Genomic DNA, 72,089 nt, shown 5'->3' with positions numbered 1-72,089 from the left:
CACCACAACCACCACCACAACCACCACCATAACTACAATCACCACTACAACAACTATCAACACCACAACCACCACCACAACAACCACAACCACCACTACAACCACCACAATGATCACCACCACAACCACCACAATCATCACCACCACCAAAACCATCACAACAACCACCACCATAACCACCACATCAACATCCATCACCACCACAACAACCACCACAACAACCACAACCACTATGACCATAACCACTTTAACCACCACCGCAAACACCACCACAACCAATACAACCACCACAACCACGACCACAATCACCACCACAACAACCACCACAACAACCATTACCACCACCGCAACCATCACAACCACCACCACAATCACAACCACCACCTCAATCATCACCACCACCACAACCGCCACTAACACAACCACCACGACAACCACCACAATCATCACCACTACCACAACCACCACCACAACCACCACGACCACCTCAACAATATCCATCACCACCACAACCACGACCACAACAACCACCACAACCACCACAACCACCACAACCACCAACACCACAACCACCACCACAACCACCACCACAACAACCACTACCACAACCATTACTACCACCACAACAACCATCACCACCACGACAACCATCACAACCACCACAACCACAACAACCACCATCACCACAACAATCACCACCACCACAACCACCACTACAACCACCACCACAACAACCACCACAACCACTACCACTACAACCACCACCACAACCACCACAACCACCACAACAACAACCACCACAACCACCACAAACACCAAAATCACAACCATCACAACCACCACCATAACGACAATCACCACCACAACAACTATCAACACCACAACCACCACAACAACCAGCACCACAACCACAACCACCACAACCACCACCGCAACCACTATGACCAAAACCACAACAAATACCACCACAACCAATACAACGACCACCACAATCACAACCACCAACACAATCATCACCTTCACCACCACCAACGCAACCACCACCACAACCACCACAATCATCACCACTACCACAACCACCACCACAATCACCACCACCACAACCACCACGACCACCACAACAATATCCATCACCACCACGACCACAACAACCACCACAATCACCACAACCACCACCACAATCACCACAACCACCACAATCATCACCACTACCACCACAACCACAACCACCACATCCACCACAATAACAACCAACACAACCACCACGACCAAAACAACCACAACAACCACCACAACCACCAGAACCACCACCACAACCACCACCACCACACCCACCACCACAACCACCACCACAACAATCACTACCACCACAACAACCATCACTACTACCACAACAACCACCACCACAATCACCACCACAACAACCAGCACAACCACTACCACCACAACCACCACCACAACCACCACCACAACCACCACCACAACCACCACAACAAAAACCACCACAACCACCACAACCACCACCACCACAACCATCACCACAACCACCACAACCAACCCCAACTGCCCCAACAACTACCACAACATCCATAACCACAACCACCACAACCACCACCACCACAACCACCATAAAAACCACCTCCACAACCACCACCACAACCACCACAATCACCACAACCACCACCAATACAATCACCACAACCAGCACCACCACAACAATCACCACAACAACCATCACCATCACAACCAACACCACAACCATCACCACAACCACAACAACCACCACCACAACAACGACCACAACCACCACAACCACCACAACAATTACCACAACCACCACAACAATTACCTCAACCACCACCACAACTATCACCACAACCACCACCACAACCACCACAACAACCACCACAACAATTACCACAACCACCACAACAACTACCACCACAACCATCACAACCACAACAACCACCACCACAACCACCACAACAACCACCACCACAACTATCACAACAACCACCACAATCACCACCACAACCACCACAACCACCACAACCACCACCACAACCACCACCACAACTATCACCACAACCACCACAACAACCACCACAACAACTACCACAACAACCACCACCACAACCATCACCACAACCACTACAACCACCACAACCACTACCACCACAACCACCACAACTACCACAACCACCACCACAACCACCACCACAACCACCACAACTATCACCACAACCACCACAACTATTACCACAACCACCACAACCAACCCCAACTGCCCCAACAACTACCACAACATCCATAACCACAACCACCACAACCACCACCACCACAACCACCATAAAAACCACCTCCACAACCACCACCACAACCACCACAACCACCACCAATACAATCACCACAACCAGCACCACCACAACAATCACCACAACAACCATCACCATCACAACCAACACCACAACCATCACCACAACCACAACAACCACCACCACAACAACGACCACAACCACCACAACCACCACAACAATTACCACAACCACCACAACCACAACCACCACCACAACCATCACCACAACCATCACCACAACCACCACAACAACCACCACAACAATTACCACAACCACCACAACAACCACCACAACAACCATCACAACCACAACAACCACCACCACAACCACCACAACAACCACCACAACAACTATCACAACAACCACTACCACAATCACCACCACAACCACCACAACCACCACAACCACCACCACAACCACCACCACAACCATCACCACAACCACCACAACAACCACCACAAAAACTACCACAACCACCACCACAACCACCACCACAACCATCACCACAACCACTACAACCACCACAACCACTACCACCACAACCCCCACCACAACCACCACCACAACCACCACCACAACCACCACAACTATCACCACAACCACCACAACCACCACCACAACCACCACAACCACCACCACAACCACCACCACAACCATCACCACAACCATCACCACAACCACCACAACCACCACAACAACCAGCACAACAACTACCACAACCACCACAACAACCACCACCACAACTACCACCGCAACTACCACCACAACCACCACAACAACATCACCACAACAACCACCACAACCACCACCACCACCACGTGTGAACTTCACACAGTGACAGGGACTGGAAACTAACAATAAAAGTCGTCACCAGGCTTTTTGTCAACACGCCGCACGCAAATTCCGGATAAGGGCAACAATTATTAATTTATTTATACACTCATACATATTATATTTGTACATATGAACTGTATATTATGTTTTTTTTAGATGCTTATATTTATGTAAAAATATTAATTTTTATATAAATATATTTCGAAATATATGTTTCTAGTTTCATATGAATATGTTGATATGTTGTCATATAGATGCGTATATTTAGGTATAAATATTAATTTACATGTAAATATCTATTGCGAAATATATTTACATGTAATTAACAATCTTATAAAACGTATCTAATGGTATGAATATATAACAAAATATAAATAGAATTACATAAAATATAAATACATGTGTACTGTATATATGTTTGTATATATATATTTAAATATATATAAATATATATTTACCTATATTTTTCAAATATATTTTATTTATACACATTTATACATTAATTCATATTTATATAAATACGTAACTAAATTTTTGACAAATATATATATAAATATACGTGTGTATATATTTAGAAATAAATGTGTCGTAGTGCGATGACCAGCGGTGTGGTAGTGGTAGTAGCTAGACGGTGCCACGTGACGCACCGTGGTGCTGGTGCGATGTTGCTGCGTGATCCTCCATTGGCACCGCTTGGGGCTGGGTCCAAAAAAAATACAAATGGGGGGAGAAAGGTGATGAAGAATCTTTGGGTGATGCTGAATTTATGGATGGGGACTTCATGACAACAGAGAGCGTTAATAAGCAATGGAGCGTACACATTGGAGGTGATAAAATATTTTAATTAATTAATAAATCATTAAGAATATTTGTATATTTTATTCTGATTACATTCCCCACACAAGTCCGGCCACTGGCCCCTCGGAATGGAGATCTATTCCGTCTGTGTGGGATAGATTGTCTCCCCTCTCTCCCTCCTCTCCCGTCGCTCCATCCCTTTCCTCTGCTCCCTTCCTCCCTCTCTGCCCTCCTTCCACTCTGACCCCTCCCTCCCTTCCCTCAACTCCCTTCCACTACTCCCATCCGTGAATTTCCTTCCGAGTTCTCCGTTATCCCACCAGAAAATTTGCGTCCCCATTAAAAATTGCCCGACGCCACTTTAATTTGCAGAGGAGGAGCGCAGAGCTCGGGGCAATCGTTGCTGGTGCCGGGCTCCTCGCCGCCGCCTGGCTGCTGCCTATCCCGCTCCTCGTCTGTGGATCCTCCCTCCTGGCGCCTCTGAGGTCGTCCTCTCTGCACGAGAGCGAGCGACTTAACGTGCGGCGTGCTACAAGTTGAACTCATCGTAGTTGTTATTATTGTCAACCCACCCCTGGACTCATGCACCTCCGATTAGCACGGTTGGCTACGTACAGTTCGAAAGAAGTTCAACACACGTATGTACGTAGATGCGTACACGGACAGAGGCCACCCTATGCCGTGCGGGTTATGGGAGTTATTTGACCGTACTTTGCCACGCTGCTCAGCGCGGGTTGTGAAGACGCTACGCGTGGACAGACGTTGGGAGCCTCTCACAGTGCAGGGACAGCCATGGATGTCGCTGCACTGCCCCCTGCTGCCCACAACGGCGTCTCAGCGTCGCGACCGCAGAGGGAGCGTCGCGGAGACGAAGGCGAAGCGCGTCAAGGAGGGCGTCACGAACCTGCTCCATGTGGCGCCATCTGGCCACCTCGCAGCCCCTAGCGTGACCCTCGCCTTCAAAATGCTTCGTCACAAGCCGGGTTCCATCACGCGGTGTTTATCAAGATGGTCGTGAAGCGTGCTCAGTGCTTGCATTCCACTGTCAACGCTACACTTACGGAGTGGGTTCTCCATCCGCCTGCTCCATATGTTATCTTCATAAGTTTAATGTATAATTATTTTATTTCTGTTCAGGATACCAACGGCCAATTAAAAGGTGACACTAGGATGAGAAGTATCATGGTTCACAAGACACTGACACGAGGCTCAGAGCATCATTCCACATCAAAGCGCCACGGCAGCTAGGAAATGTTAACTACCTCGCCTGGTGTACAGGAGGTCGTGGGTTCGATCCCGGCCCTGACGCCTGCTGTATATTTGGAGTTTCCGTGTCTCTCTATCCCCGTGGTCGCGTGGATTTTTCCGATTTGACCTCCACATTTAGAATTATGAGTATTTGGCTTCTATAAAATTCTATGCAATAGGCCACTTCATTGAGCTTTCATCACGTGTGGCGAGGTCGCTTCTGTGAGTAGAACTATAAAATAGCCGCATAGCTCAGTGGGCCTTGCCTGGCAAAACGCCCGATGCAGCTGCTTGTTGTTGTAGTCACCAGCGGAACGTCACGGAACTCAAATCGTCAACGTTGTAGTGGGTTCACTCTCCAACACACAACCGGTGAGTGCTGAAGTCGTCACTGATTGTCACGTGTTGTGCGTGGTGACGTCACCACGCACGTCCCCATGCATAGTGACTGAGGCGTGCGTCTCCATAGCAACCAGCCTCTGTATTAATCAGCTGCTGGCATTTAAGGTGGTAAAAAACAACTTACATCGATCGTTTTGTATCACTCGATGGCAGCACAGCGCTGACTAGCGGAGACAACGACAAAGATCCCCCGTGTAGCCTTAACAGAATTAGGACAAGTGCTGTTAGTGAGTAGCAGCACCTATGAAGGCCGGCACTGTGGAACACGTGGGTGGAGGTGGCCAGCACCACGCCCGGCCGCCTTTGTCTCCCTAGTGGCGATGTTTACTACACACCACGCCAGGTACACATTTGAGGCCAAGTCGACCTAGGGGAGGCCCAGGACCGGTTGTTCAGATCATTCGTCACCGGCGTTGGCGGCCGTGAGCAGGAATCCAACTTGGTCGGCCCGGGTTGGTAGCGCAGCGCGCCGCTAACCGCTGCGCCACCGCTCCCCACGCCGGGTGGCAGCCCAGCCCCGAGCGGCAGAGACGCGGACACCGTGGCGCTCCCATCACGAGGAGACCCCACGTGGAGACGTCTCAACGTGAACTCGCGCCACTGACGTCGCTCCTTCACACCATTGCCGTAGTCCAGGATGCCTCTAACACGACGCGTTGCGTTGAGCGAGCGAACGGCCTGGCTGAGCGGAGCGATGGACTGCACGGCGGGATCCGCTGAGCGAGCAGCTGACTGTCACCTACCCAGTGACGAGCACAAGGCCTGGCCCAGCCCTCACCAATCAGAGACCAGCACATGAAGTGGGGTGCGAGGAGGGGGGGGGGCGCCCTGGGTTTGGAGGCGGGGTAGGGGGAAGGGTAGGGAGAGGGGTAGGGGAAGGGGAAGGAATAGGGGGAGGGGTAGGGGGAGGGATAGGAGGTGGGGTATGGGGAGGCGTAGGGGAGGGGTATTGGGAATGATAGGGGGAGGAATAGTGGGAGGAGTAGGGGTAGGAGGCGGGGTAGGGGGAGGGGTAGGGTTTGGGGTTGGGGAGGGGGTGCTAGGGAAGGGGCGTGAGGTGGGGGGGGTTGTCACGCGAGAGGAGGGACCCCTAGGGGGTGGGGGAGATGGGGATGTTGGGGGTCACGTGGGGTTCAGTTGTTTTACTGCCGGCACTGGTCCAGAGTTGCGGACCGAGTCACGAATCGCGATCGATTCCCAGACGCCGTTTGGGTCCCTGCGCTGCCTGGAGCGGTGTCGGCGCGCGCCACGCGAGGGCGCTGCCACTCCACCGCAGGGATTCGCGGCGCGTACTGAACAATGAAAGTGCACGGGAGATTTCAAAAGAGGCTGTGGCCAAATCAACTCGGAAAGTCGCCGATTTTTTTTCCACAGATCTCGGAAGTTACGCAAGGTTGGGCCTGGACTGTGGCGCTGGGATTGGTGAGCGGCGTGCACGTCAGAATGCGGTGTGCAGATTATGTGTTGTGCCTCTCTCCGATGCGCTTTCAGGTTCTGCCCTTTGTTGATCAGCTCGATGTCTGTGAGGTTCTCTCCACGTGCTGGGAGCATCATCAAGATTTGAAGCTTCCTCAGTTGAAAGCGGAAATGTGGGGAGCATTGACGGCTTTCATTCTTCGTTACGGTGGAGCTGAGATTCCAATCATAATTGTTAAGTTATTTAATGAGCTTCAGGATACTCTTCGAGCCATGGGTAAGGTTTTACATATTTGTTCAAGTAACGAGACATTTACTGGACATGAAGGGACTCGCATTTGTCATCTTCAATCGATCTTCAGTCTGCGTGCCATAATCGCTCTCACCGAAGTGGGCATCAGTGCACATCAGAGCAGCACGGGAACGGTGCCGGGGCCACAGAGCAAAAGGAATGAAACAAAAGAAACCTGTCACGACCTCAGCGGGTTTTATAATTTTAATAAAGTGAGTAATTTATGAATAAGTTAATAATTAAATAAATGCTATTATTTACGTAATAGTTTTAATAAAATAATATTAGAAAATAATATTTATAACAAATTTCATGTCTAATACATTTATAATATTATTGGTTCTTTCGGTAAAGTCACGTAGAAGGGAAACAATAAAATAATAAAAATAGTAAACAATAAAATTCTCACGACGTTTCGACTGCAACACAAGCAATCATAATCAGGTGTGAAATCCACAGGAAGAAAATATGAAAAAAGTGGCGGTTTTTTCTTAACGTCAGCACCACGGACAGCGATTTGGCAGTTTTTCAAATGGACGAGTCCATCTATGTTCGGAAAAGAGGAGGGGGGAGAGGAAGAGAATGGAATGCGGTCTGAAAGTCACCATAAGCGTGAACACAATCAATTAAGACCCGAAATGGTTTATCAAATCCTTCCAATGATTGCTAAGTCAGAATCCATCTTCTCGGATGAAATTGTCTCTGTGTTTGTATATGTGGATAGCCTCATGAACGAATCTCTCATGGTAGCCAGATGACTTGCAGAGAACCTCTGTCTTTGAAAAGTCAATGAAATGTGAGCCCACTGAATTATAACAGTGATCTGCCACGGCCGAGGTGTTGGTCCTACCGTGTTTTAGGTCTGCTTTGTACTCACGGATGCGGTCCGAGACATGTCGTTTGGTTTCTCCAATGTAACTACTACCACAGAGGCAACTCAGTCTGGAGACGCCAGGGTACTGTATGTCCGGAATCACATCTTTTAGAGGCGGAACCAGATCACGGATTTTATGTAATGTGTTGAACTGGACCTGGATCTTGTGTTTTTTCAAGATTTTGGAGATCTTTTTTGTGATCCCCGCAATGTAGGGTAAGATGATGGATTTGAATGGCTCCTCAAGAGGGTCTTTCTTCATGGTTAGAGTGATGGCTTTGCGGATTGTGTAGTCGGAGTAACCATTAGCCTTACGAGCTTCGTGTACGTGCTTGAGTTCACTGGCAATGTGTTCCTGGTCAGAGATGCTCCATGGTGTAGAGTCTTGAGAAGGGAATTCTTCTGGGATGGATGGTGGTGGGAATCCGGTTTCAGGTAAGCATCCGTATGGGTAGCTTTCCTGTAGACAAAGTGGCTCATTGAACCATCAGGTCTCTTTTTTATTAGGACATCCAAACAGGGTAGCTTGCCATCTTTTTCGACTTCCATGGTAAATCTGATGGCTGGGTGTATGGAATTGATGTGGTCGAGGAATTGGTCTAGAGCAGGCCGGCCATGTGGCCAGATGACCAAAGTGTCATCCATGTACCTAAAACTTAATTTGGAGCTTTCGTGACTGCAGGAATTACTCTTTGGTTCTTTCGGTAAAGTCACGTATAAAGAGAAAATAATAAATTAAATACTAGCATACGATGTTTCGATTGCAACACAAGCAATCATCATCAGGTATAAATGAAATAGAAACACAAATCTAGTATACTTAGAAATGTAATGTAATACAACAGAGAGTCGGATACCATAACAGTCAACACCCTACCTGGTCGATTACGTTCTTCCTGAGAATGCTAAATTTGAGAGAGAGATAAAACACAGAACCAGAGACATATAAACAGACATATAAGCAGACAGATATCACAGAGATACATAGAGAGAGACAAACATAGGCACTGTTATATGTGTTGGGATTATGAAATTTTGATAAAAAATAATAAAAAGTAATAATGTTCCAAAAAATGCGCAAATCGCATTAATTATGTTAATGTGTGTATTAACATGCATAAATTATGATAATATGTGTAATTATATGCATAAATTATGATAATCGCGGAGATAATCGTAGTAATTTATACGGATGCTTGCGATTATGTTAATGTGTGCAGTTGTGATAATTAGGCTTAGTTTCGTTTATCCAGAGTTATATCAATCAGGATAACACGATTATCATCGATTAAACGTTTACCGATTATCTTAGTGTGTTTATGTTATTTTAGGTCTCTCATCACAGGATACAGTTTTCAAGAATAAGATAGTTTTGCATGGACTTGGAAAGAAGCACTCGAACAGTTGGTGTTAAGCAATTTTAATTCTAAACAAGCACATGACACTCTCTTATGCGAAAGCAGGTATACGTCAATAAATTCATGTAACTCGATTATGCAATTAACGAAAATGAATGACTAAAAATACTTCTTCATTGGCGTGATTATGCAGTTAACGAAAATGAATGACTAAAACAGTTCTTATTCACGTAACTCGACGGCAGCAACTGCTTTGCACGATCAGTTGATATTGAACGCACCACCTCGAAATGGCAACACTTTTTGAAACGCAAAGACAATTCTTTTTTTAAAGTCTTATTCGTGTGCGTGCTGTGTGTGCGTTGTCCCCTCGTAATATTAATTGTGTCGTTAGCTTGTTTGGTGTAGGAGGATACAAACAGCGGCCAGAAGTTTTCTCTGGGTTGGGCGTGGCCGCCGCGAGCCCCTGCTTGCTCCCTCGCTCGGCGTGTCTCTGCTTTGTGCGCTCTCTCTCTCTCCACTGCTAGATGACGAGTTGGCACGACGCTCGGTGACGCCCGGTGACGTCTTGTCTGTTTACACTGGTCTTTGGTAGGTGTGCCCTCAAACACACGGCGCTGTCCTCTTCCTCACAGCCGTTTGACCAGGCTTTCTCCACTGCTTCGCGCTCTCTGCTTTGCACGCTTGGTCGACGCTTGGCGATCTCCGCCCTTTTACAGGTTAATTGCTTGTCGTCACTCTCTCTGCTCTGTGCTTCCCTTGTTCGTGCAGCTGCCAGCTTCACTCGCACTTAACTTCGTTCTGCGAGAAGCGACACCTGCTATCGGCATCGGTGTTTCGTTTCCTCACGACGCTCCGCCAGCCGGAGCACGGCTGAAACCCAGCCCCGACCCAGGTTGAACTCAAACTTCTGCGACTCGAACGACTCCTCCTCGTTCCATCACTTCTCGAGGCACAACCGCCCCAGCTCTCTTGCGAGCCCCCGTCGCAACGCTGCGTCGCAAGCCGAGTTGCGAGACTGAGCGCGACTCGGACAGACTGCTCTCAGACTGTCACTTTAACGATGTCTCGTCGTCCCATCTCTCCTCGAGGCACGACTGCCACACCTCTCTTGCGAGCCCCGTCGCAACACCGCGTCGCACGCCGAGTTGCGAGACTGAGCACGGCTCAACCCACACTGCCCTCAGACTGTCACCATAACGACCCCTCGTCGTCCCATCTCTCCTCGAGGCACGACTGCCACACCTCTCTTGCGAGCCCCGTCGCAACACCGCGTCGCACGCCGAGTTGCGAGACTGAGCACGACTCAACCCAGACTGCCTGTTCGCTGTGTGCGCCCGTGCCTAACTCAAAACGTGACTCCCCTCTCCTCTCTCCGCGTCTCTTGCGAGAGAAAACAAACAATATCAGCACAAACCCCCCCCCCCCCCTGTGACCTTTTTGCTCCCTCCTTGCTTGCCAGACCCCGCTGGAAGACAAAGGTGGCTGAGGAGATGTTTGCAATACATTTATGTGGTCCTGTGTGTTACATTTATTCTTGAATTATATTTTATGAGTTCCTTCGGTCTTAGTATCGGGGTTATCATTCGTCTATGTTTAATGAATATTCGTAATGATCCTCGTCACATTATTATTTTGGGGCTTCGCCAAGTTTAGTTCTCCAGAGATTGGTGTTTTATTCTGAGTTATATTTTAATGTCCTGAGGTTAAGCGTAACTATGTTTCCACTTAAGCTTTCTGGAATTCGTACTCTTTAGTTTTTAGGAAGGTCGTGTAGCTAGGAAACATATACTAATAATAAAAATATTATTGTTTGTTGGTTAATTATCTTTGTTAAGTTTCTACTTTTCGGTAAGGAAAACGTTAAGAAAACGCGAAGTTTCAACCGTTATTTACTCTGCACCTTATCTGTACATCTCCAGATGTCTTGGGAGGCTAGTCCATACATCTTTTTGTCCATCTGGATGTCTATGACCTCTCTGTGACCGAATTCTTATCATTTTATGAGGAGAAGTGAGTTGTTTTCATTGTTTAATACAAACAAAAAGATATATAGATAAAATAAAAATATAATAAATATATATATTTTTTAATTGTTCTTAATAAAAAAAATGGTATAGACACAACAATCCGCCCTTTTGAAAATTATCAGGGGTCGATTTGGCCACTGGCGAATTTTCAAACCAAGTAAATGCCCTTTTTTTGTGTTATGAATCCATAAGCCGCCCTCACTCTCGGCGGTTATTTCTCACAACGCGCGCGTATGTATCACAATCTTAACATGGTTACATTTGAAATAAGCAAAGAAATAAAACACAACGTTAAACATCGGTACTAATCCATAACGCATTCCTTCCAAAGCGCGCGCATATGTATCACAATCTTAACATGGTTACATTTGAAATAAGCAAGGAAAATACAACAAAACGTTAAACATCAACACCACAAGTTACATCGATTCTCAACCATCATAACTACGGCGGATATTAATTTTTTTGTTTTTGTTAAATCCTGGGAAACGCTAGGTAGCGGTTTCTAACGCATTTTTGCGCTATTTTCCTCCTGTTACATCCTTGCAATCTTTTTACCAAGTTCCGAGTGTCTGGTTTACCACTTATCACTTTGATCATTCGATCACGGTTTTCCGGTTCGTTTTTGTAATTTCCCCTCTCACTCTATCGCGTCGTGGGAATGTGTGGTGTAAAATTGTGCTGCACATAATCAGAATTCGCGCACACAACCAACTTCTGTACTCCGTCATCAATGGCATTCGCTCTCTCTGCGATTACATGCACATTTGCCGAGTCAGTGTGTCGATTTAATTCCGTGCCTCGTAATGTTGCCCTTTTGGTTTTTCCGAGTGGGTTGGATTTCAACACCATTCCCGATACGTCATGGACATTCGTCTCCATTCCAGCACTCCGATCCACCTTAATTTTGGTTTCCCTTGGATATTTTTCATTCAAAGGCTCGCGCCTGCACTCCTCAGGGCGTGTCTCTGTGTTCGCTCTCTCTGCCCCACCATCGCGCGCTCTTGCGACGTTCTGGGTGGCTTTACCTTTTTCCGGGCGATCCAGTTTTCCTATCTGTCTGTTATCTACCGTCCGATCACGCTTCAATGCAGCCCTGTCCTTGTATTCGATCCGCGCGTCCTTTACAAGAGCACTGCTCGTGTTTCCTACCGCATCGCATGCTTTTAATGTTTCCCTGTCGTGGCGGTATTTGTTCGCCCTGTCACTTGCAGCCTGCTTGTATTTCCCATTGAGCTCAGGGTTTAACAAAACTTCAGCGTGCGTGGTCGTAATTGGACTGATTGTGTTTGACCTCCCATCCTGCGATTCTCCTGAATGTTCGCCTGCATACCTCCGCTGTCTGTGTACCACCTTCTCGCTAGATGGTTATCTCGCCATCTTTGTGGGTAATTTCGACCTTGCGTGTGTCGTGGCATGGGGTGTTGATATGGTTCTGCTCTGAACCTCTCCCTCCTGCGATTCTCGTACATTTTTGGCCCAGTGTTTCTCCCATTTGGGTGCCAAATTTTTCCTGGATCGTTACTTCGCCATCTTTGTGGGTAATTTTGACCTTGCGTATGTCGGGGCATGGGGTGTTGATATGATTCTGCCCTTGGCCTCCACATTCTGCGATTCTCCTGAATGTTCGGCTTTGTGCCGCTCTCATTCTCGTGCCAACCTCTCTCTGGTTTATTTTGCCACGGGTGCGTGCGTGTTTGCTCCTCCCTCTCCCTGTGTTCTGGACCCGAATTATGATTCTTAGCTCTGTATAACCATGCCATGTACGCCTTGCTCTCTATGCGGCGTAAGGATGCGGTTTCCGGATTCAAAACCATTCTCACCCTTTCTGTAATCTCTGGGCTCAAGGATTCAAAAAACATAATTTTGAACATTTTATCTCCTTCGTGGTATTGATTCACATCGCCTGCGTAATACGCTCTTTTAAATTGTAAAAGGTAGTCACGTGGATCTTGGTCCATGCCCTGGGTCATCGATTTTACAGCATAAAACCCCTCAGTGAGTGTCGAATATTCTCCAAACTTCCGAATCACTGCCAGGCTCAGTTGTTTAAAATCATTTCTAACCTTGTGTGGTAGTGACTTTACCCATGGTATGGATTCTTTATGTAAGCTCCGTTTCAACAAACTCGCTTTTTCATCCCGTCTCCTCAGCCCTCTAATCATTGCCTCCTCTTCCACTGTTGCGATATGTGTGTGTATATCCATGGACGTATTGTGTGGATCAAAATCGGGAATTCTGACTAGAGCCTTGTCCATCAATTTAAGGGTTTTACTGTTGAATAAGAATTCCGAAAGTTGATCGCCGTCAGCATCATCATCAAACAAGTTATCATCAGGCAATCTGTCACTTTGGTCTGTGCTGTGTCGGGCGTGATTAAGCGGCGTGCATTTTTTGTGTGTGCGCTCTGTGCCGTGTCGCTCGTGTTGCCATTTCCCTTCAGTTTTTGCCTCTGCCCTTAGTGAAGCATGTCTTGGCGACTTTACTTTAACTTTTGTGCGATAAGTCCCTGGACTCTGTCCACGTACCCAAGAGTGTGATTTAATGTTACTTCCATATTTTTTCTGTGGATCAACGTCTGTGAGTTTCGCTGGTCTCGCGAGCATTGATTTCTCCTCCCTCTCGAGGGTGTGAGGACATTTCTCCTCGTTTATTAGAGACGATTTCTCTCCCGTTTCCTTTCCAAATTTTTCCTCATTCCACAATCCCTGTCTGTATGCCTGTGTGAGAAGGCATGAGTCCTGTCCTGCCTTCTCTGCAGTTTTTGCATCGTGTTCGCCTTCGTTACATTTTATCCAGTCAATTAGTTTCCCCCGAGGTGTGTTCGTGTTTTCGATACAGCTCCCTTCCCATATGTCTCTCTGACTGTACTGCTTTGTAACAGATTGGTCGGTACGTTTTAATACGAGCTCCCAGATTCCCGTAACCCATTCAAAAATTATTCTTAATCCTAGCATCTCAAGTGTGGCGTTACTTTGACCTTTTCTTTCAGAGTGCATATAAAACAGTTATCTCACAGAGTGTGGTCAGTTTGACTCGAGCTATCCTGTTATTTTCCGATTCAGTGTGCGTACCTCTAGCACCATTTATCACAGGATGCAATTGGTTCGATACGATATTATCTTAATTCCACTCTTTGTTTCAACCTGCTATTCTGGGTTTTAACCTCAGAGGGCGTTTTTTTTTTGTTTCACGCCCGTTTACAATCACAATGCAATGTTTGATCCCGATATTCTAGTTAACACGTAGTTATTCATTCCATCATCCATGCAAAACACTGTCTGCGAGAGATCCCGGACGACACCACCCATTATGTTGTATGTGTTGGGATTATGAAATTTTGATAAAAATAATAAAAATTAATAAATTTCAGAAAAATGCGCAAATCGCATTAATTGTGTTAATGTGTGTATTAACATGCATAAATTATGATAATGTGTGTAATTATATGCATAAATTATGATAATCGCGGAGATAATCGTAGTAATTTATACGGATGCTTGCGATTATGTTAATGTGTGCAGTTGTGATAATTAGGCTTAGTTTCGTTTATCCAGAGTTATATCAATCAGGATAACACGATTATCATCGATTAAACGTTTACCGATTATCTTAGTGTGTTTATGTTATTTTAGGTCTCCAGTTTCAGATCTCATCACAGGATACAGTTTCCAAGAATAAGATAGTTTTGCATGGACTTGGAAAGAAGCACTCGAACAGTTGGTGTTAAGCAATTTTAATTCTAAACAAGCACATGACACTCTCTTATGCGAAAGCAGCTATACGTCAATAAATTCATGTAACTCGATTATGCAATTAACGAAAATGAATGACTAAACATACTTCTTCATTGGCGTGATTATGCAGTTAACGAAAATGAATGACTAAAACATTTCTTATTCATGTAACTCGACGGCAGCAACTGCTTTGCACGATCAGTTGATATTGAACGCACCACCTCGAAATGGCAACACTTTTTGAAACGCAAAGACAATTCTTTTTTTAAAGTCTTATTCGTGTGCGTGCTGTGTGTGCATTGTCCCCTCGTAATATTAATTGTGTCGTTAGCTTGTGTGGTGTAGGAGGATACAAACAGCGGCCAGAAGTTTTCTCTGGGTTGGGCGTGGCCGCCGCGAGCCCCTGCTTGCTCCCTCGCTCGGCGTGTCTCTGCTTTGTGCGCTCTCTCTCTCTCCACTGCTAGATGACGAGTTGGCACGACGCTCGGTGACGCCCGGTGACGTCTTGTCTGTTTACACTGGTCTTTGGTAGGTGTGCCCTCAAACACACGGCGCTGTCCTCTTCCTCACAGCCGTTTGACCAGGCTTTCTCCACTGCTTCGCGCTCTCTGCTTTGCACGCTTGGTCGACGCTTGGCGATCTCCGCCCTTTTACAGGTTGATTGCTTGTCGTCACTCGTCACTCTCTCTGCTCTGTGCTTCCCTTGTTCGTGCAGCTGCCAGCTTCACTCGCACTTAACTTCGTTCTGCGAGAAGCGACACCTGCTATCGGCATCGGTGTTTCGTTTCCTCACGACGCTCCGCCAGTCGGAGCACGGCTGAAACCCAGCCCCGACCCAGGTTGAACTCAAACTTCTGCGACTCGAACGACTCCTCCTCGTTCCATCACTTCTCGAGGCACAACCGCCCCAGCTCTCTTGCGAGCCCCCGTCGCAACGCTGCGTCGCAAGCCGAGTTGCGAGACTGAGCGCGACTCGGACAGACTGCTCTCAGACTGTCACTTTAACGATGTCTCGTCGTCCCATCTCACCTCGAGGCACGACTGCCACACCTCTCTTGCGAGCCCCGTCGCAACACCGCGTCGCACGCCGAGTTGCGAGACTGAGCACGACTCAACCCAGACTGCCTGTTCGCTGTGTGCGCCCGTGCCTAACTCAAAACGTGACTCCCCTCTCCTCTCTCCGCGTCTCTTGCAAGAGAAAACAAACAATGTCAGCACAAACCCCCCCCCCCCCCCTGTGACCTTTTTGCTCCCTCCTTGCTTGCCAGACCCCGCTGGAAGACAAAGGTGGCTGAGGAGATGTTTGCAATACATTTATGTGGTCCTGTGTGTTACATTTATTCTTGAATTATATTTTATGAGTTCCTTCGGTCTTAGTATCGGGGTTATCATTCGTCTATGTTTAATGAATATTCGTAATGATCCTCGTCACATTATTATTTTGGGGCTTCGCCAAGTTTAGTTCTCCAGAGATTGGTGTTTTATTCTGAGTTATATTTTAATGTCCTGAGGTTAAGCGTAACAATGTTTCCACTTAAGCTTTCTGGAATTCGTACTCTTTAGTTTTTAGGAAGGTCGTGTAGCTAGGAAACATATACTAATAATAAAAATATTATTGTTTGTTGGTTAATTATTTTTGTTAAGTTTCTACTTTTCGGTAAGGAAAACGTTAAGAAAACGCGAAGTTTCAACCGTTATTTACTCTGCACCTTATCTGTACATCTCCAGATGTCTTGGGAGGCTAGTCCATACATTTTTTTGTCCATCTGGATGTCTATGACCTCTCTGTGACCGAATTCTTATCATTTTAACCGCCCTCCATGTTTCATGGATTCCTGGTGTGCTTGTGAGGAGAAGTGAGTTGTTTTCATTGTTTAATACAAAAAAAAAGATATATAGATAAAATAAAAATATAATAAAAAAAAAAAATTTGAATTGTTCTTAATAAAAAAAAAGGGTATAGACACAACAGCACACAGAGAAAACCACGCCTCTGTGTCGAGACCTTAAATAGAGAGAGGGGCGGGGGCGGAGAGAGAGGGAGGGGTTAGAGAAATTAGCATGTCAATGAATGGCACGGTGAGTTGCACGGTGCAAAAGCTTGAGAAAATGAGGAGACCTGGAGAGACACACTGAATTAAATAACCTAGCAAAATTTGGAAATGTAATGTAATGCAACACAGAGAGTCGGTCAACACACAATTGACGCATTTCCTGGTTGATTTCGTTTTTCAAAGATTGGTAAGTTAGAAGTTAAGTGTGAAATTTTTATGAGATCTTAATTGATTTTGTTCACGCTTACGGCGACTTTCAGACCGCATTCCATTCTCTTCCTCTCCCCCCTCCTCTTTTCCGAACATAGATGGACTCGTCCATCTGAACACATGCCAAATCGCTGTCCGTGGTGCTGACGTTTAGAAAAAAACGCCACATTTTTCACATTTTCTTGCTGTGGATTTCACACCTGATGATGATTGCTTGTGTTGCAGTCGAAACGCCGTGAGAATTGTATTGTTTTATATTTTTATTATTTTCTTGTTTCCCTTCTACGTGACTTTACCGAAAGAACCAAGCATATAAATCCCTGCAGTCACGAAAGCTTTAAATCTAAATTTAAATTAATAATGTATGGATAATACATTTTACAAAAAACAAATTTAAAGAATAATAAATGCACCGGTCCCCCCTTGTGAAATGGTGGATGTTAGGGGCAGGCGAGTGTGACTAGCTGCGTCTTGTACAGAGCACGGAGTTGAGAGACACTCGGCGCATTGTGGACGTCCTGTGGGCAGGGCGTGCACGAGACGGCTCCTCCCCCCAGCGTCGGGTGAACAATCCCGGTGCGGTTTGGATGAACTTATTCACTCGCACGAACGCCACCCACCCATTCTACATCACATAAAGTACGGGGGAAATCACTGCTGTTGAGAATATATAAAACAAATTTATCAAAGAATCCACGCGTGACAGAAACCTCCGCATGTAGGCACAGGAGCGACAATATCAAAGTGAAGGAGTGTGCGTACATCAATGAGAATGGACGTGAGGGGTCGTGAGTGGCAACGCTGCCGAGCTGCTCACAGCGCAGTTGCTCGAGTGGAGGAGAGTCGAGATTGATGATGAACCCGAGTACCCAAACACATCTAACGCGATGGAGCAGGTGGAAATTAGTCCACTTGCTGTACTGCCATCTGCTGGCAAACCAGGGTATGGTGACCTCAGTGTCCAGGGAGAAGGGAGTGATTCACCTGGATTACAGGGGATTCCTCCCTCAATGGAATCCAGTGCTTGATTTCAGGCACGCATCACCATAGCTCGTGTTATGCAGGTACAGTAAAGTAGGTTGTTGGAGGGTAAGAAGAGGGTGGTTAGAAAGTCTGTGGAGAAGTTTATGAATGACAACAAAACAACTGAAGGCTTTAGCTGGTGGAGTAATAAGGGGTAAAGATGTCGAGAGAGATTGGTAAAGTTGGGTATTTCTGCCATGGGTGGAGCTATTCATCTACGAGCCACCCATTTCAATGCACGCAGTTTTTAGAATTAAAAATATATAATATTCACAGGCCGTGCGGATCGTGGGGGTTGTTTGGCCATACTTCACCACGCCAGCCATTACGGGTTGGTGGTAGACGTGTGATCTATAGACAGAGGTACATATTGCAGTACAACATTGGATTGTCCTGCTCTACCCTGTTCTACCCATATCAATGTCCAGCCTAGCAACTGGAAAATAACTGACTGACAGCGGAAAAGCAGCCTCAGATATTTTTGAGCTTCACAAATATTCGTGATCCACCAACCCACTCCCCCCCCCCCTCAAAAGGCTTCCACTCAGGTGGGCTCCACCGAGTTATGCTGATCAAGATGGTGGTGAAGCCTTTTCAGTCTGTGCGCGTGTTCTACTGACGATGCGCTGCACTTTACGAATTGTAATCTTCATCGTTTTTCAAAACAACACAATACATCAATAACACTGCCATTAAAAAGATATGCGTCTATATACACAATACGCGACGTTTATAGCAATTGCAATTCTTCTTAAACCCATTATGTATATGCTCTCAAGAAGAGCCATTGCCTGAAACGTCACCAGTTACGCGTTTTCTATTATCTGGCTATTGTTGACGAATGTGTTGAGAGTTTGTTATCTTTGCTTGTGCAGAACTACCAACGCAGTATAATCAAATAATACTAATTCTAAATCTACAAGTTAAATACGAGGTTTGTTTTACCTTGAGGACTGACAGGCCGCTTACAGTTTAAAATTACCTGCGACCTTTGGTGACAAACTAGAAGTGGAATGATTCAGCAAACACTGGCACAACGCTCAGCAGCATTCCAAAGGTGAGCGCCTGATCTCTTGAACGGCTACAATGCGAATAGTTTAAGCATGAGTTGTCATTCCATTGTGCACTTTAAACAAAAGCAAACAATTTACGTGACATGTTTCAGGCTATTTGGAGACAAACTGAGGGTATAGTCTATCGTCTCAAAGGTAATCGAAACTGCCTAAAATGCAGATATAGTAAGTTCACCATACATAGTATCCATACTTCGTTTCTAATATTTCTTGAAGTCTGCCTGACATTTTTCAGATGTCCCTACATTTCCAGATGTTTTTTTGTTATCGTCTACGGGATGAATGAGGTGCACTAAGCACCATCAAATGCAAATACTCCACGAGTGGTTGTCTGGGTTGGGCTGCGTGTTGACCGTCACGTCTCTCAAGCATTCTCCAGGTGCTAAAGTGGCCATTTACAGGCGGTCAATACGAAACACAAAATGTACTTTTACTGTGACTCCTTAAGATGTCAGCAGCGCGTTCTTCAATGCCCAGCCTAACCGAAGACAATGCACTTGGATTACGAGCGGATGTGAACAATTGAACGTTAAAATGAAGGAAAATTGCTTTCTCGTGATAAATACAATAGGAGCATAAAAATACAATCCGGATTGGTGAAGTAGGGTGGAGGCCCATTCAATGATCAAATCGTCAATGATGTTAGACATGGCGAAATATTTAACTCACATCACCAGATGAGCCTTGGCATCTCTTCAAAATGGACACTTAGCCAATCTCCTCCCTCCATCGGCCTCCCGGAATGTCACTTCATTATCAGCGGTCCAGCCATACAGTAGACGACGTCCGACTGCTCAGGCTGCCGGGGTTTCTCGGTCAAAACAGGGAGTCTTTGTCTGCGGAAACCGAACTTCCTTCGAGAGTCTCTCATGATTCTGACCTCGGCCTCGTGTTGTTCACGACCTTCGCATCTTCTATTGGCCGCCTCATTAAGAGCTTTAGCGTCAAACACCATCGCTTGCAGACACCTCAGTTGATTACACGGAAGAATAAAAGTAATAATATAGATAAGCAGTCACTACGACACCTTAATACAGTTATTGTTTTTAACCTGGGGTGCATGCATCCCCTGGGGGTGTAAGATGCCCTTTCTGGGGTTACGATACATGGCAGGTTTTTTGAAACACAAATTAAGAACGGGCACCTAAGTACCATAACGACTTTGTTTCATCAAACCCTATGTATTTATTAACATTGTACTTTTTAACGATTGATAACCAAATAGGTGCAAATCTAAGGTAAAGGTTAAGAACCACTGCCTTCATATATCTGTCCCTCCAAACAAAAACAACTGTATTTATTACAGAACTCATTAGGCGCATTACCTTATGGGAGAGTCACATGTCAGTAGCATTGGTAATTATACAAGAAGATTTTGCATTGGCTTTGACATTCAGTGTGTCATCAGTAGTCAAGTATACTTGAATCAATATTGGTGAACTATGCAGTTATTCATCAGTATTTCTTGCATGAATAAATACATTTTTCTCATATTGACTATCTAAATACTATAATTACAAAAAAAAAACAGACAATTTCTATTTTACAGTATTATTTAAAACATATGAATGCTATTTAACACCGTATATAACACGTAGTACATGATAATAACTAACATTAGTTACGTATTATATAATTTAACACGAAATATTATTTAGAAATGTATAATTTTGTATCGAACTAGGACCCATATCTTCAAGATAGGCACTTGCCTATTTCATCTGAAAGTTCACCAACATTGATTCGAGAAAGCTTGACTGCTGATGAGACACTGTTATGTCAAAATCATATCTGGAATGTGCTTCTACCGAATCAAAACTTTTGAAATGATGCACTGCCAGGAGTCAATTGGACTTATCGGTGTTATAAATAGCAATAAATAAATAATGACATATATTTTGTCAGCTTGTCTGTCTTTCACACAAAGTTGCTTGGTCACGCACCGCCAATTGAAAACCCCTACTACGACCGCTTTGGCTTCAAATTATTTTTCTCTGCGTGGAAACAAATCTCAGCTGAGAGCAGTGGCTCTCAACCGAGGAGTACACAGACCCCTGGGGGTACGTGGCAATGTCCCAGGGGGTAGGACGTAAGGTGATTTATAAAATACGTGAAATATCACAGACGTTAGAGTCATTGGTGAACAATCATGTATGAATCTGCCAAAATAAAATAACTACGATACAATTAATATTCGTATGGTAACCGAGAACGACGCAACATAGCTTTATAAACTCATTGATTGTAAACCACGTGGTTTCCAAGAGTAACCCGCGAGCTAGAACAAATGACGTCACGTATCCAGAGCGTCCGTTGTTTGCATTCGCTTGCAGTTACAAGCCAGTTAGGATACACCTCATACAATGGAAAGTTGGTTCAAGTATTGACATTCATTCTTCATGCATGTATTTCTCAGACCCATGATGGGTCAGGAAAGGGCTTTAGTCGGTTGAAACTAAATTCAACAAGGGGGGTAACAGTGGCCAACAAATGTTGAAAACCACTGCTCTAGGCTGCGATAACATGAGGGTGTCACTCAGCACTCCTCAGTTCGTCAATGAGTCCTCGCAGCTGAGTCTGACTCATATATATTTTTTAAAAATTGTTTTTTTTGTGTGATGCCATTTAATGCCGTCATAAACCAATAGCCTGAATCGGGACAGCTCTGTACAGGATCGATGTGCAACGTGAGGCTTATGGTTGTGCGTGACAAAATTACATCGCCTTTTGATGCTTACTAAGGGGGTTGGGGAGGCCTGAGGTGATTTAGGTAGAGCAGTGGATCTTCTTACTAGGGGAAGTGGGAGGCTTGAGGTGGTTTAGGTAGAGCAGTGGATCTTCTTACTAAGGGGGGTGGGGAGGCTTGAGGTGGTTTAGGTAGAGCAGTGGATCTTCTTACTAAGGGGGGTGGGAGGCTTGAGGTAGTTTAGGTAGAGCAGTGGATCTTCTTACTAAGGAGAGTGGGGAGGCTTGAGTGGTTTAGGTAGAGCAGTGGATCTTCTTACTAAGGGGGGTGGGGAGGCTTGAGGTGGTTTAGGTAGAGCAGTGGATCTTCTTACTAAGGGGGGTGGGAGGCTTGAGGTAGTTTAGGTAGAGCAGTGGATCTTCTTACTAAGGAGAGTGGGGAGGCTTGAGTGGTTTAGGTAGAGCAGTGGATCATCTTACTAAGGGGGGTGGGGAGGCTTGAGGTGGTTTAGGTAGAGCAGTGGATCTTCTTACGAAGAGGGGTGGGGAGGCTTGAGTGGTTTAGTTAGAGCAGTGGATCTTCTTACTCAGGGGGGTGGGGAGGCTTGAGATGGTTTCGGTAGAGCAGTGGATCTTCTTAACCTGGGGTGCACGCACCTCCTGGTGGTGGGATATGTCCTTCATGGAGGTGTGAGACAAATTAGGGCCGTCCATAAATGACGTCACGCGATTTTGGACGATTTTTGACCCCCCCTCATCGTCACACGGCGTCCCAAAAGTCAGACCCCCCCTCAAATTTGACGTCACAAAGCTCCCCCCCCCCAAAAAAAAAAAACATGCTTCAAATCGCTTTAAGCTATTGTCAATGTAGTGCGTATTTAATGTGGCGCTGCACTCTGATGTTTTAGGAGAAAACATTTATTTGAAGGTATATTTAATTAAGTAGAACGTGTTGTCTATATTTACTTAAAGTTGTGCATTTTGATGTGACGTCACATTTCTCAAACCCCCCCCCCCCATCATCACACATCGTCACAAATGTCTGACCCCCCCCCCCCTCCAGGTGCGTAACGTCATTTATGGACGGCCCCTTAAGTAGAGGTACGTAAGTACATCTACTTTGTTTCATCCAACCCTATTTATTTATTAGCATTGTAATTTTGTTAACGAGTGAGAACCAAAGCGGTGCAAGGCTGCAGTGACTGTGAAGAACCACTGATGTAGAGATATAGAGATCTACAGATGAGTGAGGAGGGGTTCAGAGTGGGGGTGGTCACACACAGTAGTCACGTGATGAGTGGGAGGCTTCAGCTGGTTTAGAGAAGAAGAGATACCGTCAGAACCTGCTGAGCACGACCCGCGTAAAAAGCCGATTTCGTTGTCGCGTTCTTTGTATAGGGGAACATTTTAACAACAACAAAAATAAATGAAATCTACAAAGTCTCTAAGAGTGAGAATATACAGCAGAGCTGGACAAGTAAATGTACCCGCCCCCATCATTCGCTTGACCAATGAGAGCATCGTATGCTCTCAACCAAGCAGATGCCAACCCCTCCCACCCAACCCCCACACGATTCGATTGTCACGGTTCGTGGTAACGATTTATTTAAAAATATATATTATTTAGATGTTGTCTTTTGACTTAAAACTTTCGTGACTGCAGGAATTCATATTCTTTGGTTCTTTCAGTAACGTCACGTAGATGGAAAAAATAATAATACAAATACAGTATAGTGAATAAAAATGTCACGACGTTTCGTTTAGAGGTTATCTCCCCAATGTGATCACGCTGCGTGTAGCTTGGTGTGAGTAGTCACGAGACCAGGGCAGAGTCTCGGGCTCCACCTAAAAGAATCCTCGCCACAGAAATGTCGACTGTGGGCCTCGCTAGGACCCGGGATTGAGAGCGCAGCGGTCAGCGCCTCCAGCCGCATCTCCCGCCGCTGTCGCCTTGTAGGAGCAGCACAGTGGAATGTGCTCGTGGGTACAGTACGTAATACTTATTGATGTTATTAAACTAAATGTGCTTTTGTTTTTATTAATAATGTTTACCATCTGTATGATTTTAGGTTTTTGATGCTATTTCATACTCTTAAAAAATCAATAGAGTTTGTAAATCTAAAGTTGAATCTAGACAGCTATGGACAGTCACCAATACATGCAAACAAAAAATACCCATCGCGTTGAATTTCGGCACGAAACTTGACAACATTCAATGTCCCCAAAGTAAAACCCCAGTTGGCTCTAGTGCAGCGAACATTACTCTCATATGCAGAGTGGGTGGGTAAAGGACTGCCATCGACTGTGCTTGTGGACCAGAGGTCTCCACTTTGAAGGTTTCTCAGAGGTGGCTCTTTGATGTCTACTTTCGTGGGCCGTTCTCTTAACACAGCTCTACCAAGGGATCAACACTCGATCCACTAATTTCATGACGTGACAACAATAGCACAAACAGGTTAAGCTGTGTGGAATGAATAAATATAGCGATGTCATCAAGAGGCTTGATGATATCACCAAGCGTCGTGGTGATATTGGTGCCACTTAATGGTGAACGCCGATTGCCGTTCATGTTATAAGCAGTCGGTGGGGCTGTGAGTGGTGAATAGTCGGCACGGGAATCTTCAGTCTCGGACAAGGTGAGATACGGTGACATCGCAAACAGTGGGTGTTGGAGGAAGGCAGAGTGGGTGATAGATTCACACTGCAAACAAAAGCCTCAAGATTCCAAGATGGGTCACGGGAGTCTATGACAAACTCCATCTCAGATGCCACAATGACATTCAAGCAACTCATTACATTGGGTAATTACGTGGAGATGGAATTACAGGACATCATTAAATATCTACAACTACACCAACTACTATTTATTTTACCAGGTATAGCCCACTGAGCGATGTAGAACTTTCTCAGAAGCGACCTGGCAACAAATGATTGCGCAATGAAGTGGCTTATCAGGTAGAAATGTATTGCAGCCAAGTACTCTAAACACGTGATTTTGATTCTAAATGTGAAGGGAAAAACCGGAGGACCCGGAGAAAATTCCACGTGACCACACGGAGAGAGACGCAAACTCGCAATATACAGCCAGCGTCAGATAAAACCCAGGTCCTCCTGTACACCAGGCGAGGGAGATAACATCTCCCCACTGTGACACCCAATCCATTGCTGTCTTACCATAGACACCGACTTGTGCACTGAGCTGTGGAAGGATGAGTCTATCTCTCGATAATCATCTCACGAATGAACTTTCGAAGCTGTGCCTCTTTGATTTATGTTAATATCAACAATAACTAATTTCTTTAAGTGTTTTTTTCTTTCCATTTGTTTTTTTTTTTAAGTAGATTATTTTGATATATTCTGTTAATTAAAGTAAAATCCCAACAGGTGTGTACAGTAGCCGTGTGCATTGTGTTTGTGCACATAGGATGCAGGTTCACATTCCAGGCAGTCTCATCATGTCAATAACGACAATGAAAATATTTTAAGAATTTTACTTCCTTCTTCACCGTCGCTATAAGAGAGAGGCTCTGGTCCAGCGTCTCTCTGAGCCACACAGCGTGCGATCCCAGCGAAGCCATGAGTCATGGCGAGCGCGACTCCCAGTGAGCGTGTGGATAGTGAGCTGCGCTGCTCCATCTGCCTGGACACGTTCATCTGCCCATCCACGCTGATTTGCGGACACTCGTTCTGCTCCCAGTGTGTGCCTGGAGGCCACCTCGGAGACGGCGAGCAGCTTCAGCTGCCCGCAGTGCCGAGCGACCTTCCCTGTACGATCCCAGCTGAGGAGGAACGTGGCCCTCGCCAACCTGGTGGAGCAGCTCAGAGTTGGAGACGGGATGGCCGCGGCCATCGTGTGTGACATCTGCAGTGATGGCCACACTCCTGCAGTGAAGACCTGCCTGAGATGCGAGATGTCCTACTGTTTTTCTCACTTTAGGCCTCACCAGGAGAATCCCAGGTTGAGAGACCACGCTGTGGTGGATCCTACTGCGAGCTTGGATGAGCGAAGATGTCCTAATCACAAAAGGGAGTTGGAATTCTACTGCACAGTAGAGAGCAGCCTGGTCTGCTCAACTTGCACCATCGCAGATGAACACACAGGACACAAGGTCCTGACGCTGAAGGATGAGCACGAAACACGGAAGGTGAGGCCCTCAGAGTGAGACACCATAACACGATCTGACCAAATCTGTTACTCGGCTACACAACATCTAATGAAAAACCTTATCGCGTGTTCATGCTCTCCCTTTTGAATCTCTGTCTCTCTGCCTGTGTAGCTAATCTTCTGGTTTGCATTCCAGGAAAGAGACTCAGGATGTATTGAATCCAAGGCTTTCATTAAACATACTTGCCGTATAAAGTAATTAAGTAGACATAGATTTGAGACTGATATCACAGCCACCTTAGAAACGATTATATTGAATTTTTCTTCTAAACTAGACAGCCGTGGTCACATGGGCCCATGTGTCCGAGTCGGTATGTACACTAAGCCAGCACGGCTCACACCGGCTGCTGCTACAATGAGGCATCAGCTTGCCCACTACCCGTGCCCCCCATCTGAGTCGCCGTACAAAGGCAGCGTGGAGATGAGGGCCTTCTCTGTGGAGGGGTCGATGTGGAGGGAAGGGCAGTGTGAGGGGTGGCTCAGGGTGCTGGAGTCTCCCCCTGGTGACGTTTCATCTTTCACTACAGACGCGCGTAGGGGAGGAGACGCGAGCGGTGGAGGAGAAGAGGAAGGAGGCAGAGGAGTCCATGAAGCGGATGGAGGCCGCTCGCAAGGAGGCGCAGGTACCGTGTCCGGAAGTCGTGGAGATCAAAATTATTTCAAGCGAACTTCGTGCATCTTCATAACTTTGATACCTACTAACTATATAATTCACTTTGGAACTCAACATTAACTACAAGTGGGTTTCACTTTTACCACATTCGATATCCGCATCGGCGAGTCTGCCGTGAGGGTGGGTTTCTTGGCATTGCGTCTTCCACTCCTGTGGAAAAAACAAAAGTGTAGAGAGCGCCACGGATTCTAGGGGTGGGGCTTTCATACAGCTGTTGTACTGCACAGGAGGTCATGCACCGGCACGGACGCAGGGGCACGAACACTGCACAGCTGCACCTCACGCCGTCCCTAATCGCATCACCGGAGTTTATTTTAACAAAAACAATTTTTTTTATTTTACCAGGTAAGGCCCCACTGAGCTGTGTAGATTTTTTTCAGAAGCGACCCTGGCTGTCATAAATGATAGTAGCTCATCTAATTTGCTGACATCATCATTACGTGAAAATATATAGCAGCAGACCCATAGAGATACATAGAGACCCATAGAGATACATAGAGACCCCTAGAGATACACATAGACTCATAGACTAAACTATTTTTTATTTCACCAGGTAAGGCCTCACTGAGCCATGTAGCTCTTTTTCAGAAGGAACCTGGCTATCACAAATTATAGCTAAATTAAATGGCTTATCAGGTGGAAATTGATAGCAGAAAAATACTCCAAATACGGTACTCTAAACGCTTGCTTGAACTCGGAGACACTCTTGGGCTCTGCGGGTTGTTCACAGCAGATAACGAATGCCTTGAACTCTAAACCCGAGTCGGACTTGTGGGAAAACCCGACCTGGATTATGCCGATTCTAGATGTGGAGAGAAAAGCCGGAGGTCTCGGTCAAAAATCTAGGCAGGCATCATGGTCGTGGTCGTACCCACGACCACCTGTATATCAGGCAAGGAGGTTAACATCTCGCCACATCTCGTCGGACCCAGGTGGGGAACGCCCCCGACTCGGAGTGCCCGAGTCTCAACATCCACGACCACAGCGCCCTCTAGGGGAGAAACAAAAAGAGAGCGGCACCCCTTTTGCTCCCTTGGCATGGGTCGACTCAGTCCCATGGGCACCTCGTCCCTTGGGCATGATTCACCACTAGGGAATATTATTTCATTATTTGCCAGGTAAGGCCCTACTGAGCTGTATAGCTCTTTTTCCAAAGTGACCTGGCTATTACAAACTAAAGCTCCACCAAGTGGTTGACATCATCATTATCACGTGGAAATTTATAGCAGCAGCCAAATATACATAGAGACCCATATCGATACATAGACAACCATAGAGATACTAGACCCATAGAGATACCTATACATGTGTAGTGACTGTGAATGTCACTGTGTGGTGCCGGCCTTGCGAGGCTACGACAGATAATGTAATTGTGTGCAGCCTGGTTACTGGGCACAGTACCAGCCCTGTCGGGGCTTGCGTGAGCGCTGGTTAGAGCAGAGGCACCACGTACAGTGTGCGGTGCAGGCTCCCGGTGAGGGAGCGAGAGAGAGTTGACCTGCCGACACGTGACCAGATGATATTGGAGGAGGGTCACCAGTGAATGGGGGCCGCTGGGTGGTCATGTGGTCTAGAAGAGCTCTCGGAAGCCTTCGGGAAAGGGCCAGAGAGATCGAGGTGGGCGGAGCAAGAGGCGAAGCCAGCCCCAGCCGGGCCAATATAACGGGTCCCCGTGTGGGGCTCGGGGTTCTTGATTGTTGGTGAGTGAAGGTCCAAGTCGGGTTGAAGAAGCCTCTAGCCACGCGGTCCGGGACCCAGCTCGTGGTCCGGACCGGGATAGCGGGACCGTGTCTAGTTCTGCCGTAGCGTAGTTAGATGGGCGTTCAGCACCTGAGTGTAGGTTACGTAATGTTGTGTTGAGTTGATGTAATAAATATTGTTGCTCCCAAGACAACGTCTGCAACTCAGTTGGACTCACTACACATGCATAGAGATATATAGGCAAAAATAGAGATACAGAGGGACCCCGAGAGAGAAATAGAGACCCATAGGGACCCATAGAGAGCAATAGACTAAACTATTTTTTTATTTTATCAGGAATGGCTCCACTGAGCTGTGTAGTTTATTTTCCAGAAGCGGCCTGTCTATTACAAATGAGAGCTCAAAAAAGTGGCTGATTGTAATGTGGAAACTGATAGCAGCCAAATACTCTAAATGCGCAACGTTGATCCTAAATGTCGAGGCAAAAACCGGAGGACCCAGAGAAAAATCCACACAACCACAGAGCGAACGAACCTCAAATATACATCAGGCGTCAGGGTCAGGATCGAACTCCAACCTGCTGTATACCAGGTGAAGGAGATAACATCTCCTAGCCACCACGGCGCCCACACGCACACACGGAGTGGCTCATGACTCAGGGAGCCAACTGTCGTCCTCGCGTCTCCGCAGGAATCGGTTGCTGGGATCAGGGATCGCGTCATGGGGAAGTTCGCCCACCTAAGGAAGGCTCTGGACGAGGACGAGAGGGAGGCTCTACATCGCGTGGCCGTGAAGGAGCGTGAGCTGCTGTCCCGGATAGACGAGGACATCGCTCGTCACAAGCAGGAGATCGGCGAGCTCCAGGCGGCGGCCGCTCGCCTGCGCGCTCTGCAGCACGAGAGGGACTCGCTCGCTTTCCTGCAGGTGGGGAGTGCCTCTGTGGAGACGCCATTTGTGTCCAATACAACAGAGTGAGCAGTGGCAGTGAGACTCGTGGTCCAAGGGTAGAGACTTCACTCATGATCTCTCTCTCTTCCACAGGGGCACCTGGAGGTGATGAGCAGGTACAGATCCTTAACGTCTCACGGTTAAACACTCACAACACAGGATGTGAGTGTTAGACACACTGGCTGTGTAGACACAAGGGCTCTGTGTGTTAGACACAGGGTGTGTGTGTTAGACATGTGAGACACTGACTGTGTGTGAGATACTGGCTGTGTGTGAGACACTGGCTGTGTGTGAGACACGGGCTGTGTGTGAGTCACCGGCTGTGAGTGAGACACCGGCTGTGTGTGAGACACTGGATGTGTGTGAGACACGGGCTGTGTGTGAGACACTGGCTGTGTGGGATACACAGGCTGTGTGTGAGACACTGGCTGAGTGTGAGACACCGGCTGTGTCTGAGACACTGGCTGTGTGTGAGACACGGGCTGTGTGTGAGACACTGACTGTGCGTGAGACACTGACTGTGTGTGAGACACGGGCTGTGTGTGAGACATGGGCTGTGTGTGAGACACTGACTGTGGGTGAGACACTGGCTGTGTGTGAGACACTGGCTGTGTGTGAGACACGGGCTGTGTGTGAGACACTGACTGTGTGTGAGACACGAGCTGTGTGTGAGACACGAGCTGTGTGTGAGACACGAGCTGTGGGTGAGACACTGGCTGTGTGTGAGACACTGGCTGTGTGTGAGACACGGGCTGTGTGTGAGACACTGACTGTGTGTGAGACACGAGCTGTGTGTGAGACACTGGCTGTGTGTGACACACTGGCTAAGCGTGAGACACTGGCTGTGAGTGAGACACTGCTGTGTGTGAGACACGGGCTGTGTGAGACACGGGCTGTGTGAGTCACTGGCTGTGTGTGAGACAAGGGCTATGTGTGTGACACGGCCTGTGCGTGATACACGGGCTGTGTGTGAGACACTGGCTACGTGTGAGACACGGGCTGTGTGTGAGACTGGCTGTGTGTGAGACAGGGGCTATGTGTGTGACACGGGCTGTGCGTGATACACGGGCTGTGTGTGAGACACTGGCTGCGTGTGAGACACGGGCTGTGCGTGAGACACGGGTTGTGTGTGAGACAATTGGCTCTGTGAGAGACACAGGCTCTGTGAGAGGCACAGGTTGTGTGTGAGACACGGGCTGTGCATGAGACAATGGCTGTGTGTTAGACACTGACTGTGCGTGAGACAGTGTCTGTGTGTGAGTTGCTGCTGTATGAGACACGGTCTTTGTGTGAGACACAGGCTGTGCGTGAGTTAATTGGCTCTGTGAGAGACACTGGCTGTGTGTGAGACACGACCTGTGTGAGACACGGGCTGTATGTGTGGGTGCTATGGATGCTGAGTGTTCCAATGTTGTGGTTAAAATAGGCTGTGTGTGATGCTGTTGGTGGTTGTCCCAGGAGAGAGATTCCAAAGGAATCTGCACCCCCACCTCCTACTTCACTGGACGCCATCACGGTCCACTCCCTTGAAAGGGCCATGCGCAGACTCCTGCCTCTCGTCTGTGAGTTCCTCAGTCTTGCACCCGCGTGTCCCGCTGTGTTGGACTGCACTTTTGTGCTCCCCACCTTCATCAACTTTTCAATTTATTTTACCAGGTAATGAACCCACTGAACCATGTCGCTCTTTTTTCGGAAACAACCTATCAAAAATGACAGGTCTACGAAGTGGCTCATCACGTGGATATTTATAGCTGCAGCCAAATCTTCTGAATGCAAATTTATTCTAAATGTGGAGGGGAAAACGCCAGGAACAATCCATGCCACCACGGGGAGAGAGACGCAGCTTCTGAAAGAGAGCGACATGGATCAGTGGGCCCTACCTGGTGAAATGAAATTAGTTTAACAGTTTAATTTTTTTACCAAAACCTACTGCTGGGTACTGGGGCAAGTGCTGTTAGCGAGTAGCAGCACCTATGAAGGCCGGCACGGCACACGAGGGGGTGGGTGGCCAGCACCACGCCCGTCCGCCTTTGTCTCTTTCGTGCCGAATGTTTATACATGAAACCAGCAGAGGGAAGTGCAGCGTGAACCATTGTTGTACTGTACTTCTACGCTTCAACATTCATGATCCCCACCATCGCCAATGCGCACCGACCAGAGTGGTGAAGTATGGTCACGTAACCCCCCTCAGGAAGCGCACGGCGCAGGGAGGCGCTCATCCAGAAGCGGAGTGACACAATGTCTGTGCGTGGATGTGAGTGTGCAAGGCTGTGGTGGCCATTGTACAGTCGTCGTGTTTGTAGAGAGACGCTGTGAGAGTGGCATTCACATTGTGGTGCTGGTGTAGCGATGTAAATGGGCTGTGTACACTTACCTGTAGGGGCAGACACAGTCCAGCAGGGCCAGTCGTTATATCCCTAGCCCCAGAGCAGGAGGGGGCTGTGGGGTGTTCTAAGATCCCCCGAGACCCCTCCCAATGGGAGGGGGCTGCTGGGTGTCTTGGGATCCCCCGGAGCCCCCTCTGGAACCTTCGGGAAGGTAGGCGGAGTCAGGGCTGACGTACCCAGGCTGTGTATAAAAGCCGGACCCCTGGAAGGGTCCGGGGCCAGTCCAAGACAAGCAAGAGGATCAGCTAGATAGGACCCTGGGACCTTTAGCCCCGCTGACTTTGTCAGGGCCGGGACTCTGTGTGGCTCACTGGTGAGACCCTGGGAACCCCCGGCCCGATGTCCTTGTGAGGGCTGGATCTGAGTGGACCAGTGGTCGGAACCCGGCTAAGTCGGGTTAGAGTAGCCTCCCCGAGGCACCCATAGCCGGAGGTCCCAGAGTTGTGGTCCCGTGTTAGGGCACGTTAGCCTGGAGGCAGTACCTCCCTAGGCAGTGGTTATAGAAGGGCCATTGCCCTGAGTGTGCCGGGATTGTACTGCCGAGTATTGTGTTAATAAGAAGAAGATTAATAAATAGTGTTGCCTCCAAGATCCGTCCCCGACGTCTCCAGAATCCACAACACTACACTGGCATCATCGCCACTGTTCACTGCCACTGTACACACACCCTTGGTACTGTTAGTATAGCGGGTAGTTTGTGATAAACTACCTCAGGGCGTGACGTCCCTGCCTTACGCGAGTCCCAGGCACAGCTGGCCCGCTGTTAATACCTGGTAAGGGCCCCTCCCAGGGCCACGCGGTTTTCTCACTGCCTTGTGAGTGTCTCAGCTAACTGAGTAAACCCCTACAGAAAATCAGGAGTGGGGCCCCTCAGGCGGTTTTGCGATGCACTGCGGCACATTCCCGGTAGCCCCTGCAGCCAAGCTGGTACCAAACGTTGTGCTATGCACTCCTTTGGACATCACCAGCAAGGCCGAGGGGGGGATCCTGACGCATGGGCAACCCAGGATTTCCAGAGTAACCTGCCCAGGCTTTGCGCCAACAAGAGGTGCAAAATGGGGAGAGGACACTCCTCGGCCACCTAATCATGGCCAAGAAACACGGATGGCAGCAGTCACGAGTTATAAGATCATTTTAGATTGGCGAAAAAAATGGGCGCCATGGGTTGCCATCGTCGGTGGGAGGGGTCATTGCACCCCAATGGATAGCTACCGCCCGCCTCATGCTGGGCAGCCCCCGGCCAATAAGGTGCTTTCCCACAACGACTCACCTGCTCCAATGGGTGCTTGGAGCTTATGGTTCGCAATTGTTTAAAAATCGCGGACAAACCGACAATAGTACGATGCGAAGCCAACGAAGCTACGCACCGCCACGACAGATGTGGGAGTCGGCCACGTCTGGACACAAGCCGTTTTCTCTGGATCCGTGGTGACACTTGACGCACTAACAATGTGTCCCAAATACTTCACAGGTGGTTGCAGCACATGGCATTTCTGGGGTTTAAATTTTAAGCCCGCAGCACGCACTTTAACGAACACAGACTCAAGGCGATGCAAGTGCTCGTCAAACGTACGGCACAAGCCCCGCGAACCGGCCTTAATGGACAGATGCTGCAGGCTAGCAGCTCAAAGATGGCCTCCAAAATAATGGTGGCAGATGCCTCCGTATCCACCAAGAGGCGAACTTCCACCCCTTGCACGCATACCGCCAACGCTGAGGAGCCGGCAGCTGCCGCCACCATCCGGTGCACAAGCGCGTCCCAATGGCGGGTCTGTCTGGGCCACCCAGCGGGTGACAACAATGGTGCACCTGACCCCTCAAAGACGACCCCATGATGATGGGCCCTAGTCCCGCTAGATGCATGAGGTGAGGGTAGCAGCCGTGCGGGTGATGCGTCGCGACTCACCTGGGGTCCGGGGCCCGATGCTGACGAGGGACCGGGAGGGGCCAGAGACGGCTTGTTGAAGGCTCCCGGGGCATTCCGGCAGCCCCGCTCAATGTGGCTCTGCTGGCCACAGTGGAAGCAGACCACAGCGGCAGCGTCCTGTGGACGGGAAGGTCTCGGCCGTCCCTGCTGCTCCGACCACCTCCACTCATTCCGTGACGCTCAGGCATTGCCAGGGCCGCGAGGGTGTCCACTCCCTGAGAGGCGGCTCCCCCCTTTGGTGCCGGGACCCCCACGCACGCCGCCATCCGGGGCTGTTGGCGGAGGGAGAGGTGCACCTGAATGTTCTCGGCCACCACCAAGGACGTGATCTGGTGATCGTTGTTGATCGACAAAGCGATCCCCAGCTCCCGTGCAAGGTCAAGTAGCTGTTCCAGGGCCATCGAGTTCAGTGCCCTGCCTTCCAGGTCAGGGTATGTGGCCTCTGCCATGGCCAGGAGCGAACAGCGGAAGGCCAATGGCAGTTCCCCCTCCTCCCGCCGCCGTAGCGAGAACTTCAGGCGTGCACTGGATGGTGGCTCGAAGACATTGGCCATCTGAATATAAGCCGCCGGAAGCGTAGCCTTATCGGCCCGGCGGGATTGACTTGAAAGCCTGCAGTACCCTCTCATCCAAACAGGTCGGAAGGGCCCACAACGCCTCCTCCATGGGCCAGCGAACGACACATATGCCGCGTCGAACCGGTCCTGGAAGGCCAACCAGTCGCTCACCTTTGCGACGAACGGCGCGAAGTGGGGCAACCGGCGCAGCCCTTGGCCACGCGGCGCGGCAAAGTGTGGAAGCCCCGCAGCTCACCCGAGGGCCACAACGCAGACGTGGCAATGGGCGACTGCATTGCGGCCCTCGTAGGTCACACTGGAGACGCGGCGATGAGCGGCTGCATTGCGGCACTCGTAGGCCACACCGGAGATACGGCAAGGTGCATTGGCGTTGCGGCCCCCGTGGGATATGCCGCAGACGCGGAGAGGTGCGGAGGCGTTGCAGTACTCGTGGCCCACCCCGCCGGCATGGCGAGGTGCGGAGCCGCAGCAGCAGTAACCTCCGGCGACGAAGTGAGGAGCGGCGGCATTTCGGCACTCATAGGCCACGCTGGAAATGCGGCAAGGTGCGGTGGCGTTGCGGCCACTGTGGGCCACGCCGTAGACGCGGCGGTATGTTACGCGGCTGCGGCGGCCCCTGCGGCCCACCCCACTGGCGTGGCGAGGTGCAAAGCTGCGGCAGCAGCCGCGGCTACCCCCGGCGACGTGGCAAGGGGCGGCGGCGTTGCGGCCTCCCCGGGTCATGCCGTAGATGCAGCGGCATTATATGGGGCTGCGCCAGCTCCCGCGGCCAGCCCCGCCGGCGCAGTGAGGTGCGGAGCCGTGGCAGCAGCAGCGGCAACCTCACGCGACGCGGCAAGGGGCGGCGGTGTTGCGGCCTCCACGGGCCACACCGTAGACGCGGCGGTATAATACGGGGCCGAGGCAGCCCTTGCGGCCCACCCTGCCGGCGCGACAAGGTGCGGAGCCTCGGCCGTAGTTGCAGCAACCCCCAGCGATGCGGCAAGGGGTGACGGTGTTGCGGATTTCACGGGCCATGCTGTAGATGCGGCGGCATGATACTGGAGCCGCGGTAGCAGCCGCGGCCTATCCCGGCGGCGCAGTGACACACGGAGCAGTGGTGGAAGCCGCTGCCCACTCCGGTGGTGCGGCGAGGATGGCACCCGCGGACATACCTGGGACCCCCCCAGAGGGCGCAGCGTGGTGCGGAGCAGCTTCATCGCCGGCGGCCAGCTCCACAAGCGCGGCGCGCAGAGGAACCACGGCTGCGCCAGCGATGAACAGCGGCGTCGCGGCGTCCATGGCACCGACTTGCGGCGTCGCAGCAACAATGGCGGCCATTTGCGGCGCCCCGGCCAACATGGCCACCGCTGGCTGCATCGCCACCAACATGGCGGCCATCTCCCGTGGCGCACCCGGTGTGGAAATGGTGCTGCTTTCAAAATTAGCAGCTGCCAAATTGGCGGGGATCCGCCGCTCCAACTCCGAGTGTGGGCCGTGTGAGGGCATCCGCGCACCCACCTCGGTGATCGTGGTGAAGAGCTGCACCATCCCCCACAGGAGCAGTTGTATCTGCTCCGCAAAGGTGCTCCCCGCTTCCGGCAGCGGTGTGCTGGGACCCCCAGCCGCCATCTCCTCCTGCCCCACCGAGTTCTTCTCCCCGCGGCTCGTCTCCGGGGCCACGGGCCCCGGGGTCACTGCCTGAGCCTCCTCCACATCGTCGGTACTCTCTAAGTGTTCTGCCGGTGAGTTCTTATGCCGCGCTGCCCAATTTAGACATAGCGGCGGCAAGCGCAGGCACTTCTAACACCAGTTGAGTTAACTAATCGACGACGACTCTGAGACGACGTGTAAGTTAATGGCTTTCGCCGGAAGGTTTATTAAGATATTGCAAATAACACACGGGTGTAACAACTTCCCAGGGTTTAGGGGTCCTGGGCTAGGTCCCACTGGTTCCCGACAAAGCCGGCTGCCCCGTGCTGCCTCCTCTGCGCTGGCCGTGGGTTCAGCCAACACGGCCGACCGAGTAGCGCAGCCACCTCCAGCCCTGGCGCTGTGCAATCCCCTATTCCTACCCCTTGCCCCTGGCTCCCCGTTCCATGTTACTCCGACCCTAGACTCCCGCTACGACCCTGCTTATGTCACGGGGTCCCCCTTAAGTACTAGAGGAGATATGACGTCATTGTGCCGCCCAGCGCGCATGACGTCACGTCCCTATTTTACTCCTCTACACACTGATACTAACAAATATTAGTATGTGTAAACTGATACTAACAAATACTAATATGTGTACACTAATACTAATGAATATTAGTATGTGTACACCAGTACTAATGAATACCAGTCCTGTATTTATTTGTCATACATGTGATAATCAGTGTTACGTATCAACGTATCACGTACTGCGGTATGACCACAACAACACAACAGACAACACAACACCAGCGCGTGTGTATGTACACGCCACGTGTGTGTGTGTGTGTGTACACGCCACGTGAGTGTGTGTGTGTACATGCCACGTGTGTGTGTGTGTACACGCCGCGTGTGTGTGTGTACACGAGTTGTAGTGACGGCTGTGCGGGCGTCGTAACTGTCCTCTCCACAGATGGACGCTCACCGACTCTGGACACAAACTCAGCCCACGACGACTTCCTCCAGATTTCCTCGGATCTCAGGACGGTGACACGGAGCGATGTTCCCCAGGGTCGCCCCCATCACCCACACCGCTTTGAGTGCTGGCCACAAGCCCTGTGCTCTGAGAGCTTCTCGTCGGGTCAGCACTACTGGGAGGTGGACGTGGGGAGAGCGGGGTGGTATCGGGTTGGAGTCGCGTACGGGACGATCCCACGGAGAGGGCGTGGTGATGAGTGCGGCCTGGAAGGGAGTGACGTCTCCTGGTGTCTACAGAAACGTGGCGCCAGATTCTCAGTGCGGCATGGCGGGGTAGCGACCTCACTGTCGGTGCCGGAGCCTCCGCAGAGAGTTGGGGTTCATCTGGACTGGGACGCGGGGCTGCTGTCGTTTTACAGCGCTGACTCTATGGCACCGTTGCACTCATTTCACCAAACCTTCCCTCAACCCCTACACCCTGGGCTGTGGGTGGGGTTTAACGGTGCCTCAGTGAGGATTGTGGATCTGAGTGGTGCGTCCTGAGAGAAGTGAACGTGAACAGCGCAGAGGGCAGAAAAATCGACGCATGGCGCTCGCCACCCTCGTGTTGTGTTGGTGGATCACCACAAACACAACAACCATCACCAGAACCACCACAACAACAATCTCCACCAAAACAACAATAACCACCACAACAACAATCACGACTACAATAAAAACCACTAACAAAACAACCACCACTACAACAAACACCACCACTACAACCACCACAACCACCACCACAGCAACTACAACCACCACCACAACAACCACGACCACAAACACTACCACAACAACCACGACAACTACTGAAACTACCACAACAGCCACCACAACCACCAGAACTACTACAACCACCACCAGAACCACCACAAGCACCACAACCACCGCCACCACAACCATCACCACCACAACCTCCACCAAAACCTCCACCACAACCACCACCACGACAACCACCACCAGAACCACCATCACCACAACCACCACGACCACCACCACAACTTCCACAACCACCACAACAACCTCCACCACAACCATCACCACCACAACCTCCACCACAACCAGAACCACTACGACCACCACAACCACCGCCACCACAACCATCACCACCACAACCTCCACCACAACCTCCACCAGCACGACAACCACCACCAGAATCACCACCACAACCACTACAACCACCACCACAACCATCACTACCACAACCTCCACCACAACCAGAACCACAACCACAACCACCAGCAAAACCACAACAACCACCACCACAACAACCACCATAACCACCACAACCATCACATCCACAACCTCCGACACAACCTCCACCACAACCACCACCATAATCACCACCATAACCACCAGCACAACCACGATCACAACCACCACCATAACCAGCACCACAACCACCACCACAACCACCACCATAACAACCACAACCATCACCACATCCTCCACCAAAACCACCACAACCATCACCACCACAACCACCACAACAACCATCAGCACAATCACCACCACAACAACAATCACAACCACCACCACAACAATCACCACCACAACCACCACAACAACCACCACCACAACCACTACAACAACCACTACAACAACCACCACAACCACCACCACAACCATAACCAACACCTCAACCATCACCACCACAACCTCCACCACAACCACCACCACAACCATCATCAACACAACCACCACAACATCCACTACGACAACCATGACCACAACAACCATCACTACAACAATCACCACCACAATAACCACCACTACAACAACAATCACCTCCACAAACACCACCACAACCACCACTTTCACAACCACCACAACAACCATCACTACAACAACAATCACCACCACATTAACCACCACTACGACAACAATCACCTACACAAACACCACCACAACCACCACTTTCACAACCACCACAACAACCATCACCACAACAACAATCACCACAATAACCACCACTACAACAACAATCACCACCACCACAACCACCACTACAAAAACCACAACCATCACAACAACCACAGCAACCACCACAAGCACCACAACAACCACCACAACAACCACAACAACCATCAAATCATTGGTACAGATAAAAAATTAACAAGAATGACTAAATACTTATAATGACTGTATCCACGTTACTCAATGGGCAGCAATGCTTTTCATGATCAGCTAATATTTGACACACCACCTCAGTATGGCCCTGTTCGAAACACAAGAATAACTTTTGGAGTACTCTTATTAGTCCCGATATGTGCGTTATGTGTGTGTTGGTGTATTGTCTCCTTGCTCAACTATTGCGTTAAGCAGACGCCGAGGTAGGACGTTTCTTGTAAAAAAAATGCCTTGGTCCCCTACTGGGTGATGAGTCGTGGGAGTGTGAGTGTGGGCGTGTCATACACATGGCTCTCTCTCTCGGCGGCAGGCCTGTCTGCTGCTGGATGAGCTGAGTCGGCACGACGCTTGTCTTTGAAGGTGCCCTGTTGCGCTCGCACCTCGTCCGCTGGTCGCCGGTGCCGACACTCTTGCTTGGTGGCGCTGGTTGCACGCTCTCTCTCCTGCTCCGTGCTCTCTGGCGATGCACGATTGCACTCGCAGCTTGTCCTCTGCTGCTGGTCCTGTGCGATGCTCGCTTGGCCGATGCTTGGAGCTTTCCGCCCTTACTTCAGGGCTGCGCTGGCTCAGGCTCTTTCCACTGCTCCGTTCTTTCTCCTTTGGCAGCTTCACACAGACACCCGCTCTTCTTCAGGGCTGCGCTGGCTCAAACTCTTTCCACTGCTCCAGTCTCTCTCCTTTGGCAGGCAGCTGCCAGCATCGCGCTGGCATTCAGTGGTGCCTCTCCCACCCTTCCTTCAGGGCTTCGCCTTGTCGTTGCTCAACTTCCGTGCTCTCCGCCCTTCTTCCAAGAGGGCTCCTGCTGTGAGCTGCTCGTCGCTGGCTGGGTCGCTCACTCTCAAAACTTGTAAATTGTATTAGCACACATCTTACGCAACTCTGATAGCTTAGTACAACTTATCGCAATCCTTGACTCTGCAAGCGACTCAAGACATCAGGATGAATGTAGAATAAAACGTTCAGCGATACTCTGTCGGTCCATGCCGAACTCAGCACCTAGCAACACCTCGCCTCTCTTCTCTGCGAAATATGACACCGACGGTTGATCTCGATTCCATGCCCTGGAGCCTGCCGCTCGCAGTACTGAGTTGCATGATCTGTGTCCTTGCTTTTATGTGAAATTCTCTCCCCTCTGCCCACCTTCTCACAAAGGAGCGGAATTCCTTTGATTTCGCTCTTTCCTGTGGGGGCAGTTGTTTGTCCGATGTACGTGTGTGTGTTCTGATTTCAATAATTAATCTGGAAGGAGGAAGGGGTTCCTTTTGCCCAGTTGCATTCTTCTCCCCCCCCCTCTTCCCTCGCGGCTGGGGTGTTACATTCTCTCAAAGAGGGGCACTGTGGCCTTTGAAGTCGTGTTCTTTCATACCGGTTGGAAGTAAAACATATTATTTTACCTCTTATAGCTTGATACCGTACCACTTTTTGCAGTTCTGACTCTGTAAGTGATTCAAGGTATGTTTGGAGCATTGTTTACAGTACTTCCATTATGGTTTGGAATTCCTTCATGGTGTTCGATATCCCAAGGGAAGGTGCCCTCCTTATGTGTGTAATTTATTGCTACCACGTGCTTCTGGAAGACAAACGCGGTTGGGAGGTTCTGTCTATGGAACGCATTATCTTGGTCGTGTGTGATTGACCTGTTTCGGCGTCATTTTCGAGTCATATTTGGATATCCTAAGGTTGGAGATATAACTAAGTTTTGACTTAAACTTCCGTGACTGCCAGAATTCATTATTTGGTTCTTTCGGTAAAGTCGCGTAGATAGAAGAAGAATAATACAAATAAGATGAATATCCTAAGGTTGGAGATATAACTAAGTTTTGACTTAAACTTCTGTAACTGTCAGAATTACTGTAATTATTTGGTTCTTTCGGTAAAGTCGCGTAGATAGAATAATAATAATACAAATAAGATGAATAACATAAATATTAAAATAATATACGAGAAATAATAACCAATTAATGTAGATTGTAGCCTGATTCTTAATCTGAGTGCAATCTATAATGTGGACTTATTCTGATAGCCAAGCTTCAAACTTTTACTGTTGAATTAACGGAAACCAAAAACAAATTTGTCTGTTCGGTTCTCGCCACCCGGAAAGAATTGTGGCGCCCGTTGTGTGTACGTGCTATGTGGCGGCCTTTGAAGCGCGGTATAGATTTCCCCAGAATCTCAATAGCAAACCCCCCTCTCCCCTTTTTGCAGCTGGATTTTATTTTATTACCTTTTATGGTTACTTCCTTGCCTGGTGTGGCTTGTGGAAGGCAGCTGCTGTGAGAGGTGAGGGTGGTTGTTACATTTTTTTTGCCTCATGCTACACCCCGATTGATTATTTAAAAAATATTTTGGCAGAATTATTCTTAACATCAATTTTGGAAAAAGGCCTATATATAAAACACAACCACCAACACAACCATCACCACCACAAACACCACAACAACAATCACCACTACAACAACCACCACAACTACCAGCACAACCACCACCACAACCACCAACAAAACCACCACCACATCCATCACAACCATCACAACAACAATCACCACCACAACAACCACCACTACAAAAACAAACACGACCACAACCACCACAACAACCACAACCACCACAACAACCACCACATCAACCACCACAACTACCACCACATCCACCACCATAACCACCACAACCACCACCACAACAAACATTACCACAACAATCACCACAACATCCTCTACCCCAACCACCACCACAACCACCGCTACAACAACCACATCCACCACAACCATCACCACAACCACCACAGCAACCACCACAACCACCACCATAACCACAACCACCACCACAACCACAACAACAATCACCACAGCAACCACCACTACAACCATGATCATCACCACAACCACCACCACAACCACCACCACAACCACCCCTACAACAACCACCACCACAACCACCACAGCAAACACCACACCCACCACCATAACCACCAGCACAACCACAAGCCCTACAACAACCACCACAACCACCACAACAACCACCAGAACCACAACAACTACCACAACATCCACCACAACATCCACCACAACCACAACAACCATCACCACCACAACAACAATCACTACCACAATCACCACCACAACCACCAGCACAACCATCACCACAACCACCACAACAACCACCACAACCATCACCACCACAACCATCACCACCACAGCCTCCACCACAACCAGCAACACAACCATCAACACCACAAACACCACCGCAACAATCACCACTACAACAACACTTACCACCACAATCACCACCACAACCACCACAACAACCACCACCACAACCACCACCACTACAACCACCACAACCATCACCACCACAACCATCACCATCACCACAGCCTCCACCACAACCAGCAACACAACCATCAACACGACAAACACCACCACCACAACCACCACCACAACCACCAGAACAACCACAACCACAAGCCCCACAAGAACCACCACAACCACCACAACTACAACAACTACCACAACATCCACCACAACATCAACCACAACAACAATCACCACTGCAACATCAATCACTACCACAATCACCACCACAACCACCACAACCACCACCACGACCAAAAGAAACACAAATACAACCATCACCACAACCTCAAACAAAACCACCACTACATCCATCACAACCACAACCATCACAAGAACAATCACCACCACAACAACCACCACTACAACAACAAACACAACCACCACAACAACAACCACCACAATCACCACTACATCCACCACAACTACAACAACTACCACAACATCCACCACAACATCAACCACAACAACAATCACCACTGCAACATCAATCACTACCACAATCACCACCACAACCACCACAACCACCACCACGACCAAAAGAAACACAAATACAACCATCACCACAACCTCAAACAAAACCACCACTACATCCATCACAACCACAACCATCACAAGAACAATCACCACCACAACAACCACCACTACAACAACAAACAACCACCACAACAACAACCACCACAATCACCACTACATCCACCACAATCACCAGCACAACCATCACCACAACCACCACAACAACCACCACAACCACCACCACCACCACAACCACCACAACGACCACCACCACAACCACCACCATAACTATAACCACCAAAACAACCACCACAATAACCATCACCAAAACCACAACAACAATCACCACAGCAACTACCACTACAACCATAATCACCACCACAACCACAACCACCCCTACAACAACCACAGCCACCACAACCACCACCACCGCAACCAACCCCACAACCACCACAACAACTAAAACCAAAACAACCACCACAACCACAGCAAAAACCACCACAACAACCATCACCACCACAAGCACCACAACAACCAACACCACAACCACAACAACCACTGCCACAACAACCCCCACAACAACCACCACAACAACCACCACAACCATCACCACAACCACAACAACCATCACCACCACGTGTGAACTTCAGCCAGTGACAGGGACTGGGAACTAAAAATAAAAATCGGCCCCAGGTATTTTGTAAACACGTTGCACACAAATTCGGGCCAAGGGCAATACATATTAATATATTTACATGCGCATGTATTAATATTCGTATGTTTATATATTCATATATATATTAATATTTATTTTATAGATACGTTTTTATATAAATGCGTGTCGTAATGCGATGGCCAGCGGTGTGGTAGTGGTGGTAGCTAGACGGTGTCACGTGACGCACCGTGGTGCTGGTGCAATGTTGCTGCGTGATCCTCAATTGGCACCGCTTGGGGCTGGTTCCACAAAAAACACAAATGGGGGAGGGGAGCAGTGAGGAAGAATCTTTGGGTGATGCCGAATTTACGGATGGGGACTTCGTGGCTAGAGGCCGACCGAAACTGAATTTCTGGTTTTGGCCGAAACCGGAAGTAAACCGAAACTTTAAAATTAACTTTCGGCCGAAACCGAAAGTAAACCGAAAGTTATCTTTTTGGCTTCGGTCGAAACAGAAACTATGCCAAAAGAGGCAATTTGACAACTTTCGGCGCCGAAACCGAAACTGAATTTCGGTTGGCCTCTAGACGCGTCACAGACTCGCACGCACGCACATCCAAGCCCCCTCCTGCTGTGTGGAACCCATGTGGAGAAAGAGGAGGAGGACATTGGGTAGAATTGGGATTGGTGGGAGGGTTGAATTGGATCATTGGAGGGGTGGGTGGGTTGGTGTGTGTGTGGCTGGTGGGCGGATGAGTGAGTATGCGCGCGCGCATATGCACACTGTTGGCATCAGCACGCTGCTATTATCTGCTCAGTGTGCTGTGCGTGCGCGCGTCTGTGTGCTGTGCGTGCGCCCGCGTGTGTGTGTGTTGTGCGTGCCTCGATCTGCCTGTGAGCCGCTAAAACAAAAGTGCTCCTGGTGGACTGCTGCTGCGAGTGCTGGCTACGCGTGTGCTGCTTGCTGCTGCTCGCTAGTTTGGTGGTTTTGGGGAGGAAGTTCTTTTTTCTTATTCTTTTCCGTCGTCTGTCTTATCCCACCACCACCACACCCTTCTCACCCCCATCCTTGCTTGAGTGTGCGTGTGTACGCTGCTTGCACGCCGGAGAGAGTGAGAAGCGTTTGCCATCAACCACCGTCGCCGCCGCTGCCCGGAGTCGCATGCGCGCGCGTTTAGTTTAGAGGCCGACCGAAACTGAATTTCTGGTTTCGGTCGAAAAGGAAATCAGACCGAAAGAAAAAAATACTTTCGGCCGAAACCGAAAGTAAAAAATTTACTTTCGACCGAAATCGAAAGTAAAAAAATTACTTTCGGCCGAAATCGAAAGAAAACCAAAAGTTAAAAATTGACTATGCTGAAAGAAGCCATTTGCCAACTTTCGGCGCCGAAACCGAAACCGAATTTCGGTCGGCCTCTATTCATGGCAACTGAGAGCGTTAATAAGCAATGGAGCGTGCACATTGGAAATGTGCACGCTTATTTATATACTTCACTCTGATCACATTCCCCACACAAGACCGGCCACCAGTCCCTGAGAATGGAGATCTATTCCGTCTGTGCGGGATCGAGTGTCTCCCCTTTCTCCCCCCCTCCCTGCTCCATGTAGCACCAACTGGCCACCTCGCAGCCCCTAGCGTGACCCTCGCCTTCAAAAGGCTTCGTCACAAGCCAGGTTCCATTGCGTGGTGTTCATCAAGATGGTCGTGAAGCGTGCTCAGTGCTTGCATTCCACTGCCATCGCTACGCTTACGGAGTGTCTCACCCCCCTCCTCCTCTTCCCCCCTTCTCCTCCCCCGTCACCCCTCCTCCCCCTCCCCCTTCTCCCTCTCCTCCCCCTCCCCCTGCTCCCCCTCCTTCATATTTTATTGTCTTCATAAGTTTACAAGCGATTATTATTCATTTCTGTTTAGGATATCGACAGTCAATTAAAGGTAGACAATAGGATGAGAAGTACCGTGGTGCACAAGACACTGTGGGGGTGGCTGACTCCCACCTCCTCCTCTCCCCCCTCCTATTCGGCCAATTCTCGCCCGGCTGCCGCCGATCAGATGATCGACCTCCCCCCGCACCAGCGCCCTCTCTGAGGGACAAGGCTAAGTGGCTGGCTCACCACCGCCCGGAGTTATCCCACACCCTCCCCACGTACACACCACCACTAATGCGGAGGTGGCTGCATGCTCGAGCATGCCTGCGTAGGCGCACCGTCGCTCACCACGGCTCGCGCTAAAAATATACATATGAATATGCACGCGCCCCTCCTCCCTCCTGTTGGGTCGGCCTTAATCCACTGTGCAAACACGCATGCGGGCACAAGCACGCAGGCACAAAGACGGCCGTATTGTCGATAATATATGCACGCCCCACCGTTAATGTGATCGTCGCTACGTTAACACCCTGTGTAAAACGCGCTGTGTAAACAAGCACGCGATCTTCAGCGATCGTTTATGGTTGAATATACGTGTGCTTCACACGCACACACGTACTCACACCACACCTACGTCGGTGCTCTGTGTTAAAGTTTAATAATTGAGCGTCTATAGCAAGCCCTGTGCGGCCCGGAGTAAATACTCAACGAGCAGCGCCTAGCCTACCCCTATTCAATCCCTGAGTGTACCCTCCCTCGACTTCTCACCTCGCGGACATACTCACGGGGTTGTACGTACGTGGTGGGAGTCGGCGGGACGAGGGTACGAGAGGTTTCTGCCTGGGGTCGAGTTGGAGCAGCACTCGCCAGCGTCCCTCGGACACTGCGAGCGACTAGGAGTCGGATCAGGCAGCTGAACGACTGGAGGAGAACTGCCCAACATTCTTTCCCTCCCTCCTCTCATGCCCTTGGAATCCAAAGATCCAAGGTCATGTGGTATTATCCTGTGCGGCCAATCGGACGACTACTTTTAGATTTTAAACCGATGCCCCGCCATTGCCTGGAGCGGTGCCTATGTTGCGCCTTCACCCGTTGTTTATGCACCCGTCCTCCCTACCCCGGCCATAACCGGTTTGGTCGGGGTGGCCGTCCCTGCGGATACCCAACTTCAGTCGGTCCAGGAATTTCCCCCCCACCTCCTCTTATGCGCTGCTTGTTGAGTGTTTGCCCCCGAGGCCCTATTTCCCTATGCTGTGAGTGTTCTCATTGCGGTTCACTCGGTGAGCTTCGTCGTGCCCATACAATTTTAAGCTAATTCACGGGGCCGCAATGCAATTCGGCCTGGGGGGGGGGGTCGGCCAATCTCGTGGCACTGGGAAACCGTGGGACATCCCCACTAGGGGCCCCTCGGGTATAAACCCATGGTACCAGGTGACCCCCCCACGAGACACTACGTGGGTGCATGTGTGTGTTTAGTGGGGGTGTGCGTGCGTTCGTGTGGAGGGGTGCGAGGGGATAGCAGCGCTGGCGAAGTTGCTCCATTACTGTGGCACCACAACTGGCATGAGGCTCAGAGCATCGTTCCACATCAAAGTGCCACGGGCCCACGGAGATGTTAACTACCTCTCCTGGTGTACAGGAGGCTGTGGGTTCGATACCGACCCTGATGACTGCTTATATTTAGAGTTTCCGTGTCTCTCTCTCTCTCCCTGTGGTTACGTGGATGTTTCTCCAGAAAATCTGGTTTTATCTCCACATTCAGAATTAAGAGTATTTGGCTGCTATAAATGTCCACGTGTGCCGAGGTCGCTTCTCTGAGTAGAACTGTTAAAGAGCTGCATATTTCAGTTTAACTTTCCTAGTAAATCGCCCAATGCAGCTGCTTGTTGTTATAGTCACCAGCGGAACGTCATGCAACTAACACGTTCCTTCGGAGTGGGCAGGTAGGAACTTGATTGGACAGCGCATTCGTGGGATCCGTGTTGGATACCGTAGTCGTGTTGGAGGTCGTAGCTGTTACTATTGCATCTGATGATTCTTGATTTATTGCTGGTGTAGGTCTTTAAGTTCGTGCATCTCGTACGCGACCGTGACCTTGACGATCCGGATCATCTTCGGCTTGCGTTGGATCAGTCCGATCGGGATGTGGACCGCGTCGACGCCACCGTCAGCATCGCGCGGGGCGACATTGAGATGATGCGCCGAGTATTCGGTAAAGTGAGGCCGGCGGTTGTCGTACGATTCGGCCTGCAACATGAAGACGACGTCGCCAGATGGCAGCTTGTACACCGTCACGCCACCGAGACTGCCATCACCCTTATCATCAGGATCGACAGCGAACACCAGGGCATCTAGGGCCTTGTCGACGAACTGGTTGTCATCGACAGGCGGGTCAACGTCAGGCGCCGGAGGATCGTCGTTTTCACCATCCTCGTCGATGGTGCGATCCAATTTCCGATCGACGTAGCCGACAGCTGCATGCGGGAACAAGTACCGGAACGTTTCCGTCTGGACCTCTGACGTGACGCCCAGCAGGGCATGTACCATCAAGGGCATGGACCATTGGTGGCCGCCAGTGAACGCGTTGACCGTCCGCGATGCCAAATGCTTCCCCGTACCGTGCGCCATGGCTGTGTCATCGGCCATGCTCAGGTGTTGCGCAATGTCGTCTGGGGCCGACAGGAGCACAGCATTGGCGTGGCACAAAGGAGCGCCCTCCTTCATCATATACGCCGCCTTGTACTCCTCGACGGCTTCGCCGGCATCCTGACCACTAGTGAAGGATGAGTTGTAGTGGCAACCGACCAGATTGGTCGTGATCAGGTTCAATTCTACAAGCATCGCGTCGGTTGCAGGGCGCCGCATTTCCCATATGATCAGGCCAACGTGATGCGGGCGGATGAGCTGGCTGCCCAACGGGTAATACGGGCCGTCAATCACGTCCAGCGTTGCTTGATCGACGGGCAGACCGACCAGAATGGCGAGCTAATTGTCCTTGTGCTCTGGGCGCTTGTGCATAGCGATCATGAGAGGGCAGGTATGCTCCTCGTGAACGCCATGTGCCATGCACAAGCGGCACATATACAGGCCCTTCGGTGGCTTTTCGCAGGAGAATCCATGTTTGTGGTGCTGCGACAGGGCGGACTTGCATTGCCCCACGGCGACGAACTCGCCGTAGTGGGCCATCGCATCCAGCACGTTCAGGTTGGCAGCTCAGGGAACGCACGACGTTGCCGTCTTGCGCGACAATCCCGTTGTACCACTCACGCACAGCAGGAGCCAGGTGTGTACAAGCCGTACTGTCGAGAATGTTGCCAATGACGATCTGAACGTCGGTTGGCGCAGCAGCCAACCGAGTCAGTAGCGACGGCGTCAGGACCGAGCTGTACGTATTCAGATGCCAATGCAGCCAACTGCCCTTATGCGGCTCAATCACGCCACTGACGGCAGCGATATTGAGATACGCGCCGCGCTCCCGCTGCAAGTAGTCACGTGAGACGCGAGTATGTGCAGCCATCGGACACCGTGCGACGTCATCGAGCAGGATGCGCATGTGGTTGGCGAAAGACATTGCGCCCACAGCAGGATGGGGACGCGTCACCGCCATCCTCGCGCCGGCGTTGGAAACAAAATCGTCGGGCAGGTCGGCGCGCGTAAAACCTGTCCGCTGCAGCGGGCAGTTGGCATTGTTCCATTGGCAAGTATCACGCATGATGGCCAGGCGCAGGACGGAGAGGTCCTCGAACTCAGGTGGCGACCCCGTCAGGAAATGACTCCCAATCCCGTACCGGAGATGCATCGCAGCCAGCTTGGGGCACGTGGCCTCGCGCTCAAATGGGCTAATCGGGACAGTCGATCCGACCATGGACATGATGCGGCACACCTTGGCGTTCAGCTTATTGGCCTCGTCCGACAGCGGGTTGTCGTGCGCCCAGAGCAGGCGTTGTCGGAATGCCGACGAATTGGCCAGCTCGCCGAGTTTCTGAAGCTGCGAAGCCCGTTTGGCGCTTATACGCGCCGTCTGCCGGACGCATGCATGCCGCTGCAGCTGATTGAACGCGGTCGCAATGAAGAACAGGTCCTCGAACTGGCCATCATAGTAGAGAAAGAGATGGCGCAGTAACAAAGACGCAAAAACCGCCGACATGAGGACGTCGTTCTCGTACCACTCGACGATTGGGTCTTCACCGCGCGAAACCACCACGATAGGAGGGGGAGCACAAAATGTTCCGGCATTCTTGTCGTCGGGGTGAATGATGTTGCTCAGTGCCTGCAGCACCAGGTTGACGCCGCCGCTGAGGAGAGATGGTTTGGGCAAGACTGCCGCGTGAACAAGGTCGTAGCCCGTGCTGCTGGCCGGCGACTCTGCCACGTCATTGTTGTCGTCATCGTCGACATGCGCATTCATTGCAGTGATGTCAGCGTCGTCATTGCAGATGGCGTCGTTCTCGATGGTGGCACCCTCCTCGTCTAGGCGTCGGCGCATTTCAGGGGAATTGTCGATGGTAATGCCGTCAAATCGCGGATGCTTGACCCCGGTCCAGAGGTCGAGCCACTGGTACGCTCCGGTTATGTCGATGTTGTACATGCCGCGGAAACGAGCCTGCGCCTTCCACCAGGCGTCACGCGGCCCGAGAAAGGTCATCTGCGGGCGTTGCACTGGGGAAACCCGGGGCAACACGGTGGCCACCTCGACAGGACCATCTTGCGTGAAACAAATGGCGTTCCCCATTGAGTGGTTTGCCCTTATCAAGATGTCAATATTGAAGGCTCGGGCTGGTAAAATCGCATTGAGCGTCGTGCTGTTTACTTTGGGAAGCGACCTCTGCCGACCATAGTCGTCATCGTTGTAGAGGCTGAAGTCGTGGTCAGCCGGATCCTTCGCACAGGTCGAGCATAGGACGACGTTGTTGACGTCGGGCACTAGATCCGAATTGAGATGGTACCGGACGTCGTTTTCGCGCAGCACGGAGACGTGCCGTTCAACAAAATGCTCCGGCAGGGTGCACTGCTCGGCGACTTGCTCGTTGGTGAGGCGAAACGCAACAGGAAGCTGGTCGACGGGGCCGGCATCGACGATGGTTTTATTGGCCTCAAAGAGAAACTCATTGCACCACCCGCACGCGGCGATGCGCCCCATGCCGGGGTCGCGGCCAGCTGCACTGTGCGCAGTGTTGTCGTGGCCTACCGCACCGCCAATGGCTCGCAGGATCTGCTCGCAGACCGCGGGTCCGTTAGGCCCACGCAGGCTCTCATTGTTTAAGACAAAGGCGTCGGGATGGTTTGCGCACAGGTGGAAGTACAGCAGCGCCAGACGCGGATCCTTCGCAAAATTTTGCGACTTCGCCAGGAACCTGACTGTCTCCTCACTAGGGTCCTGCTCGGCGAGAGTGGTCTCGGTCAGAGACGCCAGCTTGACGTCCTCAGTATTGACACTGACGCGTCGCTTCTCGGCCTTCGCGACGCGCGCGCGCTCCATTCGGGCAGCACGCTATTCGGGTGTCTGGGGCGCGGCACGTCGGGCAGCCAACGCGACGCGCGCGCACTCCAGTCGGGCACCACGCTTTTCGGGCGTCTTGTCCTTTATTGGGCGCCCGCCGCCGTACTGTGGCCAGACGTTGCCGATGGTTGCGGACATCCCCACTATCTCCACACCACCGATAGTTGCACTGAATGTCGGCAATCGCGCCAGAAAACTTTTGCAGTCAAGCAAACTGCGATACGCCAAGACAGTCACAGAACTGCGCAGAGTGCACGACAGACAAATATGCACGACAGATAGACAGACAAATAATCCCTGGTGGGCAGTGTGGAACCTGTTGTCCCTCCCTACCTGTATAATATTCAAATACTGTCAATTATCCTTTTTCACACTCACGATGTATGTATAATGGCAGAATTATTTATAATTAATTAATGCCAAACATAATTTTTTCAAATGAATAAATGGCAACCTAGTGTCTTACCCACGAATCTAGCAACTACCCAACGTGTTGAGTAGGCACGTAAAATATATTCATCAACTGAAATGTATTATGCTCCTGACAAATAAACAATGCACGTGAGATTTGATTATTTACGATGCATGTACATTACATGCCAATCTTCATCATCATCATCAGCCATGCTCAATCGACTGCTGGGAAAAAAGGTTCCCCAATATTGTCAACATTCCTCATGATCCTGCGATCCACCCAGCTCCTGCGCATGAGATAATCTCATTGCTTCATCTCTGTGGTGGATTTTCTCTCAGGCGTGTTTTCTCCTTCGGCTGACATTCCATCCCAAGTTCTGTCCACTTGCTATTATCCCTTTTAGCCACGACGTGTCTTGCCCTAGCCTAATTAAAACTCTATTTGCATTTTCGCAATGTTGCATTGAGGATAAAGTAAAGTAACCAAAAAATAACTGTATGAATAAAAAATGAGATGGTCAAAATAAAATAAAAATAATGAAATCATGACTGTAAATCAATCACAATTAATTGAATCACTGGAAAGTGTGCTGGGAGTGGGGGGGGACTCCAGTTGAATCGTAAACATGGCCACAGGCAGCCATTGCCACCATGCACACATGCCCAGATAGGGATGTTCATTGAATTTTTTTAGGGTTTTGCGATAATTGCATGCACAAAAACCTATTAAAAAACCATTACCAATCTTCACCACACCCACAATGACCGGAGTGAAGTATGGTCAAAACAAGCTCAATAGCTAACATGGCGTGGTTAGGCCTTCATCTAGCAGTGGCTTGACCAAGTGCTGTACGTTTATTATATTGTTTATATTGTATCTATAATGATCTGAACAATGACATTGCAACATGCGTCTGTAAAAATGCGTCCCATGCGCCAAGCAGTTTGATCAAGCACTCAAAAAGTAGAAGATTATAGATTCCATGACTTAGGAATCAATACAACATTCCATCAGCAAACGGTAGAAAATCGATAATAAAAATGCAGGAGATACAAAACACTGAGTACGCTTCGCCAGTACCCTAACTTAAAATAGATATTATATGTGCATAGGCAGCTTAGTCTGCGTCAAGAGATACGAGAGAAAAGCTGATCAATATATTCATGGTGCTTTTAGTGATAAGCAAATGTCTGTGGAATCACATACCGCCTTGAAGACTCTTAATATTTACGTTGAAGCCTATTCGCCATTGCTTGAAGCAGCATCGGCGGGGGAGGTAGAGAGCATAGGGATGTGGGGTGGGAATGAATAACTGGCACCAAGATGCCCTCTAGTGGCATGGGAGAGTTAACGCAGCGAATAATATGCACGATAGACAGACAAATAATCCCTAGTGGGCAGTGTGGAACTGTTGTTCCTACCTGTAAAATCGTCAACGTTGTAGTGGGTTCACTCTCCAACACACAACCGGTTAGTGCTGAAGTAGTCACTGATCGTCACGTGTTGTGCGTGGTGACGTCACCACTGATGGCCTTAATCTAAGTTGTCTTTTGGTTGTTGTTTGACTTGCATCCCACTGAGATTTTTGCACACAGCGTTGGTGTACGGTGCTTTTTCTGGAATATTTGTCTGTTTTTCTTGGATTTTCTGTTTGCACATCGTCATTTTAAAATGTTTTCTTGTTCATGTGTTTTTGTTTTTTGTTTTTTGCGGTTGCACCCGAATCAAGAGCCGAATGGCTCACAGGGCTATACCAAATAAATGAAACTGAAACAAGAAGATCGATGTAAGTTGTTTTTAATCGCCCTCAAAAACAAACAGCTGATTAATACAGAGGCTGGTTGCTATGGAGACGCGCGCCACAGTCACTATGCATGGGATCGTGCGTGGTGATGTCACCACATCCATAGTGACTGTGGCGCGCATCTCCATAAAGATCCCCCGTGTAGCCTTAACAGACTGTTGAGGCAATTGCTGTTAGCGAGTAGCAGCACCTGTGAAGTCCACCACAGTGGCACACGAGGGGGTGGGTGGCCAGTACTCCGCCCGGCTGCCTTTGTCTCCCTAGTGGCGATGTTTAATACACACCGCACCAGATACACATTTGAGGCCGAATCGACCTAGGGGTCATAGCGCAGCGCGCCACTAACCGCTGCGCCACCGCTCCCCACGCCGGGTGGCAGCGCAGCCCTGAGCGGCAAAGACGCGGACACCGTGGCGCTCTCATCACGAGGAGACCCCACGTAGAGACGTCTCAACGTGAACTCGCGCCACTATCGTCGCTCCTTCACACCGTTGCCGTGGTCCAGGATGCATCTAACACGACGCGTTGCGTTGAGCGAGCGGCCTGACTGAGCGGCAGCGATGGACTGCACGGAGGGATCCGCTGAGCGAGCAGCTGACTGTCACCTACCACGTGACGAGCACGAGGCCTGGCCCAGCCCTCGCCAAATCAGAGACCAGCACATGAAGTGGGGTGCGAGGAGGTGGGGGGGAGGGCGCCCTGGGTTTGGGGGTTAGGGTGAGGGGTAGGGGTAGTGGGATGGGTAGGGGGTGTGGTAGAGGTAGAGATTAGGGGACGGGTAGCGGAGTGCTCGAGAAGGGTTCGTGAGGTAGGGGGGGAGTTGACTGGGTATGGGGGGCTTGGGGGTTGTCACGCGAGAGGAGGGACCCCAAGGGGGTGGGGGAGATGGGGATGTTGGGGGTCACGTGGGGTTTATTTGTTTGACTGCCGGCACTTATCCAGAGTTGCAGACCGAGTCACGAATCGCGACCGATTCCCAGACATCGTTTGGGTCCCAGCGGTGCCTGGAGCGGTGTTGGTGTGCGCCACGCGAGGGCGCTGCCACTCCACCGCAGGGATTCGCGGGGCGCGCTGAATCAGGGGCCATCCATTTAGTATGTACTTGACCCTTCCCCCGCTCCCTGTACGCACGCATCTTTTTACCCCCCTCCCCCACCTGCGTAAGTAGGCTTGACTAACCCCCCCCCCTCTGAATTCTATAGAACGGACGATATTTAATCCACGCAGAAACGATCAAGGATTACTAATATTAACGTGATTAAGCAAACAGGTAGTCCACCACCGGCTGCATTATTATAAAGGCTTCATCCCCCCCACCTCGTTTCTTATGCGTACGTGCATTGTCAGTAGACCAAACATACGCAAGCGTACACATTTGGGTTAACCACCCCTCTATGCATACGTACTAAATGGATGGCCCCTAATTAAAGTACACACGAGATTTCAAAAGAGGCTGTGGCCAAATGAACCCGGAATGTCGCCGATTTTTTTTCCAGATCTCGGAAGCGACGCAACGTTGAGCCTGGACTGTAGCGCTTGGATTGGTGAGCGGCGTGCACGTCAGAGTCTGGTGTGCAGATTACGCGTTGTGCCCCGCTCCGATTCGCTTTCAGGTTCTCCCGCTTGTTGATCACCGCGATGATTGTGACGTTCCCTCCACGTGCTAGGAGCATCGTCTAGATTTGAAGCTTCTTCAGTTGTAAGCAGAAATGTGAGGAGCATTGACAGCTTTTATTCTTCGTTACGGTGGAACTGAGATTCCAATAATAATAATTGTTAAGTTATTTAATGAGCTTCGGGATACTCCTGGAGCCATGGGTAAGGTTTTACATATTTGTTCAAGTAACGAGAGATTGATTGGACACGAAGGGACTCGCATTTGTCCTCTTCAATCGATCTTCCGTCTGCGTGCCAACATCGCTCTCACTAAAGTGGGCATCTCGGCACATCACAGCAGCACAAAAACGGTACCGGGTCAACTTGCAACTGCACACAACGAATAGCAGAATAACATTAAGTACCAAATAAAGTTAATAATACGTTAATACAATTACGAATAAAATTAATGATATGAATGAAGAATACAATTGTAAATGAAATGAATACATTACGTGAATTGATGCATTTAAATAAACTATAACTTTTTAATCATTTTAATAAATTGAATTATTTATGAATAAGTTAACATAAAAAAATACGTTATAATTTAAACAAAATCATACTAGAAAATAATGTTTATTAAATATGTACAAATTTAAATAAAATGTATGAAAAATACATGAACAATACAATAAACAACAAGCAAATTAAAATAATAAAACACGGGTCCCCCCTCCGCCTTGTTAAATGGTGGATGTTAGGGGCAGGCGAGTGTGAGTAGATGCGTTTTGTACAGAGCACGGAGTTAAGAGACACTCGGCGCGTTGTTGACGTCCTGTGGGCAGGGCGTGGTCGAGACGGCTCCTCCCCCCAGCGTCGGGTGGACAATCCCGGTGCGAAATTTGTCGATTTAAAGCTTTCGTGACTGCAGGGATTCATCTTCTTGGTTCTTTCGGTAAAGTCACGTAGAAGGGAAGTAATAAAATAATAAAAATAAAACATAATAAAATAAAATAATTCTCACGACGTTTCGGCTACAACGCAAGCAGCCGTCTTCAGGTGAAGAATGAGACACTGCCAAGCTAGGAGCTTATATATAAGCTGGGTTGGAGGTGGAAGAGCGCCTTAACAAAAAGAATGTGCATATCAAGAGGAATTTAAAAATAACTCAACACATCAATAACACTACAATGCAAATAAATGCGTCTATATACACAATACGCGACGTTTATAGCAATTGCCATTCTTCTTAAACCCATCATGTATATGCTGTTAAGAAGAGACATTGGCTGAAACGTCACCAGTTAAGCGTTGCCTATTATCTGGCTATTGTTGACGAATGTGTTGAGAGTTTGCTATCTTTGCTTGTGCACAACTGGCAACGCAGTGTCACCAAATAATAATAATTGTAAATCTACAAGTTACATAATAGGTTTGTTTTACGTTGAGGATTGACAGGCGGCTTAAAGGTTAAAATACCTGCGACTTTTGGAGACCAACTAGAAGTGGAATGATTCAGCAGGCACTGGTACAAGTCTCAACAGCATTCCAAACACGAACCCCTTATAACTTGAACAGCTACAATGCGAATAGTTTCAGCAGAGTTGTCATTCCATTTTGCGCTTTAAACATAATCAATCAAATCACGTGACATGTTTCAGGCTATTTGGGGACAAATTTAGGGTATAGTCTATCGTCTCAAAAGTAATTGAGACTGCCTAAAAACACAGATATAGTAAGTTCAACATACATAGTATCCATGCATCTTGCCTGATAGTCGTTGAAGTCTGCCCGACATTTTTCAGATGTCCCTGAAGTTCCAGAAGTTTTTTGTTATCGTCTACTGGATGAATGAGGTGCACTAAGCTCCATCAAATGCAAATACTTCACGTGTGATTGTCTGGGTTGGGCTGCGTGTTGACTGTCACGTCTCTCAAGCATTCTCCAGGTGCTAAAATGGCCATTTACAGGCGTTCAATACGAAATACAATAGTGACTTCTACTGTGACTCCTTAAGATGTCAGCAGCGCGTTCTTCAATGCCCAGCCTAACCGAAGACAATGCACTTGCATTGCGAACGGATGTGAACACTTGAACGTTAAAATTAAGGAAAATTGCTTTCTCGATAAATACAATAAGAGCATAAAAATAAAATCCGGATTGGTGAAGTAGGGTGGAGGCCCATTTAATGATCAACTCTTCAATGATGTTAGACGTGTCCAGGTATTTAACTCACATCACCAGATTAGCCTTGACATCTCTTCACTATGGTCACTGTTAGCCAATCTCCTCCCTTCATTGGCCCCCTGGATTGTCACTTCATTATCAGCGGTCCAGCCCTACGGTAGATGGCGTCTGACTGCCCAGGCTGCCGGGGTTACTCGGTCAAAGCGGGGAGTCTTTGCGGAAAATCGAGCTCCCATGGAGAGTCTCTCACGATTCTGACATCGGTCTCGTGCTGTTCACAGCCTACGCATCTCCTATTGGCCGCCTCATTAAGAGCTTTAGCGTAAAACACCATCGATACGCAGACGTCACCAGGCTCCTCGCTTCAGTTGATTACACGGAATATTAAAAGTAACAATATAGATAAGCAGTCACGACGACCCCTTAATACAGTTATTGTTTTTAACCTGAGGTGCATGCATCCCCTAGAGATACGAGATGCCCTTTCTGGGGGTGCGAGACATGCCAGGTTTTTTAGAAGGTAAATATTTGAAAGACAAATTAAGAACGGACAAGAAGTAACGTAACAACTTTGTTTCATCAAACCCTATGTATTTATTAATATTGTAAAAAAAAATCGATTGATAACCAAATCGGTGCAAAGCTGCAGTAAAGGTTAAGAACCAATGCCTTCATATATCTGTCCTTACAAACAAAAACTGCATTTATTACAGAACTCATCAGGCGCATTACGTTCTGGGAGAGTCACGCGTCGGGAGCATTGATAATTATACGAGTAGATTCTGCATTGGCTTTGACATACAGTGTTTCTACATCATTAGACCTCCTTTGCCAGTACCAAAATATAAAAATCGTGTTTTTCCCTTTGCTATGGCAACAGAACTGAAACCTTTTACGAGGAATCATGTCTGCATTAACCACAATACTTGTGGTCAAAATGCAAACAAAAATCCCGCACGCACCTCCTGGGGGTGCGAGACATGGCCAGGTTTTTATTTTTAAAGGTAAATCGAAAAACAAATTAAGTACAGGTACGTAAGTACAACTACTTTGTTTCATCAAACCCTATTTATTAATTAACATTGTAATTTTGTTAACAATTGAAAACCAAAGAGGTGCAAAGCTGCAGTGAATGTAAAGAACCACTGATGGAGAGAGATCGAGTTCTACAGATGAGAGGGGAGGAGTTCATAGTGGGGGTGGCCATACACACAGTAGTCACGTGATGCGTGGGAGGCTTCAGCTGGTTTAGAGACAGAAGAGATACCGGCACAACCAGATTAGCACGACCCCCGTAGAACGCCGATTCGTTGTCATGATCTTTGTAGCGGAGAACATTTTAACATCAACAAACAGGACCCTGCGGGGTGGGCTGGTAGGAACGAATAACCAAAAGAATATAAACATAATGTATTATTACATTTGTTTAGCCAGGAAAGCCCCACTGAGTCTAAAGGTTTTTCTAGGGTCCTGCCAAGTGTTTGCAGTAGGGGGCGATGTTGCTACACCTAATCGGACGATACGAAGGGAGAGTTTGAGGCCTAGGTCTAGGCTTTAGGCCTAGCTGTAGGCTTTAGGTCCGCCGTGAGTTAATTTTTAATTTAACTGTTTTTATTATTTATTTTAAAGCTTTAAATTTAAATGTTTCTATTTAAAAGCATCAGGGAATGTAACATTGTTAAACATTAACTCCCTTGCACACACGCGGGGGAACGATACGAAGGGAGAGTTTGAGGCGTTGTTCGAGGCTTTAGGCCTAGCTGTAGGCTTTAGGCCGCTGTGAGTTAAATTTTAATTTACAAGTTTTAATTAAAAGCTATCTCAGGGAATTATAAGGGAATGTTACACTTGTTAGCCAGGAAAGCCTCATTAATTTAAATGTTTTAATTAAAAGCTATCTGAGGGAATTATAAGGGAATGTTACACTTGTTTAGCCAGGAAAGCGTCACTGAGTCTAAAGGTTTCTGTAGGGTCATGCCAAGTGTTTGCAGTAGGGGGCGATGTTGCTACACGGATGGACGGACGGACGGACGGACAAACGGATGGACGATATAATCTATTGTAGGCTGGTCCACTTCGTTCTTACCAGTAAAATTAACAAATCTACAAAGTCTCTACGAGAGTACACAGCAGAGCTGGACGGGTAAATGTACCCGCCCCCATCATTCGCTCGACCAATGAGAACGTCGTGCGCCCTGAACCAATCAGATGCCACCCTCACCCTAAACGATTCAATTATCACGATTTGTGGTCACGATTTATGAAAGAAAATCGAATATTTGGATATTTTCTCCCCAATGTGATCACGGTGCGTGTAGCCAGGTGTGAGTAGTCACGAGACCAGGGCAGAGTCTCTGGCTCCACCTAAAAGAGTCCTCGCCACAGAAATGTCGACTGAGGGCCTCGCTAGGACCCGGGACTGAGAGCCCAGCAGCGCTCAGCGCCTCCCAGCCGCGTCTCCCACTGCCGCCGCCTTGTAGAATGCGCTTGTAAATATAGTACTGAATACATATTGGATGTTATTAAACCAAATGTTTTTATTTGTGAAATTATGTTTACCATCTCTATGATTTTAGTGTTTGCGATGCCATTTCATACTCTAATATACCATTAGTTTGTAAATCTAAAGCTATGTACAGTCACCAATGACTGCACAAAAAATACCCATCACATTGAATCTCGGCACTTAACTTTACTAAATTTAATTTCTTTGACGTAAAAAAAAACAACACTAGTTGGCTTTTGTGTAATGAACTTTACTCTCATATGGAAAGTGGAAGGGAAAGCTGCTGGGTCTACTGTGCCAGTGGACCAGAGGTCTCTACTTTGAAGGTTTCTCAGAGGTGGCTCTTTGATGTCTACTTCCGTGGGCCGTTCTCTAACTCAGAGTGCCCGCACTGCTACACGAAGAGATAAAGACTAGATTCACTCATTTCATGACGTGACAACGATAGCACAATGGGTTAATGTGTGTGGGGGAAATGGATAGCTATGGTGACATCACCAAGTGGCGTGGTAACATCGCCGCTGCTTAACGGTGAACGCCGATTGCCGTTTGTGTTTCTGCATGTGCATGCGTGTTCAACACCCATGCGTGCGTGTGAATGTAAAACAAGAACGCAGGTGAAATAAGCAGTGGGTGGGGCTGTGATTGAGTGTTACGGGGATCGCCAGTCTCGGTCAGGGTGAGAGATGGTGACCGCCAACAGTGGGTGATGGAGGCAGGTAGAGTTGGTGATAGATTCACACTGCAAGGAAAAGGCTCAAGATTCCTGGATGGGTCACGGGTGTCTACAGCCAAATTCCATCTCAGATGCCACAATGACATTCAAGCAACTCATCGCATTGAGCTAATTACCCTGAGATGGAATTACAGAACATCATGAGATATCTACAACTATACTAACTACTTTTTATTTTACCAGGTAAAACCCACTCAGCTATGTAGCTCTTTTTCAAAAGCAACCTGGCACAAATGATAGCACAATGAAGTAGCTTATCACTTGAAAATGTATTGCAGCGAAGTACTCTAAACACGTGATATTGATTCTAATTGTGAATGGAAAAACCTGAGGACCCGAATAAAAATCCACGCAACCACCCCGAGAGAGATGCAAACTCCAAATAATCAGATAAAACCCAGGTCCTGCTTTACACCAGGCGACGGAGATAACATCTTCCTATTGTGGCACTCAATCCATTGCTCTGTCTTACCATAGTTACCAACTTGTGCACTGAGCTGTGGAAAGAAGAGTCTATCTCTTGATACTCATCTCACGAATGAGTTTTCGCAGCTGAGCCTCTTATTTATGTTAATATCAACAATAACTTATTTTTTTAAGTGTTCTTTTTAATTGAATGTGTTTTTTTAAAGAGTAAATTCCTTTGATACATTATGTTCATTAAAGTTAAATCCCAACAGGTGTGTAGAGTCGCCGTGTGCATTGCGTTTGTGCACATAGGATGCAGGTTTACATTCCAGGCAGTGTCTCATAATGTAAATAACGACAATGAAACCATTTAAAGTATTTTACTCTCGTCTTCACCGTCCTGGTCCAGCGTCTCTCTGAGCCACACAGCGGGCGATCCGAGTGAAGCCAACCACCGTTGCCTCCAGCCTGCTCATTCCACTCCAATAACTCATTGCTCCCAGCATGCGCTGATGCTCCACTCTAGTGTTCGTCATTGGGTCTACGGGTTCCTCTGATTGTATCTTGGAGACTTGTTCTGTTCTATGAGTCTATGCACGTGTGGGTGTCTACGTCAGTCTAGGTTGGTGGCTACTCTTGTAGCCTCTATACCCGCAATATATGGAAGTATACAGACAACTTGACCTACTGTATCCCCTGCCTAAAATATTGTTGGAACCCTCCTCATCAACTCTGCCTCGTTAACCCCCTTGATTTATTTCTGATCGTCAATAGGTGGGTACGTGAATAGGTATTCAAAGTTTAACCTGCCGAGAACTGGAGAGACCAGAATGAGTCTCATCTGCAAGCTTAAACTGGTGCAGGAGTCAGCTAGTAGCAGGCGGTGAGTGCAGCTGCTGTGTACAATCACAATAAAGATAACATCTCACCGTGGTGGTGAGATGTTAACTCCCTTGCTTGGTATGGATGAGGTCGTGGGCTCGATCCCGACCCTGACGCCTGTATATTTGGTGTTTGCATAGTTTCTCTCTCCCCCTGATCATGTGGATTTCTCTCTGGATTCCTCAGGTTTTTCACTCCATATTTAGAGTCAACAAATGCTTAGAGTAATTGGCTGCTGTAAATGTCCACATTATGATAAGCCATTTCGTTGTGCTATCATATGTGATATTCAGGTTACTTCAAAACATAGCTATTTAGCTCAGTGGCTCTTACCTCGTAAAATAAAAATGGGAATTAATTTGCCGTGTCATTTTTGGAATTTGGAAACATGACACTCAGTCACAATGGGGCCTTCTCTTCCCAGGATGGTGAACGTCGACTGTGCAGTAGACAGAGCAGTGGCGGTGACAGCACCTGCAGTCCTGGAACCACAGAAACGGAGTGGGAAGCACTTCCGCAAGGCCACCTCGCTGCCCCAAAATGTGGATCAATCTATCTTTATTCTACGTGCCAATATCTCCCTCACTAAAGTAGGCATCCCTGCACATTACAGCAGGACAAAGACTGTATTGAGGGCATAGAAGAACCAAAATTGAAAAAATCCCGTCACGACCACAGCAGCTATCACCGAATGGGCAAAATAAAGTTAAACCATACGCAACGAATATATCGCGTGAAAGATATATACTTCGTAAATAAAATAAATACAAATTAGAGAAACCGTTTAAAAAAAATACAAATGGGTGCCATTGGTGTGCAATTTGTGAGAACGACATTTTCTTCCATCGCATAACTCTGTGCTCCTTAACGGATGTAATTTGATTTGGTACAAGCGGAGCCAACTTGTTTTTGGCCCCTATGCAAGTTAACCACGCATTGCACAACCACCGTTTCCAAAGCAGTGAGGGTGGCCCGTGGTAAAAAATATTCAAATATTTCACCTGGGAAATGTCCCCCCAGATGGAACCTCTCAATAGCTTAAGGATGTTCAGGGTGCCGATTGACGCGTGGAAAAAAATGAGCATCATGGAGAATACAAAATTTAAAATGGGTTCAAAATGCAACCCATTAACCTCATTGCAAAAAAACTACCCCCATACAGAAATACAGGTCGAGCGGGTTCTGCCACTCGTACAATCCATGCACAACGCATTCCACCCGCTGTTGCCTGAGCGCAAGACTGATCAGGTTCACTCAGGAAGCCAATGGAACTATGGTACTTTTAAATCATTAAAATTTACAAACTAATTTATTTAGAACTGCTTCTGCGTTGTGTTTAATTTGTTATCCTTCCTCTGCACCTCCAATTATCGCGGTAGGCTATGTACGATGTGAAAGAAGTTCCAAATCGTCTCAAATTCACATGCATTGTGGCAGTAACTGGAAATATTTTAGGTTTTTTCACCCAATTCGAAAAAAATGTCTCTTGTTATTTTTAACTTTAGTTTAAGCTTTCGTGACTGCAGGAATTACTCTGGTTCTTTTGGTAAAGCCACATATAAAGAAAATAAAGAAAATAAATTAAATAAGAGCAGGACGTTTCGTTTGGAGTGTGCTGCGCTGCCACATCAGCCTGGGCACGTACATCTGCCCCCCACGCTGAGCTGCGAACACTCATTCTGCTTCCAGTGTGTGTGTGTTCGTGCGCCCATGTCATGGTTTTATTTTGATTAATTTTGTCCCCCCTCTCGACATCCCCTCACCTGGAGCTGGGGATGCGAGTTAGGAATAGAAAGCCCCAAAGAAAAGGAAGCCAACATGGACAGAAATTTTAATCCAACAGAAACTGCCCTTCATAACCCATAGTTTTCTTTTGAGATTGAAATGTTTTGCTTTTTTTTGGTAGCCTTCTATTTTTTACAACCTTCCCTCTGTAATCTGCATTTGAAAGTAATTTTATGAGGACAACTTTTTTCTCTTCCGTGTCACTTGTATTCGAAAATAACTTCGCGTTCAACACCACGTGACTCTGCCGCAACTCTCCCGCCTGCGCTGCTCGCCTGATTCACTCCTCTTGCTTCGCTCACAGCGTGCTCTCTCTCCCAGCCTCTCCACTGCTATAACCCTCTCTCTTCCAACCTCTCTACTGCTAGCCTGCTCTCTCCTCTGCTAGCCTGTCTGCCACGCTCCACTTGCGCCGCTCTCTCTCTCACTCTGCTAGCCTCTCCAACTGCTAGCCTATCACTACGCACTCTGGTAGCTTCCCACCGTACACTCTGCTAGCCTATCACGATACACTCTGCTGGCTTCACTACTAGCCTATCACTATATATTCTGCTAGCTTATCTACTGCTAAGTCTTCACGCACTCACACATAGGATTCCACTAGCCTCTCGACTGCTAGCCTGTCTACCCTCGCTTTTTCAACCTCGCCCTTGCCTCCAGTGGGTGATCAGCCATCACCGCTGGAGAGGACGAGGTGTGGAGAGCGGGGCCCCGGAGTTCTCTTGTGTTCACTCTTCTCTTCACTCCAACCAACTCAACCGTCTGCCTCACATGTTCCCTTATTTATCCTCCTCATTAAGTGGCCCCAGATGGCCCTCATTAAGCCGCGGCTCATGCGGCGTCTCCGCAACGCTTATCGCCTCCATCTGCAGACTCCCAGGCGCCTACTCCATGTCTGCATTTGCAGCCGGCCAATCACTGTTATGCATCTCAATTGGTCGCCTTTCTCTTGTTGCTCTCTCTACGCATCTGTTTGCCCTGACGTGACTTCACTGTCCGCCGCTCACACATGCGTGCACACTGTTTGCAAAACCCCGCGCGCGTTACTCCACTACATGTAAATGTGCTTTGTAGTGGTCGTTATTTTTCATTTTCCCAATTGCAGTCTCTGATTGTAGTGTTTTTTTTCAAGAAAATAAAATAATTGCCTGACCAAAGATAATTACACTTTAAATTAGGGCGTCATCACGACCAGAGTGAGTGACACGCCAAGCAAAGTGTCTCGGTTATTTTTTACTTTAAGGAAAACCCACGGCATCTCATATTTAGTAAAAAAAGAATATAAATCAGAAAAAATGTTGACATTTCGTCACATTTTCCCACTATTGTTCTCACACTGCAAACCTTTTTTAAAATAAAATTTAATAAAAGTCCCTGAAAATGTATTTTGATACCATGGATTTTGGAACCTTCTTGAGGATTTGCTTGGGCCAACTGCTGCGAAGGGGCGCCAACACCTCCAACCAGTTACCAGAGGTTGATGTTTGTTATCCATCATTGAGTCTGAACCCATGTGGCAACCGACTTCAAATGCAATTGTTATTCTAAAGAGCTTACGCCTGTGTGTGTGTGCGATCAGTGTACATTCGTGATCGACTGGACTCATAACGCTGTGATTATTGGTTCAGACTTACAACTGCCTTGGGTACGCAAGACTATAGGGTTATTATTTGGCTTCTACCCATGACTTGAAAGACAAAACAGGATTGCTAGTAGACGAGGTTCTTGTCCTTGCATTCAAATCCATCCACTGCCTGAACAGACAGACGGCAAAACAGGCGTCATCATTTTCCCAAGCTATAGTGTCCTATACCTGGATGTTTGTCCAACTCCATTAGCGTCTATAAAAGCTAAACTAAAACTATTTTTATTTTATCAGGTAAGGCCCAATGAGCTATGTAGCTCTTTTTCAAAAGTGACCTGGCTAAAAAAATGATAGCTCAACGAAGCGGTTAATCAAGTGGAAATTTAAATCAGCAGCCAAATAATCTAAATGCATATTTCTAAATGTGGAGGGAAAAACCGGAGGACCCGAATAAAAATCCACGTGACCACGGGGGGATTACGCAACTCCAAATATACAGGCGTCAGGTCGGGATTGAACCCATGACCTCGTATATGCCAGGCGAGATAGTTCACATCTTGCCACCATGTGAGGGAAACCAATTTGTGTATGTCGTCTGGTTTGGGCGATAAGAGACCAGAATGAGTCTCACCTGCAAGCTTAAACTGGTGCAGGTGTCTGCCAGTAGCTGGCAATGATTGCAGCTGCTGTGTGCAATCACAATTGAGATAACATCTCGCTGTGGTGGTGGCCAGGTTGCTTCTGAAAAAAGAGCTGCATTGTGCATTGAGCCTTACCGTGTAAAATAAATGAATAGTTGGTATAGTTGTAGATATTTCATGATTTCTTGTAATTCCATTTCCTGATAATTCCTCCAATCCAGCAACTTCCTTAAATGTCATTGTGGCATCTGAGATGGAAATTGTCTGTAGACCTTACCTAGTTAATTAAGAATCGTAAAGAATTTGCGGTGTCATTTTGGGAATTCGGAAAATTACTTGCGCATAATGGAGTCCTACCCTCGTGAATGATGTCCGAGGATGGTGAAGGTCGACTGTGCAGTAGACAGCAGTGACGGTGACAGCACCCGCAGTCGTGGAACCTCTGAAATGAAGTGGCAAGCACTACCACAAGGTCACCTCGCTGCCCCAACAGGTGAGTCAATCGATCTTTATTCTACTTGGAAATATCGCCCTCACTAAAGTAGGCATTAGTGCACATTACAGCAGGACAGAGTCGGTACTGAGGGTATAGAAAAACAAGAATTTAAAAGAAATCCATCGCGACCTCAGCGGCTATCACCGAATGGGCAAAATAAAGTGAAACCATACGCAATGAATATATATCGTTAACGATATATACTTCGTAAATAAAATAAATAAGTAATATTTTAAAATACTTTTTTTAAAAGACGCTTTAATGAAATGTACCGTGCTGGTAATGGCAGAACTCCACGACTCCAGGAAGTGGCCCCGAGGCTTGCCATAACGTAAAGGACCGTGGTGATTTACAGCCAACGTCAGTTGAGCGTGGACAATTAGACCCAAGCCGAAACATAACATGTAAAAAAGATGGTTTAAAGCGTGTAAAAAGATTGTTTAAAAAATATTTTTTTTACTTTAAATGATAGAATATAGTACTGTCATCAGTAAGACATAACTATACGAAGTTTGCAGTCGATACCACATTGGGAAGGGGGTTAAAATTGAGTTACAAGATTTGAGGATACAACTGAGTGAGTTAAATAAAAACGTATAAAAAATAGAGAAACCGTTTAGAAAATACAATTGGGTGCGATTGGTGGGCGATTTGTCATTGTTATAACAACATTTTCTCCCATCGTGTAACTCTGTGCTCCTAAATGGATGTAATTTGATTTGGCACAAGCTGAGCCGACTTGTTTTTGGCCCCTATGCAAGTTAACCACGCATTGCACGACCAACGTTTCCAAAGCAGTGAGGGTGGGCCGTGGTAAAAATAATAATAAAATATTTCACCTGGGAAATGTCCCCCCTGATGGAAGCTCTTCTTAGCTAGGGTGCCGATTGACGCGTGGAAAAAAATTGAGCATCATGAGGATTACAAAATAAAAAATGCCTTAAAAATGCAACCAATTTACCCGATTGCAAAATTAACATCCCCATACAGAAATACAGGTCTCGCCGGTTCTACCACTCGTACAATCCATGCACAACGCATCCGAACCATAACAATTACAAACTAATTTCTTTAGAACTGTTTCTGGGTGTGTTTAGTTTGTTGTCCTTCCTCTGCACCTCCAATTATCGCGGTAGGCCACGTACGATGTGAAAGAAGTTCCAAATATATGCCTAATATTTACATGCATGATAGCAGCAACTCTGAAAATATATATTTTTTGCGAGTTCGAAAAAAATAGCTCTTGCTATTTTGAAGTGATTTGAAGCTTTCGTGACTGCAGGAATTTCTCTTGTTTCTTTCAGTAAAGTCACGTTTAAAATAAATAAATTAAATAATAGAGTACGACGTTTAGATTGCAACACAAGCAAACCGACATCAGGTAGAACTAATATTTTATTTGGTTGGCGATCCCTGATAACTAGGTAGAGGCACCGCCCGGGTCTCTCGTGGCAGGCAGAGAGTGGCGAGGGTCCGGCTCCTTCCAATGACAACAACTTGCCCCTATCTGCCAGTCGAGGCGCCTTGAAAGAAGCTTCCTTAGCATCACTGGGCTCTAGTCCAGGGAAGTAAACTTCTGATTCATCTTCTGAAGTGTGTGTGAGAGAGTGGGCCAGTGGGAGGATGGGTGTGAATGAGTGAGTGGGTGTTATAAGTGGGTGAGTGGGTTAGTGAGTGGATAAGTAAGTTGGTGAGTGCGTGAGAGTTATGATGGGCCGTGTGAGACTACGTGTGTAATTATGGAATGCTTTGATGATGTTTGCTGGCAAATTCACCCTTAAAAAATAGTTTCTTATCTCAAAGGGCTCTACTCCGGGAAGAAAACTTCTATACTCTTTGGTTCTCTCGGTAAAGTCACGTAGGTATAAAATAAATCACGACGTTTCGAGCGCAACACAAGCGTCCATCATCAGGTGGTGATGATGGACGCTTGTGTTGATTGGCGCTTGTGTTGCCGCCCGAAACGTCGTGATTTATTAATTTTATACCTACGTCACTTTACCGAAAGAACCAAAGAGTATGGATTCTTGCAGTCACGAAAGCTTCAAATCAAGAAAACTTCTGTTCGTTGAGGAGAGGCCGTCAGGCTTTTTTAGCTGCCACGACGCCTGTGCATCGCACCACGCTGTGCCTTAACACGCCCGAGGAGCAGCGTGGTGTGATAAGCAAAGACCGAAGCACTTGGGGAGGGGATGGGCAGTGGAAAGATGGATGGAGGACCCATGTGTAATAGCTGTGCATGTGAATAGGAAACAACGCAGGTGAAATAAGCAGTGGGTGCGGCTGTGAATGATTGGGATGGGGATCTGCAGTCTTGGACAAGGTGAGAGTGAGAGGCAGTGACGTTGCTAGCAGTGGGTGATGGAGGCAGGTATAGTTGATGATATATTCAAACTGCTAGCAAAAAGCTCAAGATTCCAGGATGGGTCACGGGAGTATACAGACAAATTCCATCTCGGATGCCACAATGACATTCAAGCAACTCAGTCGCATTGAGCTAATTACCCAAACATGGAATTACAGAACATCATGCGATATCTACAACTACAAAAACTTTTAATTTTACCAAGTAAGGCTCACTGAGCTATGTGGCTCTTTGTCAGAAGCGACCTGGCTATTTCAAATGAGAGCGCAATGAAGCAGCTTATGTAGAAATTGATTGCAGCCAAAAACTCTGAACGCGTGATGTTGATTCTAAATGTAGACGGGACAATCGGAGGACCCGGATACAAATTCACGCTATCAAGGAGAGACAGATAGAGAGACACAATCTCTAAATATAAAGCAGTGATAAGGCGAGGGAGATAACTTCTCCTAGAGACTGTGGCATGAAATCCATTGCTCTGTCTTACCATAGACATCAACTTGTGCGCCAAGCTTTGGAAGGATGACTTTATCTCTCGATGCTCATTTCACAAATCAGCCATCGCAGCTGAACCTCTACGACTTATATTAGCAACTCATTTCTTAATTTTTTTAACAGTAAGTTCCTCTGATGCATTTTGTTCATGTAGCGGTGTGTCTACAGTATCCGTGTTCAGGCTGCTGTTTGCGCACCTCGGGGCGCGGGTTCACATTCCAGCCAGTGTCTCGTGCTGTCAGTGACGACAATGAAAATATTTTAAGTATTTTACTTCCTTCTTCACCATCGCTATAAGAGAGTGGTCCTGGTCCAGCGTCTCTCTGAGCCACAGAGCGAGCGATCCCAGCGAAGCCCATGGGTCATGGCGAGCGCAACTCCCAGTGAGAGTGTGGATAGTGAGCTGCGCTGCCCCATCTGCCTGGACACGTTCGTCTGCCCCTGTACGCTGAGCTGTGGACACTCGTACTGCATCCAGTGTCTGGAGACCGCCTGGGAGACGGCAAGCAGCTTCAGCTGCCCGCAGTGCCGAGCGACATTCTCTGTGCGACCCCAGATGAGGAGGAACGTGGCCCTAGCCAACCTGGTGGAGCAGCTCAGAGTTGGAGACGGAATGGCCAGTAGCCGTCATGTGTGACATCTGCGGTGACGGCCAGATTCCTGCAGTGCAGACCTGCCTAAGATGTGAGATGTCCTACTGTGCGAGGCACGTGAGGCCTCATGTAGATAATCCCAGGCTGAGAGACCACGTCTTGGTGTCTCCCACTCCGAACCTGCAGGAGCGACGGTGCTGTGAGCACAGACAGGAGCTCATTCTTTACTGTGTACAGGACGAGAGCCCGGTCTGCCCAGTCTGCCCCGTCGCAGGAGACCACTCTGGGCACAGGGTCATCATCAGTGGAAAAAGCACAACAGACAAGACAGGTGAAGTGTCATGTTCTGTTGTAATCCACATTGTTACAGGAGGTTGAAAGATTCACATTAGTAGATCATGACCCCTCACCTTGAGCAGGTGAGCTCCTGTTGAGACCAAACGCCCCTTTACAGGGAGACCCAGGTAGAGGTAGCAGGGAGGTTCAGATGTCGGAATGCTAATGCTGAATTGGAATCTAGTCGGTCGCCCATGGTTTTAAGTGGATTCTCATGTTAAGTGAGTTGATGGTTTAAGCCCAGTCAACATTTGACAGCATGTTATATTTAGCATGATAATTCAAAATATGACTTTGATTAAGTGAGAAACGTTATGATTCATAGTTGGGCGTGCAATAGGCCAGTACACCCATAACTGGAAGAGGTTTAAACATATTTTAGCATGTACATGATATTTGTCGATGTTATCTCACAGGATATTGTATTGCCCCATGGTAGTTTCCATTTAATTATTCGGAGAGACGTATGCAGAAATATAATGACAACAGATATGTGTATGCGTATTGAACGTCTTTCGAAGCCATCCGTACTAATCGGGGAGATGCGAGATGATGATCTATCAGTGTTCCAACCAATGGCGAGTACCGCGCATTTATTTATGTATTTACCACACGCAGGAGGAGCTCAGAGTTCAGAAGGAGAAGAGAGAAGAGAAGAGGAACACGGTGGCGTCACGGACACAGACGCTCAGGGATGACTACCGGCGCGTGGAGGTTTGCCTACAAATCGTATTTCATTAAACCTCGCTCTTATCATTGACGAGCACTGCCCCACACGTTGGCATAGGATATAACTTCGGTGAATTGCAAGCGGTGTGGATTTAAAGCGAATCGTTTCGCAATGACAACTCGCTGGCTGCCTACTATAAATATACAAAATCAACGACATCACACTATAATGGAGCAAAGTGTGAGTTCGTAACTGTGTCCGAAAAAAAAATTAAAGCCCACTTTTTGAGCGCATAACCTTTCTGAAACTTTAATTTTCAATTAATATATTGCTTTTGTGTATGTTTACACATCAGGAAAAAAATGTGGGAAACATTACAACCGGTTTAGGATGGCCCCATTTGCAACACGTTTACGACTTGATGATAAGGTCTCCACAGTATTACACAACAAACTTCATTTATGACGTAACTTCCAACATGACAGCAGTTTTGGTTTAGGGGGGATGGAATCGATCCACGCTAGGACGATGCGTTGCCGGCTTGCCCTGTCGATTCCTTTATTGATCACAACCACGATGCTCGCCATGGAAGGTTGCGATTCTTTCCTTCTGACCCCCAAAATCTGGACAGCACCAACTTAGCCTGAGTGCAAGGGAGAGTGGACGTGAGTATTGCCTTAGAAATCAGCATTGTTTGTCTATTTCAGCACATTTTTGCTTACACAAGAACAATATGACGTGTATTTGTTCTGTATATTCGCAGACCTTTGACACAATTTCCTGGGAATGTCCTCGGCAAGAGACTTTGTTTTAATTTATTTCGCATTTCCCTCCGACGCTTCGTTTGGTAGATCGAGTGGGACGGACAGACAAACAGATGCGAACGATACCCATAGAGACGTATTTAATTTCCCACAGAAAGACACTCAGCAACGTGTAGCTACAGGCAAACGTTATTCCTATACTACCCTTGGCTATGATATTTCCCCTTTTATTCCCATTCTCATTCTCCCTTGTGCTATATATGTTCACGAGCTCCCAATGCACACGTCGCTCACCTCCATGTACATAATCGACGTAATGGTAACAAACATTGCCTGTACGACGCCAAATTGCGTCGTTACCTAACAAGTGACTCAACAACTCAACACTCCCTGTGTAGGAGTCTGTG

General features: G+C 48.3%; 1 protein-coding gene and 1 pseudogene across 1 annotated transcript in view; both read left to right on the top strand.

Moving 5' to 3' along the window:
- The first annotated feature begins 25,974 nt into the window (after positions 1–25,974).
- On the top strand, positions 25,975–38,238 carry LOC133359410 (E3 ubiquitin/ISG15 ligase TRIM25-like; annotated as a pseudogene).
- A 31,374-nt stretch (positions 38,239–69,612) lies between these two features.
- LOC133359703 (E3 ubiquitin-protein ligase TRIM58-like) overlaps positions 69,613–72,089 on the top strand; it is a 14,328-nt gene continuing 11,851 nt past the window's right edge. Inside the window, 5 exon segments of the mRNA XM_061578224.1 lie at positions 69,613–69,941; positions 69,943–70,212; positions 70,214–70,243; positions 70,867–70,962; positions 72,081–72,089. The exon segment at positions 72,081–72,089 is cut by the window's right edge and continues 228 nt beyond it. Of these exon segments, the coding sequence (XP_061434208.1) occupies positions 69,684–69,941; positions 69,943–70,212; positions 70,214–70,243; positions 70,867–70,962; positions 72,081–72,089 (663 nt within the window). The 5' untranslated portion in view covers positions 69,613–69,683.

Source organism: Lethenteron reissneri, chromosome 65 (assembly GCF_015708825.2).
Source record: "Lethenteron reissneri isolate LAM-NWPU_2019-01 chromosome 65, ASM1570882v1, whole genome shotgun sequence".
NCBI classification, from domain to species: Eukaryota; Metazoa; Chordata; class Hyperoartia; order Petromyzontiformes; family Petromyzontidae; genus Lethenteron; species Lethenteron reissneri.
Note: the sequence above shows the minus strand (reverse complement) of the source record. Positions and strands in the feature narration are given on the sequence as shown.